General features: G+C 44.7%; 1 protein-coding gene across 2 annotated transcripts; it reads right to left on the minus strand.

The window, feature by feature from the left end:
- Window positions 1–2,694: 2,694 nt before the first annotated feature.
- Window positions 2,695–58,118, minus strand: adamts18 (ADAM metallopeptidase with thrombospondin type 1 motif, 18). Of its 2 annotated transcripts, XM_068572496.1 has the most exons (24): window positions 57,987–58,118; window positions 57,520–57,592; window positions 55,629–55,942; window positions 45,077–45,365; window positions 43,555–43,769; window positions 42,511–42,594; window positions 42,255–42,414; window positions 40,423–40,528; window positions 39,835–39,972; window positions 39,569–39,722; window positions 37,494–37,589; window positions 36,049–36,197; window positions 28,514–28,686; window positions 27,389–27,519; window positions 26,896–27,019; window positions 25,955–26,199; window positions 17,172–17,292; window positions 16,056–16,182; window positions 10,867–11,071; window positions 8,292–8,486; window positions 6,566–6,636; window positions 6,232–6,397; window positions 3,987–4,182; window positions 2,695–3,112 (listed from the first exon to the last, which is right to left on the minus strand). In XM_068572496.1, the coding sequence occupies exons 1-24, from the start codon at window positions 58,077–58,079 to the stop codon at window positions 2,997–2,999; spliced, it is 3,741 nt and encodes a 1,246-aa protein (XP_068428597.1). In that variant the 5' UTR covers window positions 58,080–58,118; the 3' UTR covers window positions 2,695–2,996. The 2 variants fall into 2 exon arrangements, with proteins under 2 accessions (XP_068428597.1, XP_068428587.1); XM_068572486.1 differs by lacking the exons at window positions 55,629–55,942; window positions 57,520–57,592; window positions 57,987–58,118 and having other exon boundaries at window positions 45,073–45,355.
- Window positions 58,119–72,089: the final 13,971 nt, after the last annotated feature.

Below are 72,089 nucleotides of genomic sequence, written 5' to 3' on the forward strand. Positions count from 1 at the left end.
AAAAAGTTGTCAGATGTATGCAGTTGCTAAAGAGGTCAATGATAGTACAAGTGGGTTCCCACTGAGCGGCCGGATAGCAGCATAATAATCACTGTGTTTAGGGAGGTGGGGGGCAGTTTAGCACAAGAAAACAGTGATGCTGTATCAACACATTGAAGCTGCTCTATCAATATTTCCTCATATCACCAGTGGATTTAAATGAGCATGCGTCACGTGAAAGGTCTTTTGTAGACTCTGTGGTTCACTTCAGCTCCACGGAGCGTTTTAACGTCTTTAAGCTAGTTGTTTTTGTTGTGTAGCAACTGAAACGCTTTGATTCCCTCTCACTTCTCTGATTAGTGCATTCAGCCACAGCGGGGAGCAACATCTTTACAGAAGCATCTGGACTTATTGGGTGCAATGGTTGGAACTCGTAGTTGGAATTATTTGGGTTTCTTTCGAGAGCTGGTTGGATCATTTCACACAATACCCTTTTAATGATTAGCAATTTGTGTTAGCTCTACTGGGTTACTACTTTGAAACAATTATGGCATATATTTGTTCTGTTTGGTATCTTTTCAGGGAATTTCACTCTTTCCTTTTTATTCACCATGTACCATCATATCATCCTGTATAAATAAGGGCTGAATTCAAGTAAAAAGTAGGATCATTTGCAGATCCCAGGAGACTTGGCTTGCAACAGGAGAAGAAAAAAACACATCTGATGTGGACATTTCTTTGGACAATTAGGTTAAATAGAATCGACCTACCTGCCAGAACAAATGTTGACGTTGTACATTTCTGCAAACCACTGGACACACTGAATGTCAATGTTTCTGAGCCAAAAATACTTTTTATGAAAACGTCTCATATCAGCCTTGTATCACAGTTGCAGAAATGCACATGACACGTGGCTAACATTGTGAAATGATTAGCTTTAGGCAACAAAACTGCTTGGTTGAGTTTGGAAGAAAGAGCATGGTCTGTGTTAAAATAATGATGTCACAACTTAACTAAACAAACAGCGTAAAAAAAAGCGGTAATAAATCGAAACGGCGGACTTTGATGTGACAAGTGTAACAACGTTAAGCGCCAAGTGAAGGTTTACTTTTAGCTTCAAATGGGACATGAACAACGGTCTCCATGGTAAGAGTCCTGAGTTTGTTTGACCCGCCCACCAGCCCCTGTCATGATGTTGGTGTCTTTTGTGTTCCTGTTTTATGTTGAAAGTCCTTGCCTCTTGTGTCTTTGTCAACTGAACTTCCTGCCCATGTGACCGTCTGATTGTCTGCCGACAGTTTCCTGCTGTTTTCAATCACCCTCCTTCCTGTCCAGTTTTTTGTGATTCCTGTTTTCGTTCATCTCCTTTTTTCCCTCGGCCCTTGGAGGCTTGTCATTAATTATTATTTGAAATAAATATCATTTTTTGCACCGTTGCTCAGGCTTTTGAGTCCTCCTTAACCACCTTTTATGGACTTCCTTTCTCATATTACTTCTTATTATGCCAAATAACTTTTACCAACGAGCCCTCCACATACCACGTCACCTGGTCAGCGAGTCGCTGATGTCATCACGTAGCAGACCAATGTCCAATGTCAACCCAAAGGTGTATTTTGTGTTTCGACCTTCAAATCACTGCTTACTGGGAGATATTGGCTTGATACTAATTGTGGACGTTTATGGATTCGTGGAGCACGAAGAATAATCTAAAAAGTATCTTGATTTATTGTTAGGAGCAATGTGCGAGGGACACATACGTTTGTATCTATGAGTCAAATAAATCCATCTTTTTCTGAGTCAGGCGTCACATTGCTCAGTGTGGCTGCTTCACACAAACTGAATGTGACGGTGTCGTAACGTGTCTGAAGTCCTCCAACCAAACCCCCTTCCTCATCGAGCTGCATTTTGACCAGACGTCTGTGGATAACACGCCCACACTGTGACCAAAAGCCAAACCTGTTACGCCGCATGCTTTGTAGACTGTACCCACGCTCACCCTTCAATCATCCCCTTCTCTCCCTCTTCACCCTCCTCTCCTCTCCTCTCCTCCAGACCACGATTCCCTCGCAATCGATAGAGAGAAAGCACAGGGAAAAAAAAGAAGACAAAGACAGATGGATGATCGAGTTGTATTACCATAACCGTACAGTAGAGCGACTACTTACAACGCGACTGGATAAAATGTTTTACGTACACAGACGGGCATGTTTTTATAGCGTGAACGGGAATGCACGAGGAAAATGTGTTCCAGCTTGTTCCAAAAAGAATTCAGCAGGATTAAACACGACGAGCGGAGAGCGTGTGAAGGAGGAAGTGGAGGAGGCATCTGACCGCTGATTACTAACGCCTCATATAAAAAACAAAAGTGTATCCAAGGGGTGACTGGCACAATCCTCTGGGATATCCAAACATAGAAATAACATGTCACAGATCCACTGTACACCTGACAAAATGGGGGAAAAAAATCATATATTACGGACCATAATAACTTAAGAAAAAAGGCGTATGAAGCCAGACGCCTTTAAAAACACAACATATAAGCAAACTGAAACGCTGGTGTCCTTTCCCATTCTCCTGATGGCTTGTAGCTTTCGAGGTTTAAAAGGAAAACACTCAACAAAATGACAACATATATGCATATATATATATATATATATATATATATATATATATATATATATATATATATATATATATATATTACATCATGTCCTTTTGTTATGTGCGTCGTCTTTCCAGTTGTTGATGAAAGAAGGACTTTAGCGCTTTGGCAGATGAACATCAGCAGCCACACTGCCTTCTTCAACTAAAGGAGTCCGAGGTTTCTCTTTTTCACTTCTTTAAAAAAAAAAAAGAATTGTCAAGTACTCCAGGAGGAAAACACCACACACACGACGCACACGTGTGAAGCCCAGTTCTGCGTGTGTTTGTGAGCGATGGCCACCGAATGGCCGCATCCCTCAGAGGCCAGAATCCACAGACTCCACAGAATCCACAGACTCGAGGGCATCCGAGCGCTACTGCCTCTTGCTGGAGCACGACTTGCAGCACTGCTGTCCGTAGAACTTGTGGTTACAAACGCCGTGCTGGGGAACCAGGTGACACCAGCTGAAATGGTCCATGCAGTGTTCATCTGCAGGGAAAAGGAAACCAAATACACGAGGTACCTGTTGAGCAGCAGTTCAACTCAAACAAACCACATGTGATGGGTCGATGCTTTGTTGAGTGTGGGGCGTCAGTTTGTAGTTTCCTGTCCCCGCTGCCACTGTTGCTGGTTGTGTGAATACAGCAAAAGGCTAAAAACTCATGATTGCATTAATTCATTGTTCTGCCGAGGAATAGTAAGGAAATCAAGAAGAAATAGCCATCATATTTTCCAAAAAAAACAACCGAAAGTCTAAAACACAACTAGAATCAATTTACCAGGAACTGGGGGACCAAAGAACAAGTTTATAGGTCCATTATTTATATTTTTATTGACGATTCCCCAATTTTTTTACCCGATTTTCAGCCTTTTTTCAGTGTCCCCCATGATACCTGTTTTTCGTTTAATGAGAAGTTCTATAGGGTAAAACAAAAGAAGAGTACTTCAATTTGCCTTCTATTGTTGTATTTTAATATATATATATATATATATATATATATATATATATATATATATATATATATATATATATAAAGTATATTTTATCACGTACATTATATTGGGTGAAATATATCCAACATTACTGATAGTGTTACTATTTAAATATTTGTGTTTTAGGTTAAATACCAGGATGGATAAAATGCAGAGGCTACATTTCACTGTGTGTCGTGTGATGTAATATGTGTGACAGTAAAAGCTGAATAACGTTAACGCTAAATTTCACTTGAGCAACGTGTCCTGGAACGATAAAAAGATCAAGAAGAGCAGACACCCCACCCAAAACAGGGGATGCAAACTCCACACACAAACATCATCGCTATGAAGGAAATAAAACTTAAATCTTTTGTAGTTTCGACTTTACCGTCCAGTGTTGGTCCAGCAGCTGTGACCCGGCCGGGACGTTGTGCCGGAGCCGGCGGAGCGGCGGGGCAGAAGTGTGTGTTGCATGCCCGGGAAGTGACCGGCCTCTGGTGGGGCGGGCAGCCGGCCGCGGGGCGCCCCTGCCGGAGACACTGGATGGACCGAGTCTGGACCCCTCCCCCGCAGGACACGGAGCACTGAGACGGAGGAGCGACGGAGGCGAATGGAAAACGCAGGGATGAGAACGGAGGGTAAGTGAGAGAGGGAAAAGCACCGAGATATAAATAGGAGAAGGAAATGAAACGTTGACGCGTGCGGAGAAAGGTAGCAGAAGAGGGATGGAGAGAAATGTGCGAAGACAAAGAACAGATGAAGAAAACAAACATCCCATCCAGCATGTACTTGCCCTCCAGCGAGCTGTCAGCAGATATCTTCTCTGGTGGAAACATACTGGGATCACAAGCTTGAGATCAAGCAGAATAGCACACTGTGCTATAAGAGTTTGCCCTCAAGACTTTGCATAATAGATGATATAACACCTTGCCCACACAACCTGCTCCCCCCCCGCCCCCCCCTTCTGCCCCCTCCCGCACCCCGATAGGCTCTGTATCAGAGTGGAGCCTTTTGGTTTGCATCTGAGGCCCATTCCGTGCACAAGAACTATGCTAGGTCTGCAAACTACCACCACCTACACTGTACAGTTTGTTTTTGGGGAAACAGATATATGAACACCCATGGTCATATATTATGAATTGATTGATTGTTTTGGGCCCAGACGCTGCGTTGCCTTCCTCATCTTGCCGGGGCCCCGCGGAAAAAAAAGAGGCCCGGCAAACAAAAATCAATGAAGCCGAACAATGGTGAGGTGGAAAAATAAATCAGACGAACCCTTTTTTTACTAGATTTGTTAGTTTAGAAACAACAGAACAGACAATTGTGAGGATTTTGCTACTTTTTAAGAAAGCTGATCCCATTGACAGAAGAGTTATTCCTGACAGCAGTTTGATCTATTTCATTCGACAGTCACGCTACGATCACACTATTTATTTTGTTTTTCAATTTACCGTTTCTATAACTCTTAGTTGCTGTTTGCTAAGTCCGTCAACCTTTCTCTCCTTGCGTAACATCTGGCGGCAACCTCTGATTCTGAATACGAAAGTGCCTTAAACCTGCATTCTTTCTAATGGCCATCAGGGGACGACTTCTCTACTTTGCAAAAAGAAGTCTGACTATAGATGTCTATCAAAAAATGACCCTGCTTCTGACTTAATTAATACAATTAAAAACAAGATGGGAACGGCCAAAATGCCAAACTCAAGGCTTCAAAACTGCAGTCAACAAACAAATGAGTGATGTCACAATGACCACGTTCACGTCTTTTATACAGTCTAATTAATATTTCAAACATTGTGTCCTTGATATCAGACAGAGGTAGCTACTGATCATCGATATTTCCACCGTTGCTAGCCAGTTGAAAAGCTAATATTAGCTTCAGTCCTTAGTGGAAAATCCTTCTGTTTTCAGCTAGCATGGTTTGAAACAAATAACTGTTTAAATACGGAGCAATGCAGTGCTAAAAGACTATGGATCAAACTCTAATACCTAATAAAGAGCAGACCATTACTGTGAACTAGATAGCATCCTGGACACCAAATGGATGTGCCAGTTGTGATCAGAGCTTCTTTTTTAAAAAAAAATAACACCACAAACTAGTGTAGCTAGCTGGTGATACACCGCTTCTTGCTTCTGTAGGCAATATGCCGGTTAGCAGGACACGCTAATGGGCGCTGATTGTGAGAGTAGATTAACACACTGTTTAATACATTTCTTTTACTTTTGCTCTTGTGTTTTTGGTAATGGAAGGACTTAAAGAAAGACACCAGCCGCCCAATATTTATTTATGCAGTTCAGAGGTACAGTTCCTGCATTACCTCGGAGACGGTGGCAGGATCAACCTTGGCTGACTTTAGCCATCTTTCCAAACGCAGATAAAATCAGTTATTCTACTCCGAGTCCCTGTCCAGGGGACCGATGTAAGATTTAAGTTTCATCACGGCTATGATGGCGAGTTCCCGTTCGAGCGTCCAGTCATGCGTTACGTGTCACGGGAATTTTCCACCAAATATCAGTGTAGAGTCCTGCGTCTGGGAGAAAAGCTCCAGATCGGAGGACAGTCAGCTGGAACGCGCACGGCACTAAAGCTCTCTCATGAAGACAGATTATGATCAACACCTGAGCAAATGTACCTGTTGCCAGGGAGAGGAGTACCAGCCTAAGGACACAGCACCGGAGCTGGTTCTGCCCGGGACAGCTCGAGGGAGCTCTGGGCACGGGCCTCTGTTGCAGCCCTGCTGGAGATCCAGCAACGGTTTCGCCATGTTCCTGCACCTCCGTATGGGGAACTCCACATACCTGTGAGGAGGAGAGGACAGGTTGTCGGCCTTAAAATCACTTTTCCCCCACAGAGCGTCCACTTTTGAAAACGTTCAGACTCAGAGAATAGTACACAAGATGACACGGTGGGGACTGAAGCATCGAATCTATTAAAGTGTCTCGGTGGCGCGGTTGAAAAGCACATACCCTCCCTGCGAGTCCCTTTCCCCGCAGCGAAGCTCTCTCTTCTGGATGCCGGAGCCACAAGACCTGGAGCACTGAAACGAGAGCACAGGCGGGAGGGACAATTTCACAAAATGAACTCTCTGATTGTGCGGCGGGGTTCCCATGGCAGCAGACACCACAAGGTCGCCTATCATTGTAGTAATGGAGCCGAAATACTGCGCGTGCCATTTTATTTGATGAGCAGAGCAGCGTATGTATGTATATATAGTCTGTGTGTGCAAGAGAGAGCGTAAATGCGGCTCTTTCCCAAAAGAAAACCACCGTTGTGGGAGCTTCACAGTGTTTTTTCTTTTTTATCTCGGTCGTGTTGCGTTGCAGCGCTGACCCTCACACTGACCTCTTCCGTTCCATATTCAGCAGCATGAACCTCTCGCTCGCTCAAACTACCGCACTTAACATAAAAGAGAAGAAAGACGAATTTACAGAACCAAGCCAGGTAAGACTTCACAACTCTTTTGGCGCTAAACACAAAAGAAATATGCTTTCTGAACTACATGATTAAATAACGGGCACCAGGGTGAGGCGGCCACTCACTTATGTTCTACTTATATATTCAAACACATCCCAGTTGTTACAAGGACAGTTTGTATTAAATTTGGAGATGGTTAGTGAATCCTCGGTGGAGTATATCACCTGACGGCATAATGTGTTGCCATGGAACCCTTCATAATCCCAGTAGGAAACTGGCAAGACTGCAGAGTAGAGATGGAAGTATAATGTGGACGTGTCAACAGAGGGAAAAGCAGACAGGTGGTTGCATTTTCCAACCAACAGTTCAAAACAGAAAAGAATAATTTATCAATTAAAAAAGATACAAGAAAGTTTTTCAAATGATCAAGTACCGTAAAAGTCTGGTTACAAGCCGCTCCAACCTTCGGTGGGTGTCCCCACTGTAGCAAGCTAGCGCTGCTGCTAGCTCCCCGCTGCTGCTAGCTTCCCGCTGCTGCTGCTACTTCCCGCGTCCCCGCTGGTCAGGTGTTGAGCCCGGGCTGGTAGCGCTACCTTCGATGGTTGTCGGGGAGATAGCAGGGAGCTAACGGAGAGCTAGCAGCAGCACTAATGTAGACCTAGCAGCAGCGCTAGCGGGCTACAGTGGGGAGCTGGCAGGGTCGCCTACCGATGGTAGTAGCGGCTTGTAACCCGACTTTTACGGTAATCATTTGGTCAGTTATTGAGTACTTGTTTTAGATCTAACTGCTTTTATCTGCGTTATTTTGTGAAAAACAAAAGCACTATACTTTTATATTTGTTTTTATTTTTAGTCATTCTTTTTTTTACACTGCTTCCAGTCCAGTTTATTCTTTTCTTTTGCCTTTCCTTGAGTTCAGTGAAGGGATGTGACGTTGTGCAGTGCTGATAGTTAGTATGTCCAGATAAAGCAGAAGTCATAATATCGCATTGCACTCTGGTCAATGGAGGCTGCTGGATTTGTGTGTGAACTGTTGAACATTTTAGAAAAACTGGATGAATAATATTTTGAATGATGATGAGGTGCGCGTCCTGGCTCGGAGTGAGACGAAGACCAGCAGAGTGGACCCACAAAGCAATGTTCTTCATCTGTTGTTTCGTACAACGTGTGTGTTTTAGCAGTTTTTTACCCCCTCAAAATTATGAAACAGAAGATTTCTGAACACATTTCCCTCCCATCACTCCTGCACCTCGAGCTTCCCGTCTCCTTTGTCCTTACCTCTCCCCAGGAAGTAGTGATCCACTGCAGCCTCTCGTTCTTTGGGCAGCGCCGCAGGACGCAGGTCTCCTGGGCTTTGGGCCTGTGGTGCTGTCTGCACATGCTGTCGGGCACCACCGCCGCCTTGGCCCCGGGGTCGGCGCTGCGGCAGAACACGCTCCGCTTCCTCAGTCCGCGACCGCAGGTCTTGGAGCACTGCGAGAGGACACGGACGGAGTCAAAGAAGTCGCAAAAGCACACAGACGTGCGTGTCCTCAGCAGAGTAGTAATTCAATAAGCCAAAGTCAAACGCTCATACACATATTAAATCATACACGCACTGTACTTTCTAATATTGCTTTAACCTTCAGCTTTCATCGCATTTAGCAGAGGTTAAATCCTTGGCACGGACACTGTTAATGCTTTTGTGATGCCCCACATGGCGTACGAGCAAACAGAAGGTCACTGATTTTGACGACAGTCCGTTACGGCCTAACATTAAATATAATACACCAATAACTCGCAGATGAATGTGACCCCGACCCGTCAAAGTAGCCACCGACGACGGGACAGCGCTGCTGTCGACTCCAACGTGGAGAAAGCAGAGGTTGGACAACAGTGTCAAACTGCTCTGCCGGGACGGAAAACCACAGCCGTTAATGTGACAGCGGCACATCAATCAATGAGACAAAAGACTCACGCACATCTGTGCATACCAATGCATCCCGGTTGTCCTTTTGTCACTGCGAGTTCAGATTGATTTGTTTTCACGGACACTGGCTCGCCTCCGCCTGACCGCCGACTGAACTCACAAAATAGTCCCACAACCCACAACCCACAAACCCCTGCATCCTGAAGAGCGGCTGACGGACAGCTGTGTGTCCAACTGTGCAAGTCACACCAGCCAATTAGCAGCAGGCCGATAGCTGCCAGGCTATTAACGTTGTATACAGTTTAATGAGCACATAAAAGGGCCTGTCTAGTGGTTGCAGATGCCAAAACCTTTGTGTTTTTCTTTCATACTTGTTAGCCATCAGATTAAAAAGCCTAATTAAAGCTGTTTTGCGATTCAAAGGCGTGTTTGTGTCCTACCTCCAGCTATTTAATTGTGACGCAAGGACAAGGGGAGACGAGAAAAGATTTCTTTGAGGTTAAAAAAACTAAAGAGGGTTTAGCAGTTTAAAAAGAAGAAGAAGAAAATGCAGATGTCTGAGGATAAAGGTTGAATAGTCCCGACAAGAGGCTCATTTTATTTGGATAAGTTACACACTGTTCGGTTCTGTCATTTGTTTTTAGTGTTGTTCCCATGTCCAACAGAGGGCAGCAGAGTGTTTGTTTAAGCATGAGTGAAACCTCTGACAGCTCACTCGGAAGCCCAGTGTGTGTGTGTGTGTGTGTGTGTGTGTGTGTGTGTGTGTGTGTGTCATGAAGATGTCTAAACATGCAGCTTTGTTAAAAAGCTGTTGATGGACGATGATCACTTTTAGCCGACAAATGAATTAAGACAGTAGGCACACGCAACCTGTAAACTCTGACAGCTACATGGAGGATCACATTTCACATCCAAATAAAGCGGAGCCAGTGGAAGAGTATCATCATCATCATCATCATCATCATCAGCTATGAAAATGTTTCACTTTTCACGTCACTCTACTGCCCTGTTTAGCAAGTAGGAAGGTAACTATAGTCAATACATAACAATGGATGCATTCTATTCAGCGTCTTCAGTTCCAGGGGCCTTTAGCATTGTGCCCATAGGCCCCTCCCCCTTTCCTCAAGCACCAGCATGACTCAACCTGCACAAACACCTGTCACGCGTAATTTTGAATACAATAGTGCAGCAACAATCACTCATGACAGCAGTTTCATTTACAGTAATCACTATGAGCCCACAGGGAATGCTGTATCATTTCTCAGGCTACAGCTGCGAGCTGAGCAGCATCTCGTTGTTCACTCAGATCCTCCATTCAGTTCAGTAAGGAACGCAAAACAAAAGTCAAACATAATTATTATTATTTTTTAAAAAATCTTTGCCAATTCAATTCTGTGCTAGACGCTAACGGCAGCATGCTCACGTGGTAAATTTTCAATGGTTTATTTCGCGTGGTAGCATGCTAGCAGTCACAATAACGTGACACTTTATCACTTTAAAGCAATTGATGCCTGTGTTTTATGTTTCATATATTTTTTAAATGCCAAGTTTTAAATTTGAATGTCCTGTCTTAATGTTTTTATACATGTTTTTACCTGTTACTGCTGTACCGACTGATGAGCCGCCAACTTCATTTCGTGTTGTGTTTTTACAATGACAATAAACATCCTCACCTTACCAAATTGCCACATTACACATCGACTTAGGCTCATTGTCCTGAGATTTAAAGCATATTTGAGCAAATATATGTATAATATACAGAATCAAAACCAACAGGAATGTTGCTGGATAAAGAGTGACGGGTGGAGACCAAAGTATTCACGGTTCATCCCGCGGGGAACATGAACAACTTTTTTAAAAAAAACCTTCAACGAGATTCACCTCACAGTAAAGATTTCACCGATAAGTCAAGCTCTTGTTAAATGCTGCCACACAACAACCCACCTGTGACCAGGATCCGGTGCTCCACTCGGGCGGGCAGGCCTGGGTGTGGCAGGGCTGGACCTGTGCCGGAGAGACGACGGGGCAGAGGGAGTGCGCCGCCACCTCTTCCCTCTGGTACGTCACCTTCCTCAGGCAGCGCAGGGCCCTGGTCTGCTGACCTCCTCCACACGAGCGGCTGCAGGGGCCCCAGTCTCCCGCCGCCCAGCTGTGACGGGACACCAAGAGGGAGTATATGCGCGTGAGCGTACATGCACACCAACCACATCACTGAGCTCCTAATCAGGACAGCCAACCACAGGTTCTGCTGCACTTATTTTGGGCACACACACACACACACACACACACACAGACAGAGAAAAAAGCACAATTTCACCCTAAATTAGCAGCGACTATTACACCAACGACTGAAGGAAACCACTTATTATTAGGTGGTTTAAAACCGCTTTCGTCCTTTTTCCTAAATGTGAAGAGTCATAAAACACGAGACACGCTTCTTTTAAAAATACTCACAACCGATTTCACACATTGATCTTCGTCAACGCACAAATTGGTAGTTTCGGGACGGACAAAGAAAATACACAGGACAAAAGTATATATCCGTAGCCATCCATCTCTCCTTGTGCTTGTCGGATTTGAACATAAACACGGCGACCATATTGTACACACAACTCACACACAACCGCTTTGCTAGGTCTCCCAAGGCCAACCGCACGCAGCGCACCACACAACGCGGCTACGAGATGAGGACTCCCTCCCTCCTCTCGCCGCCGTTTTTTTTTTTTTTTAAATCCTCTATCTTCTTTTCGGGTCTTATATTATTTACAAATCTCTTCTCTTTTTGTGTGCTTTTTTGATTATTATTTTTTTGCCTCTCTTGTCCTCTTTCTCCTTTTCTTTGAAATCGTGCTTCGCCACTGATGAAAGCCAACTGCTGCTTCTAAAATAGCTCCTGTCTTGGCTGAAGTGGGGCCGGAGGGGCAGATTACAGCGACTGAGTGGTCTGACAACCGCAGGCTTAGAGGAGGAGGGAGATGGAGAGATGGGCAGATGGCTCAGTCCGGTTGTGAGCCGCCGCCGCAGCCGCCACCGCTGTCGACCTGCTCCAGGGGAAGAAAAAAATGCTTTCATTTCGCCGTCAAGCGCCACCGAAAAATGAACTGCAATTTGGAAAACGGGAGAGACGCGAAACCATCGGGACCCGAAAGCATCGGTTAGGGATGTTTGGTGGCTGTTTGCTTTTACATATAAATAACAATATATCATTGGGGGAAAAGTGGTTCAAGTGGCTGCAAAACACCACTGACCTCGCCGCAATTTATCTCACTGAAATGTTTCAATGACTGACATATTTTGAGGCGGGAGAGTGCAATAGTGGAAGTACGAGAGAGTGGCTGTGCACCAGTTACTGAATGAATATCTATTATATACCTGTTGAGTTTGAATTAAGTTTTTCTGCTTGATTATATACAAAATGACCATTTTCTGCCCAACAAGTTACTATATTCATATTAGCAGGACTCTGTATTTTTTTCCTTGAAACCCAGGTTTGTACATATTTACATTTGTGTGGTTTTGGTGTACTTTTGGTGATATTTCCCCGTCTGCACTCATTTTGCTTGTATAAACATCTTTTCCATCTCGGGCCCTTGTGTTATTTTCTTTTCTCAGTAATTCACTCCAACACGGTCATTCAGTGGCTCCAACAGGCGCTGACATTTACAATGTTGGCATTTGGGAATGTTGCTGTAGCACTTATTGAAACTTTGCCTGCGTATAAAGGGACTGAAATAGGTCTTTTTTTTGACTGAAGACATGTTGAAATAAAATAATGGGAAAAAGCAAAGGAGTAAACAACAAAATTTAGGACGGCTGGATTCCATTTCGCTGCTTTAGGGTCCTAGTATTTGACTTCAAGTAAAGGTATTGTATGGTAGTGCAACAGGCACTACCATAGCATACATTTACTTGAACACTGTATGCAATATTTATTCTCAAGATTAAAAGGTAAAAATCAAATGTATTTTGTGCTGCGAACAGATATTTGATAGAATTTTACAGCAGTTTTCTCGCGCTTTTATTTCTTTAATTTAATTAAAGCTGCCACTTATTGTGTTTGTAACTATTCTTCATTAAGTCATTCACTAAGTTACTGTGAACTCTTATGTGATCACATGGCCTGGACTTAAATTCCTATTCTTGAATCCATTCATTCATTAGTTCTATATATTTCATACCTTTACACATCCCGAGATACATTTTCATGTAAACTGTTATTGGAGATATTCGTTTCACTGAAATTAAAACAACTCTTTCAGTATTTTGTGCACATATTGTCCCGTACATCTTTACTGGCACAGGTAGGACATATCTCTCTTTGATCCATCTACATACAGGATGCCGCCCTATGATGCGCTGAGGAGAATCCCAACCGGTGATCTCTAAGTGACTCCACAGATGGTCTCTACCAAAAGAAAGAGCAAAAGAACTTGAAGCAGCAGACGCAGAACAAGCAGAGGAAGGCAAGGCAGAAGGAGATGTGGACGGGCTGCGCTGCGGAAAAAGAAAACCTTTTAAGTAAATCTATGATATATGAGCGTATCTCTGCCTAACTGCGTGCTGGGCAGGAAGATTGAACTGGCTTCTTAAAATTCTCCCCGCGTCCCTCTTTTATGTCTAGAAAACTGCTGCTGCACCTCAGCCGGCTATCCAAGTTTTGGGGTGACAGGCTAACGGCAGCATGGAGAGTGAAGGTTTAAAGCAACAGGGGGTCGATGGGAGTAAAGGGGTGAGGGTGTGGTGGGGGGGGCAGTTTGACTGGCTCTGCATGGCTAGACTGGCCTGGCCCCGAGAGAATCCTGCCGTCTCTGCACAATAAAACATGGATAGGCCTGTCAGCACCCGAGATACACGCTGCAGAGATAAGCAGGCACTTTTACATTCCCCCTCCTGTCAGACACACACACACACACACACACACACACACACACACACACACACACACGCATCCCGCCTCACTGTCAATTTATCTTTTCCTCTGCCGGGGCTCTTGAATGTGCGCCCGTACATCTTGGAGCTCTTAATGCAGTCATTAAAGCTTTCACGCTGCTCACTCAACTCAACTTTCTTCCTGTGCAATGCCCATAAATTGGCCCGTATACACAACCGGACTGAGAAAACGGTGTCAGCTACTGCATAATAAGATCCACGGGGCGTTTAACACTGCTTATGTGTTCCTGAATGGACAGCCACTATGATGTTATTTATCCGGGCTATACCATTCTCTTTCCTCAAACAAATGGGGTAGGGAGGGAGGTTGGGACACACGCAACGGGGCTGTTTAATACCTTTCGCCAAGATAAGAGATACGCCGCGCCCCGAGATTAGGAGCAGGAAATGCCCTCTCGGATGGTGGGAAACTTACTGAGAAGCAGGGGGGTGTTTGCTGGAGGTGTAACCGATAGCGGTCTGGCTTGTTCAACCCCTGACACTGGAGGAAGTTGAGTTTGGACTTCTCGCGGCACGGCTAACGGCGGACGAAACGACAACATCGCTAACATCGGACAGAAGCAGCATGTCTTTCTAGATCACCCCGCGGTTTGAACCGGAAATACATATGCCAAGCGTCATACGGTACATTGGAGAAGGTGTGTGAATATGAACCGTTATTGTGCCTGCATCCCTTTGTGTGTGTGTGTGTGTGTGTGTGTGTGTGAGAGTGTGTGTGTGTGTGTGTGTACTCTCTCTGAACCCAAAGCACGGTTCCCTGCCTGTTCTTTGGAGCAGCGCTATGAATCAAGGGAGCTCCACTTCCCCCGTTTCAACTTGTTACTCCGCTGCACTTTAGCCTCGCTGCAGCGGTCCCTGAATGCACATAGTCTCCTTTAAAAATGCATGCCGTTAAGCACAACGTCTAGACAAGAGCCGAGATCTTTAAAAACACGAGCATGATTTTTGCCTCGGAGAAAGTCAGGAGACTCAATCACTCCGAGTCGGCTTCCATGTCTCCCTCCCTCGCTCCCGCATCTCTCTTTCTCATTCTCAAGTGTTCGCTATGGTAAAAGGTCCATTACAGACTTACAGAAACGTACAGCTGAATTTACGACATGACAAAAAGCACATTTGGTTTCGACTGGAATAAGATAAGGGCCCGTAGCCAGTTTCTTTCTTAGAAATGCCAAATTCTCAGACAGAACCCCACCCACCGTAGCAATGTTTGTCGAGCCAACAACTCAACACTGTAAAAGCTTAAAAGTGTCAAATGCGGCTTTGTGAGGTCCTTTGAGAGCTACATGCAAATGTTAGCCGCAATGCTAACAGGCCAATGTTTAGCACGCAAACATTCACATCTTAGTTTTTCCCATGTTAGCATGCTAACGTTTGCTGATGGGAAAGTCTGAGGACACACATTTCATATTTCATTCTTGAATTTCACTGATTTCAGCCTCATCTTAGAAAGATATTAAGATATTTTTCAACAAAAAGCCAGACAAGCCTTAAACATCCTGTCATCACGTCCCGGAGCGATGAGAAAAATATAAATTGTTTTTGCATATTTTAAATTATTAGGTTTAAAATATGTAGTTAGGTTTAGGTTCCACTGCTGGAAACCCTTCTAGGTCTGCTTTGTATCCACCAGGAACCTCTTGTCATCGAGTGGTAAGACGAAGCTCAACATCACAGATGATGACAAAAACATTACATGATTACACGTCTGAGGGATTCAAATCGGCTGGACATGCAGCCGGAGAAAAAACACTGCACTGGAGTAAGTAAAGAGTGGTGCAGAAAGCAGCAGATAGGGAAGGCTTTCATGGGTTTGCTCACGTAGGGAAATGGAAAGAAACTCCCCAAAAAAATTAGAGAGCGGGCAGAGAAGGGAGGAGGAGGGAGGAGGACGCAGGCTGAGCAAAAGTGGTGGCTGGCCACAGCAAATGGACCACAGGCAACCTTAAGGCTGCTCAACCACTGTGTGTGTGTGTGTGTGTGTGTGTGTGTGTGTGTGTGTGTGTTTGTATGCCAGTAATAAAAACAGCACCGAAGATTCCTCAAAATTTGGCAACATGAAGACCCATGGCGCATATCCCACAGCCAACTGTACACGAGGCATTGACCTGAGCCACACGCACGCACACACACACACACACACACACTCTCTCTCTCTCTCTCTCTCTCTCTCTCGCAGCACTTACTAAGCTGGGCAGGGCTGCGTGTTGCAGAGGTGAGAGCCCAGTGTCGGTCTGGTGTAGGGATTACACATGGTGGAGTTCACCTGGAGCTTCTGGTCCTGCAGACACATCGCCTTGGTCGAGATACGACCTGATGGAGAGAGAAGAGGGGGGAAAAGGGGATGATGAGAGAAAGAAGGGATAGAGAGAGAGAGAGAGAGAGAGAGAGAGAGAGAGAGAGAGAGAGAGAGAGAGAGAGAGAGAGAAAGAATGAGAGAAAGAATGAGAGAAGGAGAGTGAGAGACAGACAGACAGAGAGAGAAAGAGAGGGCGAGAGAGAGAGAGAGAGAGAGAGAGAGAGAGAGAGAGAGAGAGAGAGAGAGAGAGAGAGAGAGAGAGAGAGAGAGAGAGAGAGAGAGAGAGAGTTGGGTTTGGGTTATTGTGTACAATTGGACAACTTTAACATGCCATCAACATGGAAACTTGTAAGTGACACACACACACACACACACACACACACACACACACACACACACACACACACACACACACACACACACACACACACACAGCTATCCACTGCTGTGAGTCTTTTGGGACAGAAATATACTACATTCTGTTAAAAACTGTTATCGGGCTTCGAGTATTTGAGTCAGTCAGAAGGCAGAGTTTTATTAATATCTGTAGCTAGTTACCTTATCAATATATTTTTATGCTCTATAACCTGTTTGGCCATTCAGCTTGTATACATCTACATGTTTGTCCTCTCACTTGTAATGTTACAAGACAAACAAAAGGTTTTAAAGATGGGGAATAGCAGATGCGTTTGGCAAATGTAACTCTATCTCGAGTAACCCTGGCAACACGCCAACCTCTTTCCATCCCGGGTTTTCTCTCTTTCTACATCCCCGACGCACGCTGCTTTTCAGCATGTGGAGACGCCCGACGCTTTTCTGGCCCGCTGAGCCCAGATACGACGCCGCCGAGTCGGAAAAACCGCTGTTCAAGTGAAGTGTACACAACACACGAGCACGGGACAGAGTCCTTTTAGTTTCCTCCATCAAACCAACATGGTGGGGTCCACGTACCTCCCCACACACACACACACACACACACAGACACACACACACGCAGCCTCACCTCCAGCACACGGAGCGGAGCAGTCCGAGCGCACCACGCCCCAGCTGTAGTCGGGTTTCCTCTCGGTGCGCGGCAGGGTGTACTCCCACACGACACCCGGATTCTTCCCCTGCAGGAGGATCTGTCAGGCGAGAGCGCAGCGCGTCAGAGAAAGTGTCCCGCGTGTGAACGTCCGATGTCTTTCGAACCGCTCCCAGAACGCTCGGGGAGCGGAAACAGTAACGTTGGTGTTATGTCAGAAAAATGTGGGTTTTTTCAATCAAAGGGGAAAACGTTAAAGTGACCCTCTTGGAGCATTCTGAAAGCATAACAATAACTTTGGTTGTTAATCAGAATAACTTGCAGTTTTAGACATCGAGGGAATATTATGGGTGAATGGAACCTTTTAGGAACGCTGAAATAACCTTGCAAGAACTTTCTGGGGACGATAATGTTGCATTTGAGTCAGGGAAGCGTGGCATTTAGGGAACATTAAGGTGAAAGTATCAGGTGACCTTTTATTTTGGAACATTTAACTGACCTTCTCGAACGTTCTGGGAACGTCACAATAATGTTGGATTAAAGTCAGAAAAGGCACATTTTTTAAATCTCGGGAACACTCAAGTAACCTTCTTGGAACATTCAACTAAACCTTGCAGAACATTATGGGAATTCCCACAACTCCCAGAATAACTTGAAGTTATGAGAACATAATGAGGAAAACGTTAAAGTAACTTTCTTGGAAAATTATACGAATTTTCCCAGAAGGTTCTGGGAAAGTTCGGATGATTATAGAGTTTAAATCAGAAAACCTCGTAGTTCAAATGTCATGGGAACATTTTGGGTAAACGATCAAGTAAATGTTGAAGAACATTCACGTAATCTTGCAATAACTTTCATAGAGACGTAATAATATCGTTGTTTTAAAGTCAGAATAACATCTCGGGAACGTTATGGGTTCTTTGGTGTCCAGACATATTTATTGCACATTAATATCAAACAAACCAGGTTCACGGCAAGTAACCATAAAATGTCAACCACTTCAAGAAGTAAGTGTATACCTTTGTTTTATGAATATATAAAACACTATAATAGCACTTTTTATTAAGTGCACACTAGTTAGCATTAGTAAAGCATGAATAAACACTGAATTCATCATTTATAAAGCATTAATCCAACATGGAACAATGTTATAAATGTTTCATTCTTGATTAATAAGCTTTGGTTTTCATACTTTATAAATAATGGCTTGCCCATTTGTAAATGAAGTATTAAGAACTTATAGATGATTAATACGATAATTTGTTAGTACATGATAAAAAAAATGCAACAATTCATAATTAATACAGGTAGTTACTACTCTTTAGTTAAGTATTAGTTAAGTATGTTCTGTGACCTAAATAGTGTGTACTTATTATAAAGTGCTACCAACAGTATCAGCACTTTATGATGTATTGGTAGAACTCCAATTTATATATATATATATATATATATATATATATATATATATATATATATATATATATATATATATATATATATATATATATATATATGTATACACAGTAGGCCCCACACTGTCTAAACCAAAATGTTCATATGCAGTGAAAGAAGAGCAGACACGGCTCCATCTGTTATGGATTCCACTGCAATAAACTAAAGGTAAGCCCACTGACAACGTGGCAGCCATCGAGGTCCCACTGAGCTGTTAGATCTCCCCACCAAGCTGCCGGCTCCAGAAACATGAAGGAGCATGACGTTCCCTCTCTAGTCCAAACTGGCTAACCACACTATTACCAGGTCCTTTATGTTTTGACAGTAGAGTGCACAATTGAGGGACAATTTCCATTCGTTTAGGGCTGTTCGCTCTTTTTTGTGTGTGTTTGTACCACATCCTTTACACGGGCTGGTGAGCCTGAGTTACCTTTTTTTCTATTCGGGAAGATTTATTTTGGACATTCCAGTCAAGCAGAGTCTAACAGATGAACGAAAGCAGACGTACCCATTACAGGAGACGCATCGGGCTATCATTAAAGCAACCCCGTGAGGATTCGCTAGAATTTAGTTTGAGGCTCATTTGAATAGTCAGCTGAGTCATTTTGCACTGGTCTTTGTTCAGCACAGTTATGTTTTTCTTTTAAAAAGGTTGGGTGGGTATTAATCCATAATCCATTTGGCAAATTGTATTAAAGCCAACTGTCAACACCCTTTATGACATACCAAGTCGATCAATATCTGCAATAATGAGTTCTGACAAGTGTATTTTCTTTGTGATATATTCTACGGGGAATCCACCATCAGGCATCCAACTGAGAAAGCCAAGCATCTCCTGGGTTTCATCCACACGCAACAGTCCTGGGGCACATCCACTGACTGGACCAATCGCCTTCTTCTCCATGTAAACTCTTCCATGTGTTTGTCTGGCCCCGGTCCAGACAGGAGGCAAAAAAGAGATATGTTTATGTAGCAAGAATCACAGAGCTGTCCATTGTCAGACGAACACATCTACATAGACGTGTGAACAGCTGGAGGGGCCGGCCGGCTGGCCGGCACATTCACATACACTCTATACATCCCCACTAAGAACGGAGGGAGAGTTGTGAGGCGTGACACTGTTGGAGATGAAATGGGGCAGGTGCATGGCAGTGTTTTTAGATATAAGATAAAAGCGAATCTGTAGGCAACTCGCTGAATCAATTGCGCCGTTGTCAACAATCTCGGAAGTATCAGAGGAACTGTAGCTTTGGAGTGGGCTTGTCCACTTGTGTTATCTGTTTTCTGTACGGTGGTTATTTCAAATCTCCTCAAAGCTTTCAGTTTGATCCGACTGATTCAGGCTTGCACGCTAAACCCCGCTGCGCATATTACTCTGATGCTATCACCCGACCCAACCAAAACACCCTGCCACGAAACAATGACCACCGCGAGCCACACCAGGTCTTCACGCTCGTCCGAGCAAAGCAACTCTTTCTGCTTCTTCGCCAAACAACCGCCAATGGCGTGAACCAGGCAGCTATGAAAACAACATTCAGCCGGATTTTGGTATAATCCATTTAATAGAGGACCTAAACATCATTGAAGCATCATTGAAGCCTTTGATGCGTTCTAAGCAAGCGATCAGTCTTTCCTAAAGCCAGCCGCAAAGTTGAATAACCTACACCCAACTAACCGCAGCGTTACCGTTGTGAGAGGGGAGATGCTCACTTTTAATTAAGAATGTCAGACATATCCAAACCTGTATTCATATCCAAACCTGTATTCGCTCTAGTTCTTAGTCTGGGACATAACTGACACCAAAAGCCCCCAAAAAACAAAGAAAAACCTTCTCCAGAATACAAACCAAAACCCCATATCACCCCCAATTTTTTTTATAACATTCAGCATGATTATGAGCAAGATTTGCCAAAATCTTTTCCAACTCCATAGTTCAGGGCCTTAACAACATCCCACATACTAATAACACACCTTTTTGGAGAGGTTAGGACTTAAGGAATCCAAATCCGGAACAAAAAAGCGCTGCAAAACAAAGCTTTGACTTATTGGGAAGGTGTTTTAGTAAAAAAAAAAAAAAAAGTCGTTCGGTTCAAAAATAGAAAAGTTACTTGTTCTCTGGGAAAACACTGTTGGATCTTTTGTGTCCTGCGGCTTTAAATCTTCAGGAGCTTCTGTTGGTGCTCTACGACCCGGATGCAGAAACATCCGCCCTTGAGGGAAGCCTCCGCCTTCAAAATAACGCGCTGGCGAAGAAGAAGCTTGCCGTTTTTTGACTTTACGGGTACCAATAGGGGGTTTACAAGGATTGCTTTGTGAGATTCCCATAAGCCTTACGGTTACGTGGATGTGTTTGTTAGTGAACTAAAACTTTGTTAAAGGGTACTTATCACGGGTTTAGTGAAACGTTACGGTCACTGCAGCAGGTTCAGAGTTACGGAAGTACTTCAGTCACTTTAATGTTTTTTAACCATATGTATATTCTCACAAGGGTTACAGTATTGTAGAACTTTACATGAAGTTAATAAACATTGTGGGTGGGGAGATAATTAAGTTCATGTTTTTAAAAAAGAGACTTGTTTTCTAAAAAATCGGGTGGGGGGGCCACAGGCGAGAAACCTTACTAACAGTTAAATCCATAACATATTTACACATGTATTCACTCTAAGTATATGATCAAGATACAGTGAAGCAACAAGATGAGGCATTGCGTTAATAACTAGAGTAAATGCATGTGAAGTGAAAACAGTCATGTTGTCCGGACTGGGAGGGGAATCGGAATAAAAAGTGAAGATAAAGCTACTGGTTAGTTTCCACATTTCTGAATGGTCTCCACATTCTCAGAGCTGCATTTAATTCATAGTAATATTGTATTTAATTACATGAGGTGATTATAGGTTTAAAGCTGGCACACTAAACATCTTTGGTGTTACTTTGTAGATATTTGGCCATGAAAAGCTTGTTGGATCTAATTGGCCATGTCGTTGTTTTTTGTCACACAGGCCTGTATCTTCAACTTGATTTTGTCACCAAAGAACCAGATATAACTGTTAAATGCATCCCCATCCCAAGCTGTAGAAACGATGAGTCACAAAATGAAGAGGACATTTACTCCTTCGAGCCTGTGTTGCCCAGAAGAGCTCCTCTCTTTCCCGCAAGTACCGTTTAGTGGGGAAAAAAATATTTTCACTGAAGAAACAATGTAGACGCAAAAACAAGAAACCTTCTCCGCCATCTAATTAAACCACTTTGAATTCAAACCGGAGAAAAACAACCCGTATATTAAAAGAAACGTCCATCTCTTCGAGAAGAATTGGGACTAACGCGCCTGCCAAGCGACGATCGATGGGATCATCCGGTGCGACATCTTGGTTTTCCCAACAAAGCCGCCGCCGCGCATCTCATCAACTCAGATGAGATGATGATGAATTCAAATGTGGCGTGCAGACAGATATCAATCTCACTTGCGGGCCCAACAATGCTTTGTGTGACATCGCCCTCGCCATAACCACAAGGATGTCAACTCAAGAGGGAATAATCCTTCCCTGTTTCCTCTGAGACCACAGCCATATGTTCCCCCCCTCCACCCGCCTCCGTCCTCTTGTTCGCTACCAGCTGAGCAGCTGTACAGATGTGAACCCCTTGTCACAGTTTGCGCTTACACTCCTCACAAGTTTTTTTTTTCCCCTTGCTGAGTCTCGAGCTGAGTAAGGGGTCTGAGAGTGATTGATGCGCACGCCCTCCCCACGCGTACTCTCTCAGTTTCCGTGTGACAGCGCCAGTTAAGCAGAATGTGTGAAACAGATGAAGAAAGAAGGGGAAAAAAACTACTCACTTTCCTTCATTTGGCTCTTTCCATCCGCAGTTAAAGTCCCCGTGCCCTGACCTTAACTTCTCACATTCGAAGAGTTCAAATGCAGAGTTCTTAATCTTTTAATCTCACTCTCCATCTCTTTATCCTTCTCACTCTATCAACCCCCGTTTCTCCGTTTTGTAATTACAGGACATACTTATAGAGATTACGCTCGCGTCGTCTGCAGAGCCGCAGCAGATGTGTGACCGGCCCGGGCCACACGGGCGAGCGGGAGGAGCTCTGTCACACTGAGCCAAGTCTCTTCTTCAAGGAATATTAAGGGTTATTACAAATGGGGGGTGCTATGGGGGTCTATTCGCAAGAGGTGGGAATGCGGAATGGGACGATCGGATGTAAGTGCGATCATCTGAACCTGTTTACTTTGTAAAGTAAAACCAAAAGAGGGAGCGCTCCTGAAGCTGTCCCGATCGTCTCTCATTGCACAGGAAACCCGAGCGCATTCGCAACTAGGCGCACGTCCGGGGGGCTGGTGCACAAACTCCCAGACAGTTATACAATTTCCTTTTGGATTCTCATTCCAAATATTTGACTGGCCTGGAAGCTTCTTAGAAAAACACTTCTGGTGCATTTTGTGCTGGCAGGCTCTGTGAGACTGTGTACTGCTACTAATTCCTCATGTTATGCATCTGTCTTTAGCATCCGTTAGCATGCCACTACTCGCTCATCAGCATTACTGCACGGCATCGGTTATGCGAGGTATTTCATCACAAACCTGGGTTCTCGTCGGTCCAGACTTTCTAATCCAGAGACGTTGAGATATATCTCGGCGTAATTGCCATTCATATAAAAGCAGTTGAGATATTTTCGTCTGGACCGACAAACTGTCCCACAGACGGACATTTTCATTCCTAAAAACCACAGAAAGCAAAAAAAAAAGCTTTCCTTTTTAAAAAATAAACAAAACTCGCTCATCGAATGCATGATTGTGACATCGCAGGATGCAGAAATGGCTGAAGCAAAGGTTTCTCAGAACTTATACTTATCCTAAAATGTACCCTGCAACCTCTTTTGGTAATGACATTTCTAGATTGTTGTTGCTGCGTCTCTTGCAGGACACAACAATAGGCTGTCCCCGGTGCCAACGACAGCAGCTGCTCCTCTAAACTGCCCACAAACAGAAGTCTCTCTTCTAAAATAGCGACGACAAAAACACTCAGACATTTCCTGATGAACCCACAAGTGACCAGTGAGGACTTTGGACATTTCACACTGGTGTTCCTCTTTAGATCCACAGGCCAATCATCACCGCTTTCACCGCAGTATTTCAGAAGCCCGAGGAAGCCGAGCTTTTACACGACGACCACATCACCCGTGTATGGAGTTAGAAATAAAAACCCACATGTCTACCCTTCAGCCGCGTTCCACTTCTGTTCCTGGGTTCAGAGTTCAAAAGAAAATAAAGACTTTCGCTGACAAAGTTCTGCGAGAAGAACATCCCACACATCCCACCACCGACGTTCACTGTCAAAGGAATAATGACTCAGCCACTTGTCGAGTAATAGTTCTCTCTTCTCTCTCTGGGGAATAGACTCGTCCAGCGGCACATTCTGCTACTTCAGGACGGGTAAAGCCTCGGCCATCGGCTCTTAAACATGTGCACGCGATGCAGGACATCTCCCTCGAAGCGGCCATCTCGTTTCGTACTTTTCATCGCCGCCTCTAAACGGCGCGGTTGATTTAGGGGATTTCACTCGCTCTATTAGCCATGAATCACATGGCTGCGACAAAGCACTTTTGAGATCAGTGGCCATGGGGGCCGCGTCGATGGCTTTGAGTGTGTGTGTGTGTGTGTGTGTGTGTGTGTGTGTGCACATGGGCTAATCATGTGACTGCGTTACACCAAGTAACTGCGCTGCATATAAACAAGAGGCCGGCTTCTACCATGTGAGAGGGAGGCCAATGTCTCTCTTTCTCTCTCTCTCTCTCTCTCTCTCTCTCTGGTGTCTGCACTGTCGTCCATTCTAAGTGGTGCTTCACGAATCGACTACACTTCGCCCAAACATATATTTCTCACTTGCCTTGACTAGTATCTCTCCATGCAGATGCATCTATTATCTCCTTGAGATATCTCTCAACAGTTCTGCTGCCGCTCCAATGGAGAAAAGTATCCTTTATTAATCCCTTTGGGGAAATTCATCTCTGCATTCAACCCATCTTTAGTGATTAAGGAGCAGTGTGATGCTGTGAGGCGCCCAAGGAGCAACTCGCGGGTTCATTGTCTTGCTCAAAGACACTGAACCCCTAGTGCAGTGGTTCTCAAACTTTTTTCTGTCACGCCCCACTTTGGAGGAAGCAAAATGTTCGGACCCCACCGCCCCGACAACATTGGAACAAAATGGTCCAACTCCTCCATCCGTGCTTTTGTAATCAATTGATTAAAGAAAATTGAAATCCCTTTCAAGTAAACCAGATTGCTTCATCAGACAAAAACTAATAACATGTGCAATCAATTTGTTAAAACAATGCAAATAAAGTTACATATGTGTAAAAAAAACCCTAATATTTGGCAAAAAGATTACCAAGGATGCCGGTTGGATTCCTGTTTTCTCCCCATAGTTTCATGTTGAAGTGTCCTTGAGCAAGACACTGAAGCCCCAGAGCTTCACAGCAGCACAAAGCTCCTTAATTACTAAGGATGGGTTAAATGCAGAGAACAATTCCCCCACTGTGGGATTATAAAGGATTCTTAAAATATTTTTAAGAATCTGCATCTCCCCCTGCGCCCCACCTGTAATACCTCCTCGCCCCACTAGAGGGTCGCACCCCACAGTTTGAGAGACTGGGGGATCGAACCGGCTACCTTGTGGTTACCGAACTCCTCCTGTGAGCCACAGCTGTGAAATACTGAAACTCTGTTCAGGCGGACCGCAAAGGGGATCTTGAAAGCAGCGTGATTGCGTTTAGTGGACGGTCAACAGGGTGGCAAAGAGTGAGGGGAGGAGGTGATTGTTGAGACGTCTGTCTTAAATCCACTTGGACAGTTTGTTCTGGGTGAACCGACCATTTAAACTGTTTGACTTTGATGTTAATTAATCCTTGACATGTCACGAACCTTCCTTGTCTTCGTCTCCTTCCCCTTTTTTGCCTTATAGTCTCTTTCTTTCACCCACAAAAGAGGGCCGCTCGGCACAAGACAGGCGGTTTGAACCCCTCCAATTTATCTGATTAAAGCCTTCCACTCCACCCACCCATCCCCAGATCACCCCTGACGTAACCAATCGCCGAACACAATTAGCACCGCGCCGAGGCACCGCAGACAGTTACAACCGCCCCGCTTCTCGCGACCACCGCAAACTTCTTTTTTTTCTCCTTCTTCTTCATCTCAGCCTATTCATATCCAGACGTATAAAGAAGGGGAAAAAAAGGCGCGGCAGCTCTGCCAGGGACCCTGTCACTGTTAATTGCCCCAAACGGACATCACCCGGCAGCGGCGGCTTACTTCAAACACCAGCGTCTCATTAGTCGGACCGGCGGCATAAAGGCTCTCCGGCTTGTTGAAAGAGCGCTGGTAGTCGAACACGGCCCCGCCAAAGTGGAACTTCCCCGGCCAGTCCACGGTCCAGTCCCCGGTCAGGTAGTACTTCCTCTTCAGGGAGCGGGCGGCCAGGTAGCTGGTGGAGACCTCCATCTCCTGGACATGAATGCTTCGTGCTCCAGCCGGGACTGCAACCATGGAGTAGTACTCTGGTGGGGGGATGGTGAGGAAAGTCAAGGATGAATCATGCTAAGGATCATTATTCAGTGCTGTCAGGGTTCATACACATTTTGACCATTGGATTTCTTCCTGACTTTAAGCCAAATTTCCAGGACCAAACATTTTAGAAATCTGTGTGTATACATGAAAAAAGTGATCAAATGTAGCATTTAAAGTAAAAATGAGGAGTCTAAAGCATACAGTAAACCTTAAATGACATAAATGATTATGAGACATTAGTTTGATTAAAAGAATAAACATTTATATAGATGCCTGGATGTATGCCTGCTTATATTTTGAGCGTCTTTCTTTTAAAAGCATCATTATTTAAAACTCAGCGCACATGAACGTCGTGAACACATGAATCTAACACATTTACATGACTTTTTCAAAACTTTTGGGATTTTTCCAGGCCTGGAAATAACCATTTTAAAATTCCCTGTGCTGTTCTCTCCTTCTTATGTCATGTTTCATCGCACAATCCTGCTCCACCACCGTCCCTGCTCTAACCCATTATCTGTGTCCGTGTGTGTTACTGGTTGAAGTGAATCGGTCCATTATGACGAGGCATCGTATGCGTTGGTCTGTGTACGGGTTCTCTCCATGTCTGTTTGCCTGCATCAGTCTCATTTGAAAGTGTACGCTTGCTGCCGCACAGACACACTAACATACAAACACAGGCCTACCGTTCGCCCTGTGCTGGAGGGTGTATTGGCCCTTGAAGAACTTGCAAGTGGAGTTGTCCCCCTTGCAGGCTCCGCAGGCATCCAGAGAGGCCTTGGAGCCCAGCATCTGGTCACAGCCGACGGCCTGCACACACACACACACACACAAAAACACACACGGACCGAGGAAGAATTAAGAGGAAGGAACTCATGTATTGTGACAATCCAGGAGGAAATAATTATGTGTGTTGACGTCAGGTTTCCTGTAACTACTGCACCTGACATCTGGTTTTATTACTAAGGACAATATAGATGATGCAGTATTACCCTTAAAACCTGTTTTTTTTTCCTTTAATATCAGGTCACATGGTACAAATCAAGAAAAAAAAGAGCTACAGATTGAGTGCAGAGCAAAGACCAACATGCAATTCATTTGGAGGTGTTTTGTTAAAAAGAAACTGACAAAACACGGTAGCAACGGAGGGATTTTCTCTAGTTCCAGGTGACAGTGTACCTCACACACTCCATCGATGCAGACGTCTCCTTTGTGCTCCGAGCAGGAGGTGCCGTCTTTCACTTTGCCGGACATGGCGAAGAAAAAGTCGTAGTCTTCTGCGATGCAGTACAGCTTACAGATGTCCTCATCTGCACACAGAACACACAGACACACACCGAAGTAACAATTAAAACAAAAGAAACCTTTGGGTGGAATGACGCTTCATTTGAATGATTGACACATTACTTCACGGCTTATAAACCTAAAGCGTGGCTACTGTCCTGCAACCTGTGCCACACACGGTTACGCACCGATCCCGATGTAGCTGAATTGGAAAAGACAGGAACTGAATACGAATGCACCCAGTGGGTGTGCAGCTTTTCCGACGCGGTTCAGATCCGCTATCTTAGACAAGTCTCCGCAGCCGTCTTTGATTAAAAATAAATGGCGGTGAAGGTGACTTGGCCCGAGGTCCCAGAAGGCGGTTCAGAATCTGTTCCTCTCGACATCACCGCCCATTCATCAGCAGCTTAACCAGGCCCGGGACGGCGGCCAAACGCACTGCTTCCCTTCGCTGCAGCGCTCTAACTCGCTCTGTGGAACAAAGCTGGGCCCGTAGGCTTCCTTTTTAAATCCATCCCCACTGTGTCAGAGGGTGCAGGTGGCTACACGTCTCCCCATGCACATTACACAGAGTGATAGTTTCCTCCAGCTCTTTGGCCCTAATCATTGCAACAGTAAATAGAGGTTGGCATTACAGGAACATTTTATATTTATATATATATATATATAAATAAAAAAGATTAAAGCTTTGCCGAGTACAGCGAGGTTCAGAATGAAAAGATCTGCAGAATTAAGACAAGAAAAAGCTTGCACTGAGAGATGTGAAATCCTCTGTGTATTTAACAATGAGGTTTCTTTTTTCCTCGCGCACTACGTGCCAAGAATACAGTGGAGATGTCTTGGTAATCCTTGGATAGTGTTTCGTTTTACAAAAGAGAAAAGAAATGATACACAAAGATGTCTCAATAATGGTGGAAGAAAAATAACAACCAAAACAACCTCCGGGGAAAATGATGCAATCAACCACGAGACAGGACTGGCTTTGTGCTTGTTGGCTCTTAAATGAACTGATCACCTTACCGTCCACTTTGGTGTAGGGCTTCCACTTGTAGTACCAGCCCCTGAAGGGCTTGCTGTTGTACTCGGCGCACTGCTGGGCCCGAAAGTCCACGGAGTTAAGAGGGCACGGCCGAGTGTTACACAGATGGTTGAGACGGCTGGAGCCCGAGCAGAACTTACCGTTGTTCTGTGGCCTGGGAGGAAAACAGGACCAGATAGAGAAGAAGATGATGGAGGAGGAGGAAGTGGAGGAGGAAGAGGAGGAAGAGAAAGAGGAGGAGGAAAAGATAATGGAGAAGAAGGATGAGGAGGGAAATAAGATGAAGATGAAGGAGAAAGAGACAAAGGATGAGGAGGAAATAAGGAAATGAAGGATACAAAGGAGAAGAAGAAGAAGAAGAAGAAGAAGGGTGAGAAGAAAAAGACAAATAAGGAGAAGGAGAAGATGGAGGAGAAGAAGAATGATGATGAGGAGAAGGATGGGGAAGAAGAAGAAGAAGAAGCAGAAGAAGAAGACGAAGAAGAAGAAGATGAAGAAGAAGAAGAAGAAGAAGAAGAAGAAGAAGAAGAAGAAGAAGAAGAAGAAGAATGAGCAGAAGAAAAAGAAGAAGTTTACAGGTCTGTTGATATCAACTCGTACAATGGTTCAATAACAATCACACATCCTTACAGCTGCAGCTCTGATGAAGACTCTGATGAACCAAACCCAGAATGCACTTGGGACTGTGATGAAGTGTACTCACTATACACATACTTGACCTTTCCAGATACAGGTGTACACTTAAAGGTACCCTGTGGAGGTTTTGACAACTAGTCGTGTTACTTATTTACAACTGGTTTGACCTTGACACATACTTGGGGAAAGTATGTGTCAAGGGTTTAAAAAAGCCAACTAGAGAGCCTTGGAACGAGATGGTCCTCCACAAACGGTTGTGTCGGCCATTTGGGCCAGCAGCTTGTTACATTTTACGAGGCGACCACTAGTCGCAAAAGAAAGGAGGGAGTCAGGTGACAAAATATAAGGAGCGAAAAAGTGTGGATTGTCCCATTGCGGTTGCGGTGAATGGCTGGGTGATACAAACACAGGACTTTAACCCAGGAGACTGTTTGTCTCCCTTGTAAAGTCAACGTTGGCTTATTTTAACTTTCATATGTCAGGTAGCTTAACTCCTATGTGTTGTTTTTGGGAGTCTTTGGCAATTAATCTATTCTGTCTTTCAGGTATGAGGACGTGTTGCCCAGAAAAGTTGCTGAATATTTTTTTCAAACATTCGCAAATGTTTTTTTGGAGTTTCGAAAAATGCATTCAACACGTTTGTAAGATCTCAGCGGGACAAGTCCATTTGTTTAAGTGAGAATGTGAACTTTTACCCGTTACTAAGAAGACTAAAAAGCCGGCCTTAGGAGGCGACTTTGCGTCGGCATCTCCGAATCATCGTCACAGACGAGCCAAGACAAAGTCGTTCGGGACATAATACAATCCAAGGTGATATCATTTAAAAGTTTCTCTCTTACATTTCCTTTCATCCATAACAAATATGCTGCTTTGACTCTTTCGAAGGATTCCATCTCAAACGGTTGTGTCGACGGGATTGTCAGTATATAAAAGTTTCATACGAAATAGGACTGTCAGAGAGAAGTTTGCATTCAGACGTTGCCACACCATCCCAAATCAACGCCTCTTTACCACATGGGAATAGCTTGCACAGATAATGGAGCTTTAATATGCCGTTATAAATGATAAAAGCAATCACCACTTTGAGAGAAAAAAGACAAGCAGAGTCTTGACACTTAGTGACTGTAGGACGCCACGTCTGACTTCTCAGGCTTTCGAGACTCATGCCGAGCATTCCAACTCTACCACCCGCGGAGAAAATTAGAGTTGAGCTATTTACCAAAGTGGTCAGCACACACACGGAGAGACTGAAGAGCCATGCTGATCAAACGCGCCCAATAAAAACAATCCACTAAGTGGAACAGTGTAATGAACCACTTTGGAAAAGGAACTGAAAAAAAAAAAGAGGATAAACGGCGAGCGGGAAAATGCAGCTGGAGGCCTATTTCTTTTCTGGGTTCCTTCCCCCTAAATGCAACAGAATTGAACATGTCTAAATTAAACGAACGTCGTGAGCAATCAGAAGCCAGGCGGCGTGTTGTTTCACTGCATCTTCAACTCCAACCGTTCCATCCCCCTGCATTCAGACCTGGACTCAATCAAACGGTTCCCTCGCTGCCAAAGAGTGATGGAGCTCCTCAAGGTGTGTGGGGGTGTAAATCAGCTCGGTGCCAATCTCACTTTCCTTGGTGAGGGGGGGATTTGGCCCAGGTTTTCGTAGGCCTGATCCTATTAAGACTTAGCTGCAGACAAATGCAGTCCATATGGTAATGTGCTCACGGCGGGCCAGTGGGGGGGACTACCCTGCATACTGCATCAGTCGGGGGGCCTTCTGATCAGAGCACGGATGAGGGACAGCTTACTTCACAACCCTCCTGGTCTCTCAACCTCTTTCTTCTTCCTCGTCTTTCTCCGCTCCTCTCCTCCCCTCCCGAGATCGTCCAACATCATTGCAACTGTAAATCTACTTCCAAAAACAAGACATGGATCACGGTTGTCTGTAGCCGGTCCCGCCCCATGCCATGGATCATGGCTGTCTGAAGCTGGTCCCGCACCCTGCCATGGATCATGGCTGTCTGAAGCTGGTCCCGCCCCCTGCCATGGATCACGGCTGTCTGGAGCCAGTCTTGCCCCCTGCCATGGCCCTGCTGATGCCCCTCCTCTCTACTTCCTTCTGCCAACATGGATTGTGATCATCTGGATCGTGGTCCATGCCTACTCCTCATTATATAAATTATTTCTGTCATATTCATTGAATGTGCTGTTATTCATTTTAGTCACATTACATATATTGCTTCAGTCCATCCGAGAAGAGGGATCCTCTTCTGTTGCTCTCCCTCAGGTTTCTTCCCTTTTTTCCCCTGTGAAAGGGTTTTACTATCTTTACTTGGGGGAGTTTTTTCTGATCCGATGTGAGGTCCCGGGACAGGGATGTCATGTGCACAGACTGTAGAGCCCTCCGAGGCAAATCTTGTATTTGTGATTTTGGGCAATATAAATACAACTGAATTTAATTGAAGACAGAAACCAGATATGTGAAATTCCATTTTTTGGTGTTCCAGTCTACACCCTAAATCCAGGATTCATGAATGCCGAGGGAGGCCAGTAAATCTGCCCAGAAGCTGAGACTGAACTCCTGTAGGTCAGAGGTCATCATGTCTAGTCTTGTCTTCTCCTTGAGTCATCTCCCCCTCCTCCCCACACTCCCCTGCCTCTCTTCTAACTTCCTAAATAGATCTTTATTCTGCAAGCAAATCCCCTTCACAAGTCTACCGAGAGACCAATGGCCCCTTGCCGTACACCCCCACCCCCTTCAAACGGAGTGCGCGACGAAATGTGCGCCCAACAAAAAAAAAAAAAAAACAGGTCAAGATTGTGAACCTAATCTCCGAGGCTTGTTGGTGAGGATTAGGTTGACTGTGTTTGATCTGGCAGGTGGTCAATGGGGAAGTGGAGGGATGGACGGGGAGCAGATTCATTTTCTGTCTGGGAGAAACTCTTCGATGGGTCGGCTTTAATCAGACGATCCAATGGGAACCCTTTTACAAGACTCCCCAAAAGATACATGCTGGACTCATAAAACGAAACAAGTTTTGTGCAGAATGAAATGATTTTTAAGATGTTGTAGTGGGGCAGAGATGAAAACTTCCAAACACAGGGTTCATACACATTTTGACCAATGGATTTCCATGACTTTTCCATGACTTTTAACCACATTTCCAGAACTTTTTCCCTTTTCCATGACTTTTAACCAAATTTCCAGAACTTTTCCAGGACTTTTCTATGACTTAAACCCAAATTTCCATGAACAAACATTTTGTGAAATCTGGGTGTAAACATGAAAGTGATAAAATGTAGTGTTTAAAGTAACAACGACAATTCCAAAGCATACAGTATACCTTAAATGACACAAATGAATGAGAGGTAATAGTTTGATTAAAATAATAAGCATTTATATAGATGCCTGTATGTATGCCTGCTTATAGTTTGAGTGTCTTTCTTTTTAAAACATATTAATTATTTCAAACTCAGCAAAAATGAACCATACAAACACATGAATATAACACATTTCCATGACTTTTCCAACACTTTTGGGATTACATTTCTTTCACAGACTTTTCCAGGTCTGGAAAAAGTTTCCATTACTTTTTCCAAGTTTTCCATGACCATAGAACCCTGCAAACAACGTGGGATTGTGTCTACAAGTCGATACTTGCATTCCCCGTACATGTCATTCATACGTTTGTGCAAATGACCTGAGATAGATTTTTTTTGAACAGAAACCAAATAAATGAAATAGTGTCATTGAGGAATAGTCCCAATCTTGTCCAGACAGTTTGGTTTGGGGTTGAAGATTCGGGCTAATCCTTCTTGTTCTGCTCAGATTAAGAGCCCTGCCAAAAATAATCACAGAGATTACTGGGGACAAACACCCTGAGTCAGGGACTGAAGCGTGACTCAGGGGTCTGCGGCGCAGTCGCGATACGGCATGAGTGTCTGCTGGCGGACGTGTGTGTGGAGGATGATGACAGTGTTGCGTTGTCTTCACACAAGAGGGTCAAAGGGACCTGACAACCAGCTGACCCGCTGTATGTTTTTTAAAAATGGCATCATGACTTGGCATTGTTGTATTTATTCTTTCCGTCCCTTCTCTGTCCCACTGAACCCGTAACTCGCACCCAACCAGCTGCTGCTGCTGCTGCTACAAAAGCACTCTTTAGCGCCACAGGAATGATAAATGAACCTGACAGCTAACCTGGTTTAAAAGGACTCTGTGGCCCTTTTTAGTCTGCCAGTTCTGGTGTATAATGTGTATCATATGAGGGCCCGGTCTGCCTCTGAACCCTCCTGGTCTTTGATCCCTTCACGAGGATTAAGAGATGAGTCGGCTGTGACGGATGGAATATCTACATCAGTGTCTGTTCGGCTGTTAAGTAAGCAGTGATGAAGCCAGTGAAACGACCGTAAAAAAATGTTTTTACATTTGAAATAGCTGAGTCACTGAAGGATTGAAGTCTTTGTTGAAGTGGCAGTCACTTTACGATCACTAAAATAAGTTGAAATAGTAGTTAAAGTAATGATAAACTAAGGTGAACGTTCAGTTTGAATGCCTCGTGGAGTTGAAGTGACAGTATAAATGTAAGCCCTGAGTAAAGTATCAGTTGGGGTGAAAGTGCTGAAAGCAAGTTCAGGATGATTCAAATAAAGGTATAGGAGCAGGATGTGAAGATGATGAATTGACCTGGAGTCAGTTTAAGTCCTGAGAGAAATTAGTGAAAGTTCAAACGTAAAAAAACTGAAAGATGATGTCAGTTAAAGTGTCAGCTGGAGCGTAAACACCGAGAGCAGTCGGAGTAATCTGTGTATAAACATTGGAAGTTGTGGGAGTTAGAAAAGCTGAAACATTTCTTTTTTTTGACCTGAGACATGAAAGGTACTTTGAAGTATTAAACAGAGTTCAGATGTCAGTCGAAGTGAAATCACAGAAAGCACCAGAACTAAGATAAGGGCTATGAAAAATAGAAAGCAGAGACGCTGTCAGTCGTGCAAGCGTTGAAAGAGAATTGGTGAGTAAGGGTCCTATTTAAATAATGTGTAGTGCGTGATTCGAAGTGCAATCAGGGCACGTCCAACTCCACTTTCACGAGTTAAATGGCCCAGAATTTGGCCACAAAGTGCGGCAAAAGGGCCACATGGGTTGTATTTAGCCTCCTAGTGTGTGACAGAGGAACGTGTGTTCCCCTTAACATTAATAAAAAAACGTTTACACAATGAATTGGTGCATAATGAAATGTTTGGCGCCTCTTACTATCTGAATAACGTGTCTTTTAAATACGAAAAATACTGCGGCGTAGACTTTGGGCCAGGTCTTTATTGGTCGACGGCATAATCGCTTTCTGCTGCCTCGAGATAGCAAAGCGCCGACAATGCACAATGACCGCTTTGAGATCAACGGTGCGGTATGGGAGCCTGGTCGTACCGGATGTGTGGATGTGTGTGCTCATGTGTCTCATATGAGTTCTGCGTACGTGGTCATGCTGTTTCCTCAAATCAGCGCGACAGACCCCCCCAAAAGTGCAAAACATTGTCCGATTTAGGCATTCTGGGTACCGAAATGTTCAGCATCTTCGGCATGTGGTGTTTGATGCGGTTTTAGAAATGTGGGCGGACCAGGGAGGCTTCAGGACTCCGAAATGTGCATGAGAAGTGCACTGGTTTAAGGTACTAATAAGGGGGTTTAGAATGATCCGTATTGTTTTGTTGGACTCCCACAAGCCAGTGCGGTTTTGAGGATGTTTCTGTGAGTGAAATCCAAAATTATAAGGAATACATATCAATGGTTTAGTGAAGCCTTACGATCGCCGCCACCGGTTACTTTAATATATACATACACTTCAGTTCAAAAGAAACTTAGAAATGTCCTTATTTTTCAAAGAAAAGCACTGATTTTAAATGAAGGCAACATTAAATTATTCAGAATTACACTCTATACATTATACTATATTATATATATATATGTATATATATATATATATATATATATATATATATATATATATATATATATATATATATATATATATATATATATACTGTATTATTATTTGGTGCTTATCAGGTTTTAATTGTTGAAGAGCAACAGGTTCTTTCTAATAGTGCGTAAAAAATTCCCACGGGGGAAAACTAAACCTCAGTGAACTGGTTTCTCCATCCCCACCATGACTCTCCCGGAGTGACAGTACAGAGGAAATGACTGTAAACACACCTTCTTCAAGGAAAACAACAACATGTCAGCGCGCTGTGTGAGACGAACTGTGTGGATAACACACACACCACACAGCAAGAAGACAGGAGGCTGTAACGGCATGAATGATCTGGAAATGAATTCTTTCTCTCAGTATCCCACTGCTGACATCCCGCATGTTACATTTAAAGGGCCGGTGTTGTCGACGCTGCTGCAGGCCCGAGACAATCAATCAGTTGTGCACGTAATAAAAATAGTTTTTATTTCATATTTTAAATAAATCTCGAAATCCGCTGTGTCTGAAAAGTGAAATAGAGGCCGTAGGAAACGGCGAATAAATCTTCGGATTTTTCCGCGGGATCGCAACAAGGGATTTAGGGAACAACGGTGACTGAGGATTTCTCCCCGTGCCTGTAACGACATGCACAGAGCGCTTTGCTAACAAAGAGTTATTCACTGTGGGATCTGGGTCTGCAGAGTTATGTTTGTGTGAGTGAGCAGCAGGAAGGGGGACGCCTGCCGACCGTCTCTGCAGCTTTCGGAGGAGGGGAAAAGGAGCATTCGGCGTTCGGAAGCCGTCCGGCATGAATCTCTTTGTCGCCGTTCGGTGAGTCGGTGGCGTTAAAAAGGAAGTTAATGAACGTCGTGACTGCGTGAGTGTGTGTGTGTGTGTGTGTGTGTGCAAAGCGTGTGTACCTCGGGCTTGTGCAGGAGCGCTCCCTGTACATGACCCCGCCTCCGCAGGTTCTGGAGCAGTCGGACCACTGAGACCAGGGCGACCACTGGCCGTGGACCTCCCTGGGGCCGTGCTCCCCGTGTTTAACACACTGACCCCTCCGGCACCACTGGGGTGGGGGGGGGGGGGAGGAGACAAAGAGAAAGAGGGGAACGAATGAAAAGGGGAAAAGACACACATGTACAGCTCTCTTATCAGAACTTGAGAGTCAGCCCGGGCTTTTTGCCTGAGTTTTCTGGTTTGGAAAAATGCCCGGCTCCACACCTGGACACCCATACTTTCCAGCCGCAGCCAAAACACACACACACACACACGCACCACACCCGGGCCGATCCGAGCCAATCCAGCACTCACACACGTCAGCACCTCTCCGTCTAAATATAATCTCTCGGTTTCGTGAAAAGGCCGTTCTCCGTCCAGCTGGGAGATGCAAAAAATGCTCCTGCAGGTACGTGCAGGTACGAGAGCTTAAGCCGAGATTTATTTTGGCTCAAGGGAATACTTTTAAGTTAAGGGATGATTGCAATTCATTACAACTTGGCTTGTCGTACTCACAGCCATTACGTCTAACGGTTATGATAACCGTTCAAGTAGGAGCTGCGATGGGGGAACACCGTGACGTCTCAAAAACAAGAGCTGATGTCTCTAAGCCACCCGAAATGTCAGTGATAATCGCTGCTGCAACCAAAGCACATCACATCCACGCCGACTCAGCGAGTCGGTCTGTCAGTAAAGAATGTTTTCAACCGATATAAACTGAAGGTTTGCCCTCAATTTCTTTTCCATCATTAATATTAACTAGATTGAAGCAATAGTTAAGCATTTGGGAAAATAAGTTCATTATAAGTTTGAATTAAGTATAAGTTTAGTTTTGTAGTTGGTTTGAAAATGTTTTAATTCATGCTGTTGAAAGTATAAAGGTGATATTGTAAGTAATAAGTAAACCTTAGCAGCACTTTGGTAGCACTTAGATTGTCCTTTACTGAGAGCACTTTGTGGTTTAACTTTATTGAAGGAATTGTACTTTCTTAATTCTTTTTGTTATGAGTTTGTACTCATGGTTGAATGCGCTTATTGTAAAGTCGCTTTGGATAAAAGCTTCCGATGAATGAAATGTAATTCCAAAAAAAGAGAGAGAAAAAAGGGCGCTTTTAATGTTTTATCTACAATAGGGGCATCTAAGAGTGTGCAGAATCTCATTTCCTCCTCTGGAAGGGCCTCGAAAAAGCCACTTCATCATGTTTTCTGCACTGGATTTGCTATGTTGGACTGTGTGTGCGTGTGTATATATATATATATATATATGTGTGTGTGTGTGTGTTCTGTGAAGTTTCTTTATTTCTGTCAGCATGTTTTTTATGTCATCAATAAAAAAGGAATCATAAAAAAGAAGACACTTCCTCACCATGTCAGGTCCACAGCTGGTGCCTTCTGCAGCAGGCATGAACTTGGTCTCGCACCGGTGCCCTGTGCGATGACACCACAGCGACTTGCAGATGTCCTGTCAAACACACACACACACACACACACACCACACACACACAGTATGAGGTGTCTATCAGATACAGGCTTTTTTTTCTCACTATCTTCGCTTTTCTTTCTGCCCGTACGGCACACTGACAGCCTCTTGGCATCATCTTCCTCCCCTCTCTCTTCTTCGTTGACCCGCCAGCACCTGCTTCCTGCCAGGACCACCATCACGCTGGTCAATAAGCCCCCTCCGGGGATAAGCTTCTCCACAAAGCCCTGGTGTCAAATCGAATCACTGTACTTCTTTAATGAAACGGGCTATAATTGCATGTGTCATCTGACCCGACAATACGGAGACAGAGCGAGCGAGTGAGCACAGAGGGAGAGCCGGGGGTCGAAAAGACAGGCGGCAGAGTCTGGCAACCGGCCCGACCTGCAACTGACAACAAGAGAGACCCCAGAACGGAGGGAACAGGAGAGGCCGCCCCGGTGTGTGTTTGAGTCTTTGTCCTCTTTCTCTGACGCCGAGCAGGTGATTGACAGCCGTGCCGGCGCGCTGAAAATCCTTCTACATGAGCCTATCGGGGACCACAAAAAAAAAACACAACTGTGAAAGGCAGTAAATCTGCTAATCAGCGTGTAGGTTAATTTACCACCCACTGACTTGTGCCCAAATGCAGATGTAGTATTTGATCTTCTGTTAGGGAAACATAGCGAGGGATTTGGTGAAATGGTGAACAGCCGAGGCGATGACATGTGTGCTAATCCGTCATCTATACGATTTGGCAAAGTCGATTTCCCAGCAATTACAGCCCTGGAGAGGATCCCCCTCCCCTCCCCTTCATAGTATTTTAAACATCATTTACATGTGAATAAACACCACTGAATGCATCCAACATAAAGGCTCATACCGCGGGGCTTCGGAGAGGGGTGTGGGGGGTAAAGGCTGAGGATTCCCATTCAATTCATAGAATGCTTTTATAAAGGTGGGTCAAATGTGTGTGCGTGTGTGTGTGTGTATGTGGGGGGGTTCGAGGTTGTTGTGCAAAGATCACGCTAATTAATAAAGTGCCAATTATGCACTGCGCCATTAGCGCCGCAAAAAGCAGACAATCGCGGCCACTGTGCGATCCGGGCCGCTCCGTCGCATTGCCGGAGGCTCATCCGGAGAGTCTCAGTTCAGGCAAAGGGACACATGAATGATGCTTGATTTAGGAATGTCGGGGTCCATGTAAAACCAGGACGGTTCACATACACCGCTATAGAGTCGGTTCTTTTGTAACTGCACAATAAAGGGTTAGTTTAATGATCCGTTTTTATGGATTAATCCTTCTTCTTTTTCCTTGCTCTTCTTCCTCTGGTGTGTAGTGTCTTTGTTGGATCGTATGACACGCTGCCGAACTCAACGCTCGAGAAGGACCGCCGATCGTGTCTCGAGGAAAGCCCCGGTGAAGCCCGCAATGACGTATTCTTTTGGAAACAGCAGCTGAAAACGTCCAACACATCATCACCTTTTCACTTGACATGGTTGATTGATTGCCGATAACCGGTTGCCTTTTCACACGTCCAGCGGGTATGGAACAAAAGCAGCATTTTGAGTTTTTTTGGCAGTTTGAGTATTTGTGAACGTCCAATATTCCTTTTTGTTCAACTCCTGAGAAAAATCTCTGGCTTTAGTTGTGAAATGCTGCACTCTGATCACCAGCCAGTCTCTAACTCTGTCTCTGATATTTGGTGCGGGGAGGCTGCATAGACAGGCGGGAAATAAATATATATGTAGCGTTTTTTGCGAAAAAAAAAAAAAAAAAGTATTTTGCGCTGCAGATGGAAATATCCCTGATGCAGTGAGAGGGAACCAAAAATCTAAATTGTGGGCAGAAAATCCAAAGCAACAAGCTTCAATATGCGGCAAAGCTCCATGGAGTCAGATGATATTTATCTGTGGGTTCGTCAAGTGTCAACAACAGTTTATAGCAACCATGCTAGCAACGTATGGAGTGAAGATCTCACCTTGACAAAATCAAGGCTGCACAGTTTGGCCTTGGAACCAAACTGCCACTTGCACTGCGTGTCTGCGTCGTACAGCTGCCCGGGAAGCTGTTCAGGGTACTTGTACTGACCGATCTGCTTGGGCTCGTCCACCAGACAGGATGCCTGGGCTGTTCTGGTGAACACAGCAAACCAATGGTGTCAGCCGGGGGGAGAAAGCAACGGCAACGGGGGACTGGCAAAGTTGAAAGTATGTGTGCGCTTGCGCTAGGCGATGAGGCCTGTACCCAAGGAAGCGGCTGAGATACTGCCGACTGCAGGTGGACCAGAAGAAGACCCCGTTGTTCCCGGCCAGAGTCGGAGACATAATGTTGCCTTCGGTCTTGCGACAAGGGTTCCCCTCGCCGTCGTGGATCATCCCAAAACTAGATTTCAAAAAAATGAAAGGAAGCACGTCACTTTATAGTCCAAGTGGGTCCTTTAGTGCAAGTTGCAAGTTCCTCACGAGTTGAGTTAAGTCGTAAGACGGTTATTCTTGGAATGATCAAGCTGATTTCATTGTGTACCTGCGCGATATAATAAAATATGTTTGTTTTGTTTGCAGTCATCAGAAAGTTGCACATGTTTGCGACATGTTTTATCTTTGTTAATTTATCCGTGAGTTGCCATTTTTTTGGGCAAGCTGGTAACAATTCATCAGAGTATTGCTTTCATCTCAATGGCAACGTATAGAAACACAAACACTGAGCCAGAGGCAGTTTACAGTATTCTCTCATAAATATATGCATATATGCTTCTTTAAAACAGAACATGTGTATTGTATTGATCCGTAAACTAAAATATGTTCAGATTTGTGCAGATTGGGTTGAACATACTTGTGTCCGGACTCGTGAGCAATGGTGAAGGCCAAGCCCAGTCCTGTATCCTCATTGATGGTACAACTCCTGTACTTGCTGCACATTCCACTGATGGGGGCAAAACCTGCATTGAGAAAGTGTTCAATTCAATTTAATTTATTTTGTCTCAAGTGAGAAGGAGAACAAAAATGATTTTTGGATTATGAGACACATAGGCTCTGTCCATACGTATACAGATGTCTTTCAACTGATATTTTTCCTCTATGTTTTAAAAATAAAATTGCATCGACACGACATTGGTTTTAAAAAAACATCTTCGTCCATACTTGAAACGTGCAAATGGCCTTTCAGGTAAAGCCTCTTGCCCAGGAAGACTCTGAAGGTTGGGCAATGGTCGCGCGCCAATTGGCTAGTTGACATCATTGTTTGTTCACACAGGTACAAAGTCAAAGCCACACACCATAGAGGCCGATTTCCAACATATCCACTTTAAGTAACTTTAAACGTGTGAACGACAATCAGAGGAAAATATCAGTTTGAAAAAACAGCTGTATAGGTGGAGACACAGACTTAGTTATTACGTGTGGCATGAAAAGCTGAGCGGTAACGAAATCAAACATTGGAGCCATAAAATCCATCTGTCTTTTTTCCCCTTTGGTGTAACTGAGCGCATTCTTTCTGTTAAAGAATGTCAGACAGATTTGGCAGACAACAGACGTCTGTCATATTTACATATAGCGTACATGGCGGGGGATTTTGCACCAGCTGCAACATCACAAGCCCTGGCCAGCTGAAGTTTGCTCCTAGACTTTGAAAGCCACTCGGTTCAGATTAGGACTAGCGCTGATGGTGGACCAGACAAGTGGTCCTAAACGTGGGATTTACTGGAAAAGACAAGCTGATGAAAATATTTAGTGGTCACTGTCTTTTCTGGCACAAGTTTCTCTTAATGGACCCAACAACATGAACAACATGTGGTGGATGAATGTCAACATACAGTTAATAAATAATTCTCATCATGAGTCGCCTTTCTCTTTTTTTTTGTTCAACCTCATGCAGTTTAATGAGATAAAGTGCTCTGAGATTACTAATAATTAGTGGTGTGAAAGCAATATGATTATGGTATTAGTCAAGCTTAGCTGGCTGCGTTGATGTTGTTCCAGCAGCCTTTTGTTCCGACAGGCGCTAAGATTTATGCATAAACTGAACATAAGCTCATCCTAAAGTGCAACGTCGGTCACTTCAAGCACTGAAGCGTGATTCTTGGTCAACATTTCTCTTCTTTCTTCTTATCCAGGTATTGGTATTTTACATGTTTGATTGTTTTTCCACACAGATTTGATGGACTACCATGGCAGGCTAGGTTTTAAAAAGCCCTATTCCCTTTAAGCATCAGTGAATTAAGGTGTTTGCATTTCTGGCAGAGGACTTTTGTTGCATGTTACGCCCCCTTTCATGTTTATTGTCTGCATCTACACTGTCACTATCTAAAATCCTGCAGCTTGGGTTTACAACAGTGTTTGAACGCCCCTAATAAAATGTAGCTTTTAGTCATCGTAACAAATGAGTACCATTCTTCAATCTCCCCTACTTGCACCTGTCAGTCCTCCTTCACTCCGTGCTGTAATGTCTACACCCACTGTATCACCTCTACGGCTGTCTACATAGCCAAGATCACTACATAACTCATGCAAGGGATTGTGGGAAGTTGTCACTGCAAGACAGCCGAAAACCGCTGAAGACGACTCCCACGTCCCAGAACTCTGTCATTGCTCTTTATACTGTCAACTGATGCTTCCCACTTGGCTCCAGAAGTAGGATGCTCGGCTTGTTATGGTTTGCTGTCTTACCCAGGGTGTCACACGGCTCATTCTTCCAGGAACAGATGTCCAATCCAGTGAGGAGAACAGCGTGGTCGTGCCGTTTACCACCTTTCCCCACCAGACCTGACTGCCACTGGCAGAAACTGTTGAGGGACTGGTCGGCATGATGATTGATGGTCAAGCCCAGCTGGGGAGAAAAAGGTACAGAGCAAGAGTGAATTAATTAATAACCAGAAGAACAAAACACTACATTTCTGCAGAATTGCAATCTCAATCTACTCACCGGGTCCTGTTCCAGCAGCAACAAGCTGACCACCACAATGTTGATGTCCGTCCCAATGGTGCCATCTTTGAAAAGGCTGGAGACCTGCGAACGAGTAGAAATAAAAAACATTCATGTTTTCTAATTGTCCCGTGCGCTCATCTTATTCTTAGGAATACAGTGTTCGTTTTCAGCCTCAAGTAAGATACATGCACTACTTACAGGTTGAACAGCAGACTTCCCATTTTATGAAAACTCCTTATGTCCTCGCAACAATTTGGAAGACAGACTGAGGACATCAGTAGGCTAATTTAAGCAAACTTACTTGTTTGTCTGCTTGTATTGTTGACAATGGTCAATAGTGAACAACACAACTGTCCTAGGAAAGGTAGCAAAACTCTGTTTCGCAAAAAAAGGAAAATGCAGTAAAGCTATGTAAAGCTAGCTGATCGACCTGATGCGTTGCTCTTTCACCGACAATTTAGTTTTCAACAAACAAGCATGCTAACTTTCACCCAAATTTAGCATTTTATCCACAAGGAATATTCATTCAAATGTAACTTCATTAAAAACCTATTTTAAGCTAGCCTAAGTAAAGTTTGCTATACAGCAGCCATTTTGGCAACAAGCAGCGATTAGAATGGGAAGCACAAGTACAGAGGAGTGATAAAGTCACCCAACAGTCTCGGTAATGTTAATTAGTAAACTGTTGCGGAGCAGATAAATAGCAGCAAAACCTGTTTTTATTCAACTTTTTCTTTGTCGAATAATGAACATGCTATTTCTTCTTTTAAAATTGACATTACCGCAGCTTAAATGTAAACTACTTATATCTATATTCCAGTTGATGACAAAGACTGCAGAAGGGTCTGATAGGGAAGAGAAACTAAGCCGGCCGATTAGCTTGCTAGCATTAAAGCTAGCTCAGCTAACGCGGTCAGTCGCTCAAGTCCTGTGAGAAACAGAGCAATACAACACATTTTCCGTGCGTCTTCTAACCATCACCATCTCATATATTTTGTGTGCCGCCTCCCTTTCCCTCTCCTCCCTTCTCCCAACCCTCACCATGTTCATGACGGTGAGGACGTAGGTGGTGACGTTGTCCCTGCCGTGTTTCTCCAGCATCTTCCTGTCCGCCACCACCAGGGTCTCCACGTTCAGGCCCCCCACCTTGTTGGAGTTAATGGGCGATCTCTTCGCCCTCCCTGATCCTGCCGCCTCAGGTACCTCGAACTCGTCCGGCATGATGAAACTGTCCTCAGCGGGAGGCTTGGGAGCGTCTAGGAGGGAAAAACAGGAAAGGACGGAAGGGAGGAGAGACAGAGAGAGTATGAGGGTGAGAGAGAGAGAGACCTTGGCAAGTGTTTTTCCTGGCTCGTGCCGGGTCATCAGGGCACAGGCCTCATGTTGAAAGGACAGGAAACTCACTCCCCACACTGCTTCCTACCTCTCACCACGAGAAGGGAAGATAAAACTGTGAACGAGCCTGTGGGTTGAGTAGCCTCGGGCTCATGTAGCCCTATTACAATGGACGCAATTCACTCCGAAGCATTTAACACAGACATTAATCTTCATAATGAATGTAGACAAAGCAAGAGACTACAGTGGTCTACGGTTATCCGCTTTCTACAATATTGAAGACTTTCCTGTTTGGGAAAGAGGTGATAATAATGTGAATAAAGGTCTAACTGCTTTTTTCTGTGGCTTTTCTTCCCTGGCAAAATACAATTAGCATACAACTGTCCTTTTTTTTTGTTATAGGGATGGTGAAATGATGTGAAGAAATCCAAGGCAAGTCAAAACATATTGCATTGTGGGATCCTACACTGTATTTCACAAATCACCATACTGTTTTAGAATGTATGGTGATTGTCCAGGACACAATTGTTATATTTTCAATGCATTGTCAATGTGATAGATTACATCACAAAGTCACAATAGAAAAGTAAAAAGTAAAACTATGATAGAATGTTGTAAGTAAAAACCTAAAGAAACCACAGATGCAAGTAAAATAGAAGAAATACAAATTTGCTACTGAGTTAGCGACACGAAAATTATCTGCAGGGTTGTGCGGTGGTGTAGGAGTAATGATCTGATGTTTGTTTATGTTTCACAATTATGTGTTTTCTGGGAGAGGTGGAGGGGGCGAATCTTGACATTTTCAAACGCACATGAACGCAGCTTCATTCTTTTCCCAGCAGCTAGAAATACAAAAGATGAGGGGTCTCGTGCTAGAGCTTTGTTTCAGGAACCGCGCTACCGGACTCCCCATAGAATATCTACCATGAGCATCCATGCAGTCAGCTGTAACACAAACTCCTGGACACTTGGGTCAAGTGCTTGAATTCTTTTTTACTTTTACCAAAGTAGTTTTCGGCCCCCCTTCTACGGCAGTTTTTTCCCTGCATCAACCATCAACTGTCGCAGCCCAAATATATATATATGTATATATATATATACATATATATATAGCTCAGCTGACACACAACAGTCACGGGTCAAATCACTTGTGGATACGTAACATCTGTATGAAGGGTGCAGGTAATAAAAAAAAAAGGTATAAGGCATGTAAGGTTCCCTTACATACATTGCTTGCGGCGTCCGCAGAAGTGTTGCCTCCGCAGCGTTCCATGCTGGTCGTCGTGGTGATGACTCTGCTGCTGAGGATGCTGACGGTGGAGGTACGGGTTGCCGGGCGTTGAGGAACCGGCGCTCGATGAGCCGCTGGATCTCCTGTGCACGATGTGTTCCGCTGAGCGCTTGTAGACGACATGCGGGTGGTGGCCATCGGGGGCGCTGTAGCTGTGTTGCGCAGCCAGATGTTGGGGCAGCGGGGCAATTAAATACTCTTCCTGAGACACGCGGATCAAACCTGACTGGAAGACACACACACACACACACACACACACACACACACACACACACACACACACACACACACAAAAGACATGGACAATGGAACTCTTTCTGCAATGTCCATCATGTGTGTCTTCATTAAATGCTATTAAAGAAAACAAGCAGATGCTGAATGAAGCCAAGAAGCCAACAAGAATGGTTTCAATCAAAGCAAGGACTTCATGATTAATTTATAGCAGACAACTTTGCAGTACTTGCTGACAGAAGATTAAATAGGACGTTAAGTCTACTTCTATTCAGATGTTGCAACAGTATAAAGACATAATGAATAAATAACACAATTAAATAGAGAAGTAAAATATCCTCCTGGAATTAGTAATCTGGGATCTAAATATAGACCAAAAAGTATGATCCACATCTATTACCCTTACTAATCACACGTTATTCTTATTGTGGACATGCATATATGGCTTCATTCATGTTTTTCTACATCTTTCACCAGTGACATCAACAACCAATTTAACTCCGCCGCTGTAGTAATGGGAAAAATATAAATGGAAGCCACCTTTGTTTACATGTTTTGTACAAAGCCAATGAACATGTCCAGCTCCCTTCTATGTTGTTGGAGCAGCAGACCAGCTCCATGTCTTAGGTCTCAGTTTTTAGTCGAGTGTCCTTAGCTGCCCTCTCAACGGAGAAACTGAGCTACTGAACCTTAAACATTCCGTCTGACCACGGAATTCTACCTAATTCACTCCACAACCCACCGAATGCACACAAAATAGCTGTGCAATCAATCAGACGCACACACACAGACAGACAAACACACACACACACACACACACATCCACATACGCTCACTGACTTTATCAAAAACATACACATGCACCCTTTGACCCAATAACTTTTGACCTCTTTGTGTATGTGTGTGTTTTGTATCATCTGCTTCCCCAGCAACCTACTGAAGTGTGTGTGTGTGTGTGTGTGTGTGTGTGTGTGTGTTTGACAGGACTGTGCTCCTGTTGAGCTGACCCCATTGCCCCCAGAGTAGCAGGTGGCAAAATAAACAGAGGCAAGACAAAAGGGAAGCCATGGCGAGGCTCTTGTTGTCAAAACAGTGCCTGGATACATGGCAGACAGCCACCATCAGCCCCATCCGTCCATCTATCTATCTATCTATCTATCTATCTATCTATCTATCTATCTATCTATCTATCTATCTATCTATCTATCTATCTATCTATCTATCTATCTATCTATCTACCTATATCATCTATCTATCTATCTCTTTCCAAGCATCCATCCATCCTTCTATCTTTCATCCCTCCATCCTTCATCCCACTAACCGTTCAGCAGCCAGCACATCTTTCATCCGTTCATGAATAAATATGATACGTTCCATTCACATCCATCTTCCACGGGTGCGATGGGAACTTTTACAGGAAGTAAGTTGTCATACTTCATTATTTTACGTGTCGGGTCCAAACGGTCCAGTGGTTGGGAATTTTTTGTTCTGCTGTGTCAATGGTTTGAACCCCAGCACATCAATATCTGCCAAAACATCCTTGAGCTCGATACTTAACGGCTTCTTGCTCAAAGCTCAACCTGCAAGAGAATGTCCCCCTGGGCATCGGACTAAATATATCAAATCGAACACTGGAATTAGAAAGAGAAGGTCTTTGACAAAAGACTGCAGCTTCTCGAAATAGATTAGTATTCAAAGCAGAGCTTGAGGAGGTCAAACATACACCTCATGAAATACTCCTTTTTTTTTTTAAAGAAAAATATTTCTGACAGTGCCCTCTGACAAACAATATCAGAGAAATCATCCCGGAAACACTGGGAGATAAACTTCATAATGTTTTATTCCATCTACTTGCATGTTTAGAACATCTTACTGAGGTTATTAAAATAACATGAATATCAGATTATATAGATGTATGAATGTAATATGAGATTATCTTGCATTTCATTATCTTTTCGCAACGCATGTCATCTAAGTTATCATGATACAAAAGGTGGTGTAAATGGTGACGAACACCTAACCTGCCTGGCAACCACTGACCCAAAAAGTAAAGGCTTGTATACATTACATCTCTCTCTCTCTCTCTCTCTCTCTCTCTCTCTCTCTCTCTCAAAACATTTAATGATGGCCGATAAAAAAAAGATATATGAGCCGCAAAAGAGTTTCACAGCGTTTGCACGCGCTCCTCCCGCAGACGCCAGAGGAGGGCCAGCTGAGGCGCTATTGCAGCAGACCTCTAGTTATCTCCCTACATTAACACTTGGCTAAATTAAAGGGATGCGCCCTCTGTGAAAGGCCACTTTAACTTCCTCCCGTACATGCAGACCCACACGTTTCTCTGACTCTCACACACAGATTCACACAGTCCAGATTACAGGTTGAACGGGGCCACAACCAAGTAGCTATTTTTATGTGAAAAAACGATGGTAAAGCCAAACCAAGCGGCTCCAACCGACTCTCTTTGGCAACATAACGGTTTATGTCAGGGAGACGGAATCTTTAGCTTGTCTCTGTATAAACTGTACTCTCTTTTAAGGTTTCCGACCATGATATTATAAGGCAAATGAGTAAGTGCTTACATGCTGTTAAAGACTAGTGCCGAGCGGCGAGAAGCCCCAAGCTTGTGATTACTGAGCTCTAAAGCACATCTGCACTCGGGCTCAGCATAAGATCACGTGTGTGTGGGTGTGTGTGTGTGTGTGTGGGTGTGTGTGGTAAAAGGGTGGGGGGGGGGGATCATACAGGAGCAGAGAGGCCCCTGAGGCATCAAACTTATTCAACAGCATCACAATCTGAGTAATTACAGTTTGCTCAAGTGAATTATGTGTCTTTAAAATGGGGTTAGGACTGGGTCGAGGAGGGATGGTAATTTTGGATCTTGGATCAGACGAAGATGGCACAGCAGACATGAGCCCGGGCGTCAATGACAGGGTTATGCCCCCTGTCATTGCGTCAGTTGAATTTCTCCTCCTTTGACTTCAAATGAGTGTATTTTCCGAATGCACGGTAGCATTCAACCAAGGCCGCCCGCAGCCTCTCCGTTAGTTGTAGTATGTCTAGGTAAAGCTTTCATGTCGGACTGATGAGGATCACAATGTGTCAATAGGCCCGGGGTCTGGCGGCCATCGTTATGGGCTCACTAATTGTCTTTGAACAACCTACCGACACTCTCTGAGCATGTCTGGTAACAAAGCAGAGGTGGGCACGCACAAAGAGAAAAAAAATTAATGCTGTTGGATAAGTCTTTTGTCGTTTGGAGCCGTTGGGCATGGTCCACTCGCCGTCCCGTGTGGACACAGTAGGGAACAGAAGGGCTACTCCCACACCAGCCCATAGATATGGAAATGTCCTTCCTCAAAAGTGCCGTTAATTGTACTTTAACTAGGTTGCAGTGCAGCCCCAACACTTCCACTGACGTAGAAATGCAGGGCCGCTGTCATGCAAATCACGTGAGCGTTCCATTTAAATGAGCTGAAAGAAATGCTGGAAGCTGTGCGAGACAGAATTTACATGTTTCCAGCCACAGCAATGGGTGCTGGAAAGGTGGAGGCTACAGAGATGGGAAGTGTGCTATCTCTACGTTTCTGCCTGTTACACCCTACCACCCACGGGAGCTGAATGAAGCGACGGTTGTCGAGAAAAAAGAGTCACTAGATGGAAAAAGAAACAGTAGGCATCATGCGCAGTGAAGATAACATGGTATATCCAAAGGCATATCTCCTTCAGTCACTGACTGAAAGAACTTGGAAGCAATATACTTACAGAATAAGGAATATTAACATGATATTTAAGATAAACAAGTCCTTCGAGCTTCAGCCCCCAAAAAAGGTGAGTAATCCCATCTCACCCCTTAAAATTTTAAACAAGTAGTAAACAACAGACGCAACAAACTGATAGGTGCTTTCATATGGAACTCTCACAGTTGCCTGTAAGGCACCAGAAACTATTTACTGCACCGTCGCCAGTTTTATCAAACTCTTGTATTATGACACACATGGTCCTACCTTGTCCCGAAGGACCATATATCCACCTTTGCGATCGGCGACCTTTCCTTTGCCCTCTGACCCAAGGAAGCCACCACGGCTGTGTCACTTTACCAGGCTCTCGCCATTATTACGGACACATTTGGTCACACAATAGCAATAATAGCAGTCGAGAGGTTCCAGACGAGAAGGGAGCCTGTGTCGTCAATTGTCAATGTCGTCCTTCTCATCACAACCATGTTAAGAACTCATTTCTGACTTGAGCCGCCACAGAAACAGCCTCTCTACTCCTTTATGACCCCTGGTGCCAAACACTTCATTCAGAGAATAGGAGCAGATTGTACCCCTCGCACCATTCGCCCCAGATTATGTCCTACCAGGACCTGAAATTGCTTTTCGACCAGTTGAGGACCCTGGCTTCAACATTCAAAAGCACTGTTTTATTCTGAACTTTCCTTGCCAAGAAAGACGAAACAATGAGGACAAGAAACACTCCTCCTCAACCGGGCGGCTCTCGGTATTTTACTGTACGTCTGGACTGTTTTACCACAGCGCCCGTGAATGTGATGCAGTGGTGACAATACTAGGTCAGATTTGATGGATTGGCCTGTTTGTGGAAGTTGCAGCATCCACTTGAAGACCTCGACACCAGCCATTAGTCTTGTGTGAGTAAGACCTTGCACAGACTAGAAAGGACGCACACACCGTTTTTTCTGTCCCTTTTACACACACACAACATCCCACGCCCATGCTGAGAGCCTGACCCCCCCTCCCATGCTGGCATCTAACAGTGGGCACTACATCACTGTCAGCGTTCAGACCACTAGGGAGCGGCTCCGGGCCACTCTCCTCTTGTAGCGCCAGGCTCTGAGCTCCTCTGTGGACCAGCCCAGTCGCTGAATTATGGCCAAGCCAGAAAGGCATATTGTAGTAGAGAGACGTTCCAATTTGTTGGCCTTTTACAGAAAACCGACAGGTACAAATGGCCCAGGCGCTGGCTGGAGATCGGTCCTTCACGTGTCATTTTAACCGCGCTAAAGGCCTGAGGGATTTGGAGCGCACCGACAAACACACACACACACATTGTATGTCGTCTCGGTTCCGAGCCCTACGAAGAAGTAATCAAATAGTGTCTGAGCTCCACGAGGAGTCTGATGGGATTACCATCTACACATGTGAAATATTCAAACAGAACAAGCAAGTGCTTAAATGTATGCCTCTTGGCCCAAATACTTTTATTTTCCAGATGTAGTTCACGGATCCTTTTGTCAGATATTTGAATGTCATTTCAAAATCCCATGCAGCCGTTTTGGAGTGGAACTGACTTTTAAATCATCAATTGTTCCTGTAATACATATTCCATTTTACAACCCAACCAGAAAAACTTAAGAGGCTTTGGTGCCAGAGAACGGATTTGCAAGAGAGGGGTTGTCACATTTTCACAAACATAGATTCATACATGGTAATGGCTTCTACAACCACGAGCACCTCCAGAGGCCACAGGACATGCGGCCCGGGAAAAGAGCAAAGGCATTCTTCACACCACAGGGAGTCCCCATGCCTGGGAGAGACAGACAGAGGCCGTAGGTCGAGCTCCCCTCTTACAACAGTCACCGGTGGCTGCCACAACACCCGGCACCGTGTCAACGACGGCCGTCAGACGGGTGCTTGATCTGAGCTGCCTGAAAAGATGAAGGGCAGTAAAGAGGAGGTGTGTGTTGATACTTTCTCTGCCGTTTTTTCTTCTTTTTCCCTCTCACACATGGGTGTGCAAACGCACATTTAAGCTGTAAACTGCGATACCTCAAGGTCGCTGAATCGTTTGGGCCAACTCCCAACATGAACCCAAGAAGTCTCTCGAGCTTATCTGAAGCAACAGGGAAAGAGACAAATGTCACCACGTACACGTTTGATTAGTTTGTAATGTTTAGTAAGAGTTTGCTCACAAGGATTAATGAGTGAAGACATGTTACAATGAAAATATGTCCTTCTGCGATCACAAGATGGCCAGATCGAGCCCAGGCTCCTCCAGTCCGCATGTTACCACAGGGTTTTTAGCCGCTACTACCTTCGGTGTTTGTCCCCCCTAGCTCCCGGCTGTAGTCAGCTAGCACTGCTGCTAGCTCACCGCTAGCTCCCCGACAACCACCGAAGGTAGCGGGACCAGCCCCGGCTCGACGCCCGCCTCAGTGGGGACGCGGGCAGGAGCAGCAGAAGCGGGGAGATAGCAGCAGCGCTAGCTGGCTACAGCAAGGAGCTAGTCACAAAGGAAGTAGCGGCTTATAACCCGACTTCTACGGTAACTGCTCCTCTGGGGCTTCACAGCAGCCCACTGCTCCTAACTGCTTTGTAATGTGATTGTATTCGTTTAAAGAGTGAAAATTTTGAGAAAAGAGGAAACTGACTGGGAACTGAGACACTTCAAAACACACGTCAGTCATACAATGTGAGTCCAGACTGTGTCAGGCAGATTCTGATCGACATGACGATCTACTCTGAACAGCTGAGTCATTATAAATGTGGCCTCTGTTGTTTGAATTCGTTCCTCTGCTCTTTTTCCCTGATGATGGATGTATTTCATAAAAGTGTCATCATTATTTTATTCACAACTGGATACCATGCACTGAAAGGTCATCCAATGGTCCAAATACCCCAATGGTTATCAACCCAAGGAAAAGGGATCCCATGAATGCACCTATTGGTCAGTGTGACTGAGGTCAGTTTCCATGCAGATCTAACCTGTTTCTGACATGCCTGAAGGGGCTTGAGAAAGGTCATAGTAACGGTCACGGTCGGCTCGGGCAACCCGGGTCGCGGGTTGTATCCAACACTCAAATGTTTCAGTTATGAAGACCTGCCATGATGTGAGTAACGACCTGCAGAGTTATTTACAGCAGCCAAAGGTGAAAACTTTTTAAAAAAAAACTTGCATCTTTTCCACTTGGAGGCGCAAATTACAACCTCTTGGACGTAGCTTCATAGCCAACAGACGGAATGAAATAAAAAAAATCCCAAATTAAAATGCTGACATCTGCAGGAAAAAAGTATTCCTAATAATTTCCAAATTCACCCATGTGAGGAGTTTCTTCTTTTTCTGTGTTATGTGAGTGTCATCTGAAAATCTTCGGCTTTAGGACCGTTGGTCTCACAGATATTGCAATTTGAAGATGCAATCTTTTTGTAGCACCAATCATCATAAAAGCAATCTAAAATATTGACAATATTAAACAAGATAAAAAAAATACTATATTTTGCCCATTTGTCTGTCTACTGCACTTTATTGTTCATTTGCGAGCTGCAAACAGGTGTCAACATGCTGACGACATTCTGAGGCTCAACGGTGTGACTATTTTTCTCACAGGCCTGGCAGCGCAGGTCTCAGACCTGCCCCCGTCACCCCAGGGAGAAGAAACCTATCCTGGGAAGGGTGCTTGGAGGACAGAGGGGAGCAGTAAATCACTTCCCTCCTCTGCATTCACATGAGTGGCAACCCGCTCTGAACCTTCACTACACGCTAAGAACCTGTGAACGTCCAGGTTGACACCACCCCGGGCACCCCTAATATCCACGAGCAGAGAGGATTGGGGTCAACGAGCAAAGCGACCCTCAAGAGAAGAAAGAAAGAGGATTCCCCCCCCCTCCCCACTCTCCATTCCTCTTACGAGTCAGTGCGCATTACATGTGAAACATCCCGTCCACGCTAAAGAGACACATGAGTGTGGCGCTTCCACGAGGACACGGAGAGAGTAATTAAAAAGCAGCAAATAACACCATGTTCAATTAATGAGGGTTTAAAGAAGAAAATCCCTCTCTGCCGGTCATCCGATCGGCCCTGCTCTTAATACCATCCCGCTCTGGTCTTCATCTAAACAGCTGAATCGCTTCCATCTGCTTGGCCGGGGCCAGGGTGCATGTTTAAAAAAAAGAAAGAAAGAAAAGAAAAAGGCTTGATCCAGTAGCTGGTGCTGAAACCTCTGCTGCTATTAACGAGTGGGGTCAAGTCCCTCAAAAAAACAAAAAACTATTTCAGACACTTTCCTTTCCCTTTTCTCCTCTTTTCTTCTGCTCTGTTGAAAGGAGACAATGACATGAAGTAAGAGGAAGCTTTTTCCCCTTCTCCCGCTCTCACCCCATTTCTCCTCCAAAGCCCTTTGATATAAACAGTCCATCTCTCCAAGTCTCTATAAAGAGACCATCCAGCCTCCCTGGGAGTTTCCACCCCAGACAATGAATTCACATTATTCTTGCACAACACTTTCTATCTGGAGTGCGCTCCCAGTCATTCAGTATTTCACTCTCTTTGAAATGCTCTCTCTGTGGTGTTTTTTTTTTTTTTTACATTTCCCTTGTCTTCTTCTTCTTCTTCTTCTTCTTCTTCTTCTTCTTCTTCTTCTTCACCATGCTTTTTAATCCCACCTTAATCTCTTTCTCGAGCCCACCACTGCATCGGGCAGGCTTGAATGGCTCTTTTCCTCGTTTGTACTTAATCCAAAATATTCTGTGTGGAAGCCTAGATGAAAAGTGAGGGTCAACTGCTTTCGTTGTTCTAAGCCTCGCAGCAGTCCAACGGCGCAAACACAGAGGGATGCGCTGAGAAACAGAGAGAAGAGGGGAAAGGCCCAGAATATCTGTCATCTTTCATTTTCCTCACAATGTTGCTCATCTGCCAGCGATATAACAACATGTGTCTGTGAACGTCCAACCGACCAACAACAAAAAAAGTAGCCAAAAGCTTGTGAGGAGTAAAAAATAGATCAAAGTATTTCCATTCAAATGAAATCATGACCCAATCGCATTGTGTTCTCACAGCGCATTTAAGAGGACAGGGTCAGCGGTGTTTTGTTGTGAGTGGGAGCTAGCCTAATGAAAGGGACAATGTGAAGATTAGCAGTGCCGGCGAGGCGGCTCAAACTTCGCCCTGGCTTTAATTGCTGCAACAAGAGGCGATGTAGCGGCAGGGCAAACGGAGGGCAAACGGGCCGGGCAGAGCCCAGGCGGAGGCGGCAAGAGGGGGCATGGAAGCCTGCATGATGAATGGAGGTATGGCTTTTATGGAGGTGTAGTGTGTCCATCTGGTCCAGGCTGGTGTGGGATGTGTGTGTGTGTGTGTGTGTGTGTGTGTGTGTGTGTGTGTGTGTGCTGGTGTGCCAATAAAGTCCTTGTGGAGTTAAAAGTGTATCAATCAAAGTTTAGTCCCAATACAGCATTGCTAATATTCTGTGATTCTGTGTTGTTTTTTTTTGCTGAGAAAAAAATGATTAAATAATTTGGAAATCCTTCTTGTTTTTAGTCAGACACAGAACCCTGATAGCAACCTCATGTCTGTGTGTAAGGTGCAAAGCCGGAGGCTAGTATAGCTTGGTTACCATACAGACTGGAGGCAGAAGAACGGTGCTAGCTAACTATCTAGCCTGACTCTGTTCATGGAGAGAAAAACTAGAGTGCAGGTGTAACAGTTAAAATCATATCAAGTAATGTAGAGTGGGCTTTCCCCAGTATGCCGTTTGGTGGTGTAACCATAGAACGTATGTAAGAGGTAGATATAGAAGTAGACACAGATTTGTGGACTTCTGTTTGGAAGCCTTGAGTTTGTCATGTTGGCAGGCACCATCTTGGTTTTTGTGAGCTTAGTCCAACCGAACGCAGGGGATCAGAGCTCCCCATGTCCCTTCCAAAGCCAGCGATGATCAATGTTCCTCGGGTCCTGCGATCAATACGCCGGGTGTTCTCCCTCATGTGTGCTGTCACTACAGTAAACAGTCCAACCGAATTATTTCCCTTTTATTGTACGCTGTATCGTCAGCAGTGTAAAATTTCTCTTCCCTCCTGCTCTCCTCCTTTCATTCTTTCATTCTCTTTTTTCTCCCTCTCACTCCTCCCAACCTCCCGATGTTCAAAGGAGTGCCTCACAAAGCAAGATAAACTGATGCTTACACTCATGGGTAATGACGTCATGCTACCGTTCACCCATACAACCACGGCCTGCACCGGGCAGACGACGATTCAGCAAACCGACCAGGTTGTTCCTGGAAGGGCACGAAGGTACGGAACTTGATGTGCGGGTGGATGACAAAATATGTTGGGAGAGAGACTTTTATGTCCGAAATGTCCTCTAATTTCAGCAAATGACAAACATCCTCATTAGCACGTTCATTTCAAAAATAGTTTGGACATGTTTCATCAACCCAATTAGCGAAACCACATAATCCACTTGAGGAGATAACCACGTCATTAAAGTAATACAACAAAGTATTGACACCCCGACAGACACTCACCAGTCCGGAGCAAGTGGAAATGGCGGCAGAGGAGCTCGACAGGTTCCGGACGACTCCCTGATACAGGCAGTCGTGAGACCCGACGTCATCCATCGGCGCGGCGATGCCGTCCGAGCCCAGCGTCTGCACGGTGAAGCCCGGGCCCACCACGGAGGACGGATGCAGGTCCAGATGCATGTCCCGCCCGAAGGCCGAGAGCCGGTAATGCAGCGAGGACGAGAGGGACCTTCTGCTGCGGTGGCTCCGCCGGGTCACATCGTGGGTCAGGTACTCGCCCTCGGAGTCCACCTCCACGGGGGTCACGAACACGTAGTCTGGAGACGAGAGGGGACGGAAAGGAGAGCGACAATGAGAGAGGGAGACAGCGTCTCACACTCAGATCTCACACCTCACTGTCAGGAACCGCTTGCGTCATCTCCTTCACCTTTAAGCCTAGTTTATGGTTCTGCGTCGCGTCGACGCCGTACCTACGCCGTCGACGCGACACCGTAGGGGTGTGCGTCGACGGCGTAGCTACCGCGTAGTTACGCCGGCGACTTGACGCAGAAGCATGAACTAGGCTTTAGTCGGTCACCTCCAACATGTTCCAGGATATCACTGAGCTCATTGCTCACACATGTAGGTGGAAGAGCGACAATGACGCTACGCTAAAAGTATGAACGTAAGTAAGTTGCATGTTCTTCAAAGCACAACACTGAGTGATCGCTGAGATACTGTTTCACACCTGAGAAATAGGTTTTGCTGCAAGTTACCATAAAAGTCAGGTTACAAGCTGCTCCTACCTTCGGTGGGTGGCTGCGCTAGAGCAAGCTAGCACTGCTGCTAGCTCCCCGCTGCTGCTGCTACTGGCCGCATCCCCGCTGCCCGAGTCCGGCGTCGAGCCAGGGCTTGTCCAGCTACCTTTGGTGGTTGTCGGGGAGCTAGCAGCCCTAGCTGGCTACAGGGAGGAGCTAGCGGTGACACCCACCGAAGGTAGTATCAACGACATTGATTAGATCGATCAGAATGAGAAAGAGAAGCGCAACGCAGCGTGACGTTTAGCCACGAACACATCGAGTGTCAACGAGGTGGCAGGCGTGCGTCGGGAGGGATGGAGAGGTCCTCATATGGGTCACAGGTGACTTTTAACGGTGGCCGGAGCGCCGATATCCTTTCCTATCAAATATATAGGGTCAATAGTTCAGAGCCAGAGGTTGTGAGGAAATCAGACTGTTGTTTCAGTGTTCAAATTAACCATTTTTTATTAAACTATATGTTTATAAAACAGAAGCGTTGAGAGATCCCACAGTAAACGCAGTAAATGTATAAACTCCGTCAAGTGGTTTAATTGTTTCCTCTCTCAGCGTCCGGGTTTCTGTCTGTTCTTGAACTAAACAGCCCTTCTCCTCTCAGTAGCCCAAAGTACAGGGAGCAAGTCATCTCCACTTGTTGCCTTCATCTCTCTGGGTCAAAGCAGCCCACAGGGAATCCCGGCTCTCTCGGGTCTGTGTGTCACATTATGAAGAGCAACTAGTTTTTTTGATCTAATAAGCACCTCGATAAAAAAATGCCTTTTTAATATTCCTAATTGCTTTATTGGAGACCGTCTTCTTGAACCACTGGTCCCATCACTGGTCCCGTCACAGGTCCCATCACTGCCATTACTGGCCCTATTACTGGTCCCATCACTGCTCCTGTCACTGGTCCCGTCATTGGTCCTATTACCATTATTTGTCCCGTCACTCGTCCCATTACTGGTGCCATCACAGGTCCCGTCACTGGTCCCATTACAGGTTCCATCACAGGTCCCGTCACTGCCACGTCTCATTCTACTCTCATTCTACTAACGTGGGAGCGAGCCCGCTGGAAGAGAAAAGCTCCATGCAGGAGACGTGGAAAGACGAGCACTCACCGTGATGTAATCCGTGTCTGTCGCTGGAGGAGTAGCCGGCCGCGGCGCCGTGAGAGCAGTAAACGTGCAGCGTCTGCAGAAAAAAAAGAAGGAACGAAAGAAACATGAACTCGAGAAACGGGACAGGTAGCAACAGGTTACGCGCGCTGCAAGAAGTGCAAGCCGAAAACCCCCAAAAATGTTGAAAGGAGAGCTCCTCTGCTGAAGCCCGAGGTTTTGCACTCGGCTTTAATTCGGGGGATGACAGTCACTTGTCTTACTTTTCACCTCGCAATCAAGAGAGAGAGAGAGAGAGCGCGCGGCCGTGCGTGCGCCTCTGCGCCGCGGAACACAAATCACGCTGAAAAGAGACAAGCGCGTGTTTTGTTCTGGTCGCAGCCCGGACCGGCGCACGTGCTGGGCTGTTCAACAGTGTGTGTGTGTGTGTGTCTGTGTGTGTGTGTGTTTGTGTGCGTTTTGCCACATGCCTTGATGATGTTCCAGGACAACAGGAGCCGGACTGAGCTGCAGCCGACCAGCGGGATGGGTAAAGTCCAGATCAGAAGAAAAAGGCAGTCCATGGTGATGGCATGCACGCTTCCAGCTGCGCCGTTACCTCCTAAAAGAGCGCAAAAGTCGCAATAACCTGCGGTATCGCATAACGCAATGTGCGCGCATTGTTTAGTGGCTCTGCACTGCGCGCACACACACACGCACACACACTCACGCACACACACACACACACACACCCGCACACACACACACCCCTACGCGCTGCTTGTCCAGGTGAAGTCGGCAGGTTGCAGCAGCCGGTGGTGCGCACGGACGCAGCGCGCACTCATGAGTGTGCGTGTGAGTGTTAGTGTGTGCGTGTGTGTGGAGGAGCGGTGCGTCGCGGTGTCGGGGATCACCGGGAGGAAGGAGCGCGCCGACTGAGCGCTCAGGTCCCCGGCTCTGTGAGGAGTCGACCCGCAGGATGGAGCGCAAGTCAGCGGCCGAGCGGCCAATCAGCGCGCAGCATCATTCCACCACGCGCAGATTAAAAAGAAAAGAAAAAGAGATTCTCCTCCTGGCAGCAGCGGGGCTGTTGCTGCCTTCAGTGCCGCTCGTAAATCTCAATTTTGACAGCTTTGAGAGCATTGTTGTTTTAAAGAGAGATTCAGAAGCAGAATAAAGTGGACAAATTACACACCAGCCACGTGACACTTTTAGTGATTTATATGTTGAAAAAAGTGTATTACCAAAGACGTGCACAATACAGACAGTAATACTCAGTTGATAATCTTTGACTCTTCTGATTCACTTTGGTGAAAACAAACAAATGTTAGAAAGTAACAGTATTTATTTCACTACTTGATACCGTACTCCACTGTTTTCATCTGACAGATGACACTCCTGGAGACTATGAAGATTAAGCTGTTTCTTTTCTTGTAACCCCTTAAAAAATCTCTCTCTCTCTCTCTCTCTCTCTCTCTCTCTCACACACACACACACACACACACACACACACACACACACACACACACACTCACTCACACACATACGCACACACACCGTTTCGGACACAATAATATCCAGATCATCGACCAGATGGTGGTGCTCTAACAATGAAAATGTTGTGTTTTGCCCCAGAGCTCTTGACTCTAAACTTAGATCTTACATTTGCCTCTTGAATAGACTTATATCTCACATTTTCTGGTCTTCCGATCACTCAAAGCACCGCACATAACACCTCAACATTCACCCATCGGCACACACAAAGTGCAAGGTTCCCGCCTTCGAACGCAGCAATTTGGGGTTGTTTGACATGTGGACTGGAGGAAGAGAGAGATCGATTAAACCAGTGAGGCTGACCTGCGTTACCTCTGAGCCACACCTGCAACAAACACAAGAAGGAAAAGCACCAGTCCAGGTGCTCGTCAGGATAAACATTGGTCAGAACTGAAAGACAGAAGAATCTGGCGCACTTCAAAGCTGTAAAGAGGTACAGATGCTCACTAAGTCCTGGCTGCAGACCACCGTGTTTCCACTTCAAGTGGAAAGTCCTCTAAGGCCGGTCACACCCGCTCTACATGTCCAATGGCAACTTTAGTTGTTATTGTCCTACAACTCTGCCTCAGTATTCTCTAGTTGCACTTCAACCACAATCTAAACTCAACAAACTGCACAAGGGAGAAAGAACGCAAATATCTTGGCTGCGGCCTGAGGCTCAATTCGTACACGTTCTCGCACAACAAGATCACCTGCAGGATTCCCTCAGCTGAGTCGACCATTTGGCACTGTTGCATCTGCAAGTGTGAAACAGTCAGCAGGCAACAAGTGGCATTGTGCTTCCACCATAGTCTGTTAATATACCAATAATACATGCCGACACATGAACAAATAAGGGGTAAATGCGTGGAATTGAAAAGTGATACAGAGGACACGCCGTGTATACAAAGGAAGTGTTCCGCTTTTCTGTTTGCATGGACTCTCCGGGGTCGCTCACCTTAATATACTATATAGAATTTCTGATGGCGTTTTTCGAGCCGTGCAGCTTTACTCTTCCCCGTCGTCACAGTGGCGCCAGTCAATAAACTAGCCCCCATAGAAGCACACGGTTTGAGGGAGCTCAGGTAAAGTCTCATAATTAAATCTGTCACGTTGAAGTGAGTGAAGGTCACACACGCTTCACCGGCTCGTATCGTCAGACGCCGCGTGTTGGGAACAGGTGGTCCTGCCGTCGCCGTTTTCCATTCCGGCGGCCGGCGAACACCTGGACAGGTTCGCTGGAACGCACCGACAGGCACACAGCCGGCTCACTGCGCCGATATTCACACTCCGCCGAGCTTAATAAGGCTTCTCACAGCTCCTGCCAGCTTTTCTGGCAGGGCACAAAACGCAGCTCGAATACAACGCCACCTTAATAACCCGCCGGTATTCTCACGGGGCTCATTAATGTTCGCCTACTTAAACGTGTGTTTGGAGCGTACTGGCCAAATTCAGTACCAGTCGTGTTGAATTTTTCATCACTCACACAGGACAGATGCTGTGACAGCTTCATAGGTTACTGCCAAAATATAATTGTTTCATGGGGAAATACGTACTATACATGTATTGATCCTGATACAGATTTTAAAGCTTATGCTATGAGATGATCACCCAACACATGCCTCTTTGAGGTGTCAAATAAAAACTTGCAGAGGATCCCACATGGACCTGTACTTGCTCTCTTCTTGTCTTCTTTCAGACACTCATGGGAGGGGTTCCACCTGCCCATCAGGAGTAACATTCATACACCGTAGGCACAGCTATGGGAGCAATTTGGGGTTAAGTGCCTTGCACAAGGACACATCGACATGGGCGAGCGGAGCCCGTCTCGAACCGCCAAACCTCTGATTGAAGGATGACGCTGCTCATCACTGAGCCACAGTTAATGTACAGACACTGGTGGGTGATAGTGAAATCCCACACAGTCCAGACTTTGTTAGCACACTGCAACAACTGCTCTCCCGGGATTGAGATTGATCGTATTGGACCACTAGTCCAAGAGCGCGGAGGAAAGGAACCGTACCGTATGGCCGGTACTGTGGGTCAACAATATAGAGATTAGCTTTTGGTCTAAACTGACAAGCGCGTTAAAACTTGTGCTCTGTCTCCGGATTCAAGCCATCGCAACCAGTCTGGTACATTGTAATTCATTTTAGAGTTCAAATATTGAGACAGAGAGCAAAAGGTTAGGGGAAATGGTCGGAAAATATCTGTTACAAATATTGGAGCAGGATGCCGCCACGCGCACCAAGTAATTGTGTGAAATTGTGGGGAAGAACACAGTTTGATATGGTCAAAAAGAAAGAGATCGTGGTTGATTTCAGGAAAAGTAAGGCTCCGCCCCTTCCGGTTTGCATCAGCAAGAGCGACGTGGAGATCGTCACGCCGTCTGTCCAGTACCTGGGCGTCCGACTGATCGCTAAAACTGCAATAATCCGCCACGTCTGAGCTGTCGTATCTTCCTGAGAGGCCTAGGATCCCACATGTTCTGCAACGGAGCGCCATCTTCCCTGCTGTGGTGTGCTGGGGCGAGAGGCCGAGTCCTTGGATCCAAACTAGTCACACTGGAGGTGGACAGCATACTGGCAAAACTGCTGACTGGCCCTGCTCACGGATCACACCTCCCACACACACACACACATATCATGACAGACCGCTAAAGAGCAACTTTAGCAACAGATTTATTCAACCCTGGGGTGTAAAGGAGCGACAGAGGAGATCATTCCTGCCCGAGTGCATCTCAGACTTCACGACTCTGCTCTTTGAACAATCACATCATGTCAAAGCACCGGGATCATTTGGAAAAACTGTCGGGTATCCACATCTAACTGTCCATAACAGAAGGTCTGCTCGTTGGTTCAGAGCTGTTTTCAGATTAGAGGTTGCGTTAGCGAGCCACTCTGCATTGCTTCACCCACCCCACTCCGCCCCCGAAAGGAGCTGCTCTGCATATCATTGTAATAAAAGGCAAACAGTTGCTGCGAGCGTCTGACAAGAACTTTGCATTCCGTGCAGCATGTCAAAGCATGCAATATACACACGAGGAACGTCTTAGGCAGTGTGTGCAAGTTGAACAAAATGCCTGAATTATGCTTTGCTTATTACGCGACGGGTAAACCTACTTTGCTTGTACTCTTGCCCCACTCTATCGTTGTGGTCTTGCTACTTCATTCGTAACTAACATGAAGCTAGGTTTGATTTGAGGAGCTACTCCTACAACCTTCCAACCGTCCTGAAAAAGTAGTGAAAGCTGAAAAGGGCGAGGCTGTAATAAATGTCCCTTTCTCTTCTGTCCACTGTTACGCATGTGCAATAGTAGTAAAGCATGCTAAGGGAATGGAAAACGCAGCATCAACTTGCAAGTGCGGCTAGCTGTTGGAGCACATTAGCGGCCGAAAGCAGAGTGAGAAAGAATTTACTATCCATTACAATATATAATGAGTTTCTTAATAGTAAGCCTTCAATAACTATTTGAGGGCTAGGTGTCACATTATGGAAGCGATCCCTTCATAGAAATCGGCACCTGTATAATAATATTATACCTCATTGACTCATAACAGCGTCTACTTGTCGCTAAGATCTAAGATGCAATTTTGGTGGCCCTGTACTTGGCCTAAGTGTGATTTGAGGTAGCTGGGAAATTCCCTGCTCTGTACTTTGGAGGCTAATTGCACTGTCATCTGCACAGTGTGATGTAGAGTCAGTGAGGAAAACACAACCGCACGGCCTCCGCGGGTTCTCGGTGGAGGTTCCCGAGTTGTTGACACTCTCGGCTAATTGATCACTCGGCTCCCAGTTATCCGTGTCCGTGTCCAGAGCCTCGACCAAATTGGAAGGCGACGTGGTTCCTGCCCTTTCTTTTTGTTCTTTATCTCTTTTTCTTCGTTATCTCCTCGCCTTTGTCGTCGCCTTTCTCCCAGCGGACGATTATCCTTCTCTCCCACCGAGAACGCAGTTTTGCGTTGCCGGCGGCGGCTACAGATGTTTGTAAATCTGAACAGTGTTACATCCCAGCACGCCGCTGCCCCGTGCCACCGTGTTGACAGACGATGTGTTTATTTACAGCCCGCTAAACCAACTGTCTGGAGCCCGAAGCAGTCGCTCCCTCTCTCACAATGACCCCTCCCCCCGGCCCCCCGCCCCTCCGCCGCCCCCCCATCCTCTTCCCAGATGGGTTGTTGAGTTACCGGGGCCTGTCAGGCTAGTCTGTTGTTTGTACCCCAAAAGGAATACAACATATCTGGTTGCAACATGAACTCCAAGCAGTTGAGTTTTCTGGCTAAGGATGGATATAGATTGTAAGATTTAGAGACCACACTAAGACGAGGTCAATCCCCCGAGCCTTCTGTCCTGGGAACCCGATGTGAGAGGAACCAGATTCAAATCCCCTTTGACAAGTTAATGGTATCGAAGCAGTAGACTGCAAACATATAGCGACCCCGGCACATCTGAACTCAGGGTAACACAAATATTCACTTTCAAGGTGGCTCTCAAAGCTCTTTATCATGATGGTGAACATGACTCGGCGCTATTTAACTGTAAACCACAATGAAACATTTTCAATCTTGAGCTATACTCTAAATGTGATCATTTAAACCCACATTTATGTATACGATTAAGAATATATGATTAAGGTTTCCCAATGACAAATTCCGAGGGAATCTGTGTTCCTCCACGACCGCAGCTGAGCGGCTAAGCTAACGGTGCAAATAGTGGCAACAGTGCTGACAATACAATATATATAAATGAGCTTTTTGCAGATATATGGATTCTCTGAATATTTCTAGAGAATTTTTAACTTGTGGCAAAATGGTAATGCAGCACCTTTAATATTTATATTTAGCTGGAGGCTTCTTGAAGCTGCAGGTTGACCCCAGACCCCACACCATGAGGGAGTTCTTGGTTCAGGGCACAGGCTGGCTGCTCTGGTCTGGAAAAAAAAACTCATCACCACGAACATGTTTCTTAATAGACTACAATTTTACACAGGAGACTTCAAAGTTGGGTGTAGCTCTGGCTGAGAAAGTGAAATGTGCTTTATTTCTATTCAGACATAGGGCCCAATTTCAACAGCAGGGTACATATACATTTTGACCAATGGATTTCCATGACTATAACCCAAATCTCCATAACCAAACATTGTGAAATCTGTGTATACATAAAAAAAGAGAGAACATGTAGTATTTAAACTAGTAAGGATCATTCCAAAGCATACAGTATACCTCAATGACACAAATGAATGAGATACAATAGTTTGATTAAAAGAATAAACATTTATATAGATGCCTGTATGTACGCCTGCTTATATTTGGAGTGTCTTTCCTTTAAAAGCATATGAATTATTTCAACATTATTTCAATCATCAAATCAACGATTTTTTCAGGCATGAAAATAACCAGTTCAAAATTCCATGACCGTATGAACCCCGCGTCATTCAAATGGTATGAAAGGTCTTGTACAGCACTTTTATAGCTTCCCGATCACTCCACGTCAACCTCTACGTTCAGGTCTTACATCCATACCAAGTGAAGGACTACTAATCAACAATCGCTCCTCAACGCTGAGCCTTAAGAGGAGCAAGCTGTTACCTCAAGAATATGTCATCTTCTTTTCCCCTGCTTCATCCCCCCTTTCACTCTGCTTTTGTTTGTTTGCTTTGCCCGTCATGTGGCACTGCTTTTTCCAGCAGTGGGCTCCAGAATGTTCAACCCTCCTCTCTCCTTGTCTTGTGCTCTTGTCCCGTATCTGGTCCTCATTTCAGACCTTATAATTACCCTGCTGCTTGTATCTGTGGAACTTTTTTTTTTTTTTTTTTTGGGGTGAATTTCCGCCTGTTTCTCCATGGATTATTTTTGGCCGTGTCAGCGGTTGCCACAGCGGCAGGCATCTGCTCGCCTGTCAGTCACGTCCCGTCCTCTGCGGCCCTGCGTGATCTCCTCCTGCATGCGGATAGAAATAGATCCTGTGTGGACACCGACCACACAGGATCACGTGTGTGTGTGTGTGTGTGTGTGTGTGTGTGTTTTATCTGAAACACAGACGTTAATCCGAGAATATTCTGGACCGGTGCCGCAGGACCAGAGTCATGGTCATTTCAGATTGTATGTAAAGAGCAAGAAAAAGTGTTGAAACATCTGTGTGTGTGTGTGTGTGTGTGTGTGTGTGTGTGTGTGTGTGTGTGTGTGTGTCTGCGTGCGTGTGTGTAGATGTGATAGCTTGGAAAAACAAATTTAAATTTCATCAAATACGTGAAATTATCTTTTAAAATGTCCAAAGGAAAGGGACAAGAACACAACTGTATTTCTAAATATTAGTTTGAGAGCCGGGCTTGTGATGGGTCTGTATGCGTGAGTGTGTTTCACTGTTCGTTAAAAACACTGACACTCATCAGAGTATAGCTCCTCTGCGTCGGGCCTTCTGGCATCTGTCTCTACCCCCCACCAGCATCAAAGACGTGAAATGCTAAAGTTTAGCTCACAGATGGTCCATCAAGAATTCTGAAACAGCATCTGTGATATCAGTCATCCAGAGTTTAGCAGAGCGGTACAGTTAAGGGTACACTGCTTCACAGTGGACGTCTGACCTCAGCCTTCAGGCGTAGGAACGTGATCTTAGACTTCTCTCCCTCTCTCGTCAAAAGGAGGATGACAATTCTCTGAAGGTATATCTTTTTTTCTTTGTGAATTGTGAATCATGCCAACTGGCTGTTTGCGTAACCCCTACCCCAAAGGAAGATCGGCCAATCAAAGCTCAGCAATGCACAGCGGGATTTCTCCACATGCGACTGTAGCGGGAGCAATACTATATTCTTACTGCACTTTAAGAGTTTGAAGGGTGGCGTCTATATTTTTCGAGCTTTCCCAAGCCATCAAACACAAGTGTGAGGGATGAATTTGACAGTGTGTTTACCTGCTCTAATTTAGGCTGAAATGCTGAGCATGCCCTGCGGCCCACAGTCGTATCTGAGTGTACTCCTGAACTGGTCTAACTACATGTTATGCTGCACTACTCTACATTTCACAGGCAGATTTTTCCTTTTGACTGAGTTTTAGTTTTGTGACAGCTGTAGTTCCAATGCAGAGATTTAAATAAAAGTGTCAGCGTAATGAAATCAAATACGAAATATATAAATTAAGCTCTACCTTGACTGACTATAACTGTAAAATGTCACTTAGCCCTAGAACACCAACGTCAGATAATTTTCACCCGAGCGATTGTGGTTATGTTATTTTCATTGCGTTGCTTTTGCTTTTGTGCTTTTTTAGTTGTGTGGGTCTTTGTGTAGTTTCATGCTGCTTGCTATCGTTATTGAAGGTGGGGGTGTCTTATTAAAGGTAGGCGTGTCTTATTGAAGGTAGGTGTGTCTTAGTGAAGGTAGGTGTGTCTTATTGAAGGTAGGTGTGTCTTATTGAAGGTAGGCGTGTCTTATTGAAGGTAGGCGTGTCTTATTGAAGGTGGGTGTGTCTTATTGAAGGTGGGCGTGTCTTATTGAAGGTAGGTGTGTCTTATTGAAGGTAGGTGTGTCTTATTGATGGTGGGTGTGTCTTATTGAAGGTAGGTGTGTCTTATTGAAGGTAGGTGTGTCTTAGTGACGGTAGTCGTGTCTTATTGAAGGTAGGCGTGTCTTATTGAAGGTAGGCGTGTCTTATTGAAGGTGGGTGTGTCTTATCGAAGGTGGGCGTGTCTTATTGAAGGTGGGTGTGTCTTATTGAAGGTAGGTGTGTCTTATTGAAGGTAGGTGTGTCTTATTGATGGTGGGTGTGTCTTATTGAAGGTAGGTGTGTCTTATTGAAGGTAGGTGTGTCTTAGTGACGGTAGTCGTGTCTTATTGAAGGTAGGCGTGTCTTATTGAAGGTAGGCGTGTCTTATTGAAGGTGGGTGTGTCTTATTGAAGGTAGGTGTGTCTTATTGAAGGTAGGTGTGTCTTAGTGAAGGTAGTCGTGTCTTATTGAAGGTAGGCGTGTCTTATTGAAGGTAGGTGTGTCTTAGTGAAGGTAGGTGTGTCTTAGTGAAGGTGGTTCCTCCATGATTCCTGTTTTTGGTTTTATTAGAAGTTCTATAGGGCAAAATAAAAGAAAAGTACTTGCCTTGTATTGTTGTATTTTAATATATTTTGATTAGAAGTATATTTTATTAGGTACATTCTATCAGGTGAAATATACCCGACGCTAGTGATGGTGTCATTACTTTAAACTTTAGTGTTCTAGAGTTAAAGGGATAGTTCAGCTGTTTTGAAATTAGCCTGTAAGACATACTTATCCACACTCCTTGTAGTATCCAAAGAAGATGGTGGCCTAAAAAAACAACATTTGAATGTAACTTCATATCGATATAATATATTATTAAACACATATTTTTTTAAATCTTTGAAGCTCTCCTCCTGGCTTAATTTTAAACATTACACCTTTAAATAATCATTTTAAATAGACTTGTACTCATATAGCGCCTTTCTGGTCTACCGCCACCCCCGAGTTATACACTAATTTGTTGTGAAATGTCTCCGGTTTCACATAAAGTAACCATAATTTCATCAGACACACGTATTGGAGAGTAGTTTGACATCTAAAGAATATTTACCATAAGGAAAACTAGCTATAATCATCTCACACCTTCTCCACTTAGAAGTGTGTGTGAGTGAGTGTGTGTTTGTGTGTGTGTGTGTGTGTGTGTGTGTGTGTGTGTGTGTGGTGGTGGTGGGGGGGAGGGGGGGGTCTGTGAGGTGGGATTCCCCTACTTTCACTTTGAAGTCAAGGGGATCATTACATGAAAAGGGAGATGTCATCAGTTGTCAGCCAGGTGTCGGGAGTCGGGGGAGAGCCAGAGAGACCATTTCCTATCCCATCAGCACCTGGGACTTCTGACTTTGATGACATCACACAGGCCCATGCCGGTGGAGGTGCTAACTGCCCGATGTGTGTGTGTGTGTGTGGGGGGGTATGTGTGTGTTTGATGTGTCTCAATGTTTGTTGCCTGGCAGAATAAAAACCTGCTGCTCTGTGGCACCGGTCCAGACTAACGTCTGTGCTTCAGATAAATACACACACACACATACACACACTCACAAACGTTTCAACACTTTTTCTTTTAGAAGCTTTAAGATTCAGATTTTTCAAAGGCCTCTTGGAGATTCATACAAACCAGAATATTAACCCATCTCCACTGCCTCCGTGTGGCTCTGCTGCTCCAGTATTGATCCATCCAGTTTTTATTGGTCCACTAATGAGGAATGTCGCTGTCACTCCCATCTGACTGTGTATTGTCTCCTAAAGCGCTTTGTATTTATGTCGTGACAAGTGCTTAATCTTTGGGTTAATGTTTTTTCACGTCATAAAAGTAAGAAGAGTAAATCAATGACCAGGTTGACGTTTTAAATAACTGTTAATACGCAGTTTTAACCTGAGGATAATCCAAATTGAATGAGAGGATTTTTTTTGTATTTGAATTTATCCACTTTGTATAATAAATACATTATTTACCAAACTTAATTCTCGAAATCCATTCATCCAAACTTATTTTGTGTTGAAATAACCGTTAAGCCGTATGTACGCTGTCGTTCAACAAGTCAAACGTGATCCAGTGGCGAGAGAAAAAGTCTGGGTGGTCACGTTAAAGGGACGAACACAATCCTGCTCTCCAGGGTGTGTTTGATTCCTCCGACACTGCGCCCTGGACGGAAGGAAGGGGTTTGCACTTCATTAAAAAATGTCAGCAGCAAGCTCAGGACAAGTCAAAGTATGGTTTAGTTTTTCTGACTCGCTAACATGTCAATGTAATGATGATGCAGGTATAAAGTGACGACCATTCTGAGTTTACTGCTGGCACACCACGACACTTTTGGAAAAAAAAAATGTATTTAAGATTCAACACAAGAAGAATGCACTTACAAGGTGGCCATGGAGATGTAACATATATTCTCTTTCTCAACTTCTTCATTTCTGCTTTTTTTAAATTCTATTTCGGCATATTTTTCTATCACTGTATTCAAGCAGCCCGCACTGCTCTAAGTTTATGCAGCTGGAGCTTGGATAGTTACAGAGGAAGTTTCCAACTGTTGTGACGAGGCAGGGCAGAAAGATGACTGGGTCGATGTTTTAATACACTGTTTAATTCCCATTAGACACGGTCTGGTGCTGCCCTGAGGTTCCACTGTATGTGGCAGGCTTCCCACACACACACACACACACACACACACACACACACACACACCCTGTCCGTTGCCTCGTTTTACAGATCTGATTCTATGTTATTGTTGAATAATCTCCCTGATCTGTATCAAAGGGGTTCCTCCATGAAGGGCCCAGTATATCAGCCTTAATGCCAACACAATACAAGGTTCAAGGTTCTTTATTGGCCATTTGTGCATAGACCAACAGTCCAGACACATTGGATTATTGTGCAGGCCTCTCTCAGAGTCAACATTTTAGGAAATGAAAACACAAAAAATATAAAATCACTGTACACATGGTGGTAATATGTACTAGAAAGGTGATAATTAATATGTCCACGTTTAGATACAGTTATAAAAAACAAGTTCTCAACAAAGGAGAGAACAAATGTTAATCAAGCAATAAGGTACGAGAGGCAGTACTGTATTATCAATAATGTACTGTTCAAGGGTGTCGTTTGCAAACCATTGAACTGTGCTGTATAAGTATTATAAATAACAGTAATGAATGGGCTAGTCCTAAGGACTGTTCCTGTATTGTGAAAAGAGGGGAACGAGGAGAGTTATATGGGATTATTGCACATTTTGAGAGGTGGAAGAAAGTTATTGGGGGATATTGCACATTTAGACTATTGCACCTATATCAGAAGGTATATGACACATGATCCTATTTCACAGATAATGCATCACATATTGCACACAATACACTCACTGAAGAATTTAGTGTGTTGATGTGTGTCGATGGACGCCTTTGTCCCACACTGCAATGCACAACATCAATAATGGGGGAGTAACTAAAGAGTGATGGTATCGCTAATGTAACACACCATATTTTCTTCCTGTTGCAGAATAGAAAAGACTGTGTATCCATCAGTAGACTTTAAGTTTTATAGAGCAATGTTTTTATGATTGTGTCCCTGTTTTGTTAGGATGGCACACACACACACACACACACACACACACACACACACACACACACACACACACACACACACACAGAGAGAGAGTGCATGTATCCCTTCCCTGCTGCCACTCCTGCTATTGATTTCAAGCCATGCCCCTGATTGATGTTCACTGTAGTCAACGTAGCAATACGCCAACAAAGGCAGAAAAGAAGACAACCACAAGCTTGTAAACGTGGATTTAAACAATAAAAAGATGTTGAATTTAAAAAAAAAATAGCTTTGCAAATGTTTTATGGAAACACATTCAAAAGTATTTTTATTAGAAGAGTCACTCAATGCTTTATGGAAAGAGACGCTGAATGCAAACAGAACTTTTGTTTGCAAGGAAACTCGACGGGGCTTTTTGTAACTTTATGAAAAAAATGCAACAGCCATGTCCCCACCTGTAGCAATCTGCCGGATGCAATGAGATGAGAATATTGAACTTAGCAAAGCATATAGCTCCCACTTCAAAGAAATGACTGTCTCTCTATGGTTAACTGATGGCCTCAACTGTAAATTTACATACAAAGGATGAATATTTCACTGTATGTTACACATCCAAAACGTTGTTCCTCATGGTCTGAAATAGGTGTAGTAGTTGTTGTAAAAGTGAACTGCGGAGCTGCCATGTTTTCATGCTGCAAACAACATGCTGAAGCCCCGTCCCCATGTGTTTGCTTGTTTATTCAAAGTTCATGAATCTTAAATGTGGATCCAAAATTGCATCAAACTTATCAAAGCACTCCCTTGGCTCCACAGAATTACAACTGCCAAGTGTCAAGGAGATGAGGAGATGAGCAGATGAGCGGTTCTTGAGCTTCATAAACACTTTCTCCTTCAGACATGGCCGGACAACATGATGCAAGAACTTCTTTGAGTCAAGCTGAGCACAAACTTTTTTATATTTCTGTTGAAATTTTAATGACTTCATGACAGCAATCAATGAATCAAATGATCCGACAAAAAAAAAGACCAAAATGTAGAGCTGCCACAGCACTGAAATAAGGCCATCCAATCATTTCATTTGGTCCAAATTACATGATTGGATGGGCTACATGTGCACTCATTGCTCCAAACCGGAGTCTTCCACAAGCTGCTGGGTTGGAGTTAGCAGCGAGTACTGACATTAGCCACGTTGGCTGTCTCTCTGTTCATTATGTTGACAATCAAAATTAGCATTTTGGGGGGAACGCTTAGGAAGGAGGCCTGAAAGGATGGGCTGTCAATGTTGCCAACTTGGTGACCTTCTTGCAACTATTAGCAACTTTTGGAGCAAACGCTGCTAGCTACTCTCATTGGAAAGTGTATCGATTAGACAATTGTCTTGTAATCGCGCGACTCTTGCTAGTCTTTGCTAGGAGCTGTATGTGAGAACACAAATGTCCGAAAAAGTTGGAGTGGACGTTAAAGGGATTTTTATGCTAACAGCAATCAAGAACAAAGCCTGTGTAATGTGTGAATGAAGAATTCACACCGCTAAGTTAGCGTGTTGATGACGTTAGCGTGCGAAGAAGGGTAATTTGCGCCAATGATACCAACAAACACGTCTCAATGAGATTTGGGTATTCTGTCGGCTAGGGCAGACGCCAACATCATCAGACAAATTCAGTGAACGCAGATTCTTGTTTGTTTATAACTAAAATTGCGAACTGTCTACGTGACTGGCGTTTTTTTTTTTTTCAATGATGATGGCTTACTTTAAAGCCTTGAAAGGCAGCTTGAGGTTTGCTTCTCTTTCAGGAAAGGATTAAACCACATCTGTTGTTTTAGCAATGCCTTCTTACGCACCATGTTTTTAATCCGTTCTCCAGTTGCACCCTGCTGTCATTAATACAGTATACAGACGACAAAGTCTGTATCAAATTTAAAAGGTTTGTGATATTCTACTCAGCCACAAAACCTCTGACTGACTCACTGTTTTCCACTGGAGGAAGAAATCATCCTCCGGA

Source organism: Clinocottus analis, unplaced genomic scaffold (assembly GCF_023055335.1).
Source record: "Clinocottus analis isolate CAN_PGR_092001 unplaced genomic scaffold, fCliAna1.0.p SCAF_1, whole genome shotgun sequence".
In the NCBI taxonomy this organism is placed as follows: Eukaryota; Metazoa; Chordata; class Actinopteri; order Perciformes; family Cottidae; genus Clinocottus; species Clinocottus analis.

Bases quoted from the DNA above. Each gene is read 5' to 3' on its own strand.
- adamts18 (XM_068572496.1), bottom strand. From the start codon at position 58,079: ATGGACTGCCTTTTTCTTCTGATCTGGACTTTACCCATCCCGCTGGTC. The intron at 36,198-37,493 runs GTGAGGAAGTGT...CCCCCACCCCAG, and splicing joins CCAGCTGTGGACCTGACATG to TGGTGCCGGAGGGGTCAGTG. The intron at 27,020-27,388 runs GTACACTGTCAC...GTGTGTGTGCAG, and splicing joins GCATCGATGGAGTGTGTGAG to GCCGTCGGCTGTGACCAGAT.